The sequence below is a fragment of the Mangifera indica genome, chromosome 16 (genome assembly GCF_011075055.1).
Source record: "Mangifera indica cultivar Alphonso chromosome 16, CATAS_Mindica_2.1, whole genome shotgun sequence".
NCBI classification, from domain to species: Eukaryota; Viridiplantae; Streptophyta; class Magnoliopsida; order Sapindales; family Anacardiaceae; genus Mangifera; species Mangifera indica.
The window spans coordinates 9,467,861-9,539,949 of NC_058152.1; the positions used below are offsets into that span (position 1 = coordinate 9,467,861).

A 72,089-nucleotide genomic window follows, 5' to 3' on the forward strand; every position below is an offset into this window, starting at 1 on the left:
CATGTACACAGTGATGTGTCATCATGTAATTAGGTGATTTTAAAACATGTGTCATCATATGATAAAGAAACATCCAATCACATGATAATACCTCATCTGTATATATAAATTGTGTACCAAAAATATGTATACATAGTTTGATTGATTTTATATACAAATAAATTTTATTAATTTATTTATATAATCTAATGTGATAATTTATAATTAAATAATTTTAAAGTGAGAGATAAAATAAACAATCACAACATTTAATTGTATGTTGTCAATTCATTTCATATAAATAAGATAGTAAGATTTGTTTGTGTATATGACTTTCCTTTCAAATCTTTCTTTGGTTTTATTCTAACGCAATTTATCATTTACATCAATACCACGATAATCTTTCTTCATTAACACTTACCAATGACCACAAAGTAAAGCACGTTATAGTAATTTCACAAGAAAGATTGGATAAAGATTACTATTTATTTTCCTTTTTATGATTTCTAGAACTTGGAATTTTCTCTTTTCACATGCATATATATGAGAAGATAAAGCCACACAAATCAAGCTCTTATAACAGCAATTTTGTTTCACTTCAATATAAATTGCAACCACAACTTTGGAGAATGTAAGTCAAAAGTTATAGTTTACAGTACTTAATTTTAATATATGTTTTCATATCTTATATATTTTGTGTGGATCAATTCAATAATTTATAAAAAAAATATGTGTCTATATATAAATAAAAGTTAAACTGATAAATCATCTTGCTTTTGTTCTCTCCTGCACAATTATTAATGCAGATATATTAGGCTGCTGCTGTGAAATTAAACTAAAATGCCTGAGGCATCTGCTTCCAGGGAAATGGCAGGCAAGAACAAAGGTAATTTATTCTCATTATCAAAGGTTTTTTTTTTTTTTATAAATTAAGGAAAAATCTCAGTGAAGACAGTTTGATTTAAATGGAAATTCTCTTTTTTAAAAATAATGGCTAGTATTCTTTTTGTCCATGATGTACTAGCCCAGAAAATTTCAATCAAATTTCCTGTATAAGAATTGAAAAAAATTATTATCTTTTTTTAGATTTTTCATTTTTTGTTCTGGCAGATGGAAAGGACAGCGAATACATCCAAAATCTGCGTCTATACAGGGCTGTGGATGCTGGCGATTTTGAAGTTACAGTGAATTGCCTTGATGCGAATCCAACTGCGCTAACCGCCAGCCTTTCAGCGGACGGTGACACAGCTCTTCACATTGCGGTGCTAGCAGGCCGAGTAAAGATTGTTGAAGAGCTAGTGAAAAGGATCAGCGCAGAAGACTTGGGAATCAATAACAAGAATGGTGCCACAGCCCTTAATTTTGCAGCCACCGGTGGAATCACAAAGATTGCTGAGTATTTAGTGAAGAAGAACCAGGAATTGCTTCGCATTCTGAACAAGCACGGCTACATACCCGTGGTTGTGGCGTCTCTCTACGGCCATCGAGACATGGTTCGATATCTTTACTATGAAACTCCCATGGAGGAGCTCAACCCGCATGGGAGCAAGAATGGTGTTATGCTTCTCACAACATGCATTATTGACGACCTCTACGGTAAAAGAATTTCTTGCAAAATAAAAAAAATTTACCTTTTCTGTGAACTAATTTTGTCATAATTTGATATTATTTAGATATTGCTCTGGATCTGTTGCAATGCTACCGGCAACTAGTTTTTGAGCAAGATAACGACGGGGACACGGCAAAGGGTCAAAAAGGTGATCGAGAACATGTTAAGGGCTTGTTGTCTAGATAAAAAGGTGAGTTGGATAGATGTATTGTCATTGATAGAGTTTGTTTACAATAATGGTTACTAGGCAACCATCAAGATAGCTCCTTATGAGGCTCTGTATAAAGGAAATATAAATCACTGTTACACTGGGATGAGATAAGAGAGAGAAATGCCTTAGCTTAGTCATTAAGACACGAGCAGACTCAGAGGATGATTGAGGATGTGAGGATGATCAGTGACAGATTGAGGCAAACCCAAGACCATTAGAAGAGTTATACAAATTAGAGGAGATGTGATCTTGAGTTTCAGATAGGTGGTAAAGTGCTTATCAGAGTTACCCCTTATTGGTATATTATAAGATTCAATAGGAAAGACAAGCTAGCTTATATTTCAATAGTACACGCCCGTATATAGAAATATACATGACCGTGTATGGTTAGTAGAAAATCAATAAGTGGATTAGATCATGATCATGGCGAAGCAGAAGGTTGCCTTAGTTGTGCAACTGAACACATGACCCCTTTATGTCTATACATTCCTCTATATCACTTCCAGAAATTAAAATAAAAACATGATAACCCTAACTTTCTGGCATTATCTTTGATAGCCACAGAAAACAGAGAGTGTGAGAGAGAGAAAGAGTATTTTCGTCGCCTGTAGAGCCACTAGTGGTCACCAGAATCACCATTACAATGATGGGGAGGCTTTATCATTGGAGTCTAAGTAAGTGGACAAAAATCCCTTATTTGATCATGGAATCCTCAAAGTTTGTTTGTTATATAGATGATCCAGAGTTAATTAAGCATAAATGTGATGATATGTATGATGTACTTGTTTTTTTATGTGATTAGGATAAACCACATACATGTTTAGCCTCTTAAGTTTGAATATTATGAGTATTGAGATGATAATTCATTAATGTCGTTGATGTGAAGTGTGTACTTGTTATAAAGCATGATTTCCATTGAATAAACTATGTAGGGGCTTAGAGACACTTTGTGTTAGTTTGAATATGTACTTGAATGACTTTTATATGCGACTGGAACAACGTAGAAACCCTACACGTTTGTGTGTCGTTCTAAAAAATTTGAAAGTTCATGTGGTATAGGACACACGTTGTTGTACACATAGATCTAAGTACACAAGAGAGTGCCCAAACTAACTCTTTATATACATCTACCCTATACATGAGCTTGTGCTAAGTGTCACACGCCCATATATGTAGTTCAAGAGACACACAGGAATAGGTTGAAAAGCACACGACTGTGTAACCTTAGACAAAATCAAAAGATGATTATACCCCTAAGTTATGTGCATAAAAGGGGTGAGAGTTATATAAGAAGAATAATGAACCAATAAAAGATAGAAAATTCTAGAAAGGCATAAATAAGGTGTTTGACTATGTGAATGACATCACAAACTTAGATCAAGTCAAATCTAAGTAAAAAAGTCAGCAACCTTAAGACTAGTGTCATACAACTAGATAGTCACTAATTATGTGCGTAAGTGACAATATCTGTGAGAGCAATAAGGTTAGACACCTATGAGATACATCGTGTACTCGGTGCCAAGGCGCATAGCCCCCCAATTTAATTTAGGTATGTATTGTAAGGGTATGGCTTTTAAATATTTCTCACGTGATCACCAGATGCACCACATATATGCCTGAGATAAGGGTCATCTTTGGATGGTTAGTAGTAGTTTTAATCAACTATATAGCAAGGGAATGAGCTGTTATCAAAGATTTTCCTATGTGATTAGGGTGTCCTAGTTAGATAACCTAATAGTCTGTTTGACATATGCATGAGGTACCTTAGCAGCTTTCACTAGGGTATCAGATATGTTGATTTCAACTTGGGTCTCTACAGTTTTCATAAATGATCCATGTTAGGGCCTGAAGGTATTGTAATGTGATATTTTTAGCTCACAAACAAAATGTGAGTTTTACTACTAGATAATTTAGTCACTAAGGATGTCGAAATGTCTCCACTTATTGAGTTTTACGTACATGTTTCCTTGTGTATGTTTTGCAGATAGAGGTGAGAACAGGACAAATGGGGATCTAATAGTCTAGTGAACAATTTCACAAGGAGAGGAGAGTTTATGTCATTCCAGTTTTACAGACATACATTTGGCATTTTTATTACTTTCAGACACATTGTTTACTCACGATTTATATAATTATTTTATGACAGAGATTTTAGATACGTTTATTTTATGAATTTGATTAATAAAGCAATTACTTTTATTACATCACATTTTTGCATATCTTATAATTATGATCATGTGTTAAAATTTTCAAATAGTTCAACTATGCACTTCTCTTCTGGTATATTTCCATCAAGAGAATGTACCTGAAGGGGGATGATACACTCATCAATTCAAGATGAATGAATGAAGACTTCATCGATTTTAAAAGAATCGATAGAGTCGATGAATACCCGTCTTTGTCGCGTCTTCTAGAATCACTAGAGAGTTGAAGGGTGGTCTTAGATTCATGGGTTGAACTGTCTTCTTCGATGGTTGGAGAGTATCTGCAAAGTAAACCCTAGGTTTTAAGGAGGGAATGCTACTTTTAAAAGTTAGAAAACTTTAAACAAATGTGAAGTTGTTAGTTTTTAAAACTTTGAGCAAAAAACATAATGAATTTTATTTTTTTTAATATTATTGATAAAATGATAATTTTACCCTTATCTCTAATAGAAAATTTCAATAGTAGTTAGTCTACAAATGGGACTTTGAGTCTTTAAGAGTGCATCAAAACTTGGATGGAAAATAATTTTTTGGCCCTAAGTTTATTTAATATATTTTAAATTCGAGATCATAATTTTGTGTTATTTTATTGACCTTTATGCCTTTGAATCGTGTTCAAACGTGCGAACTCAATGATCACTGTCAGTTATTTTTTGCAATTATTGCTAAATTTTATCTTCAAGATCATAATTTTTTGTTATTATGTATTAAATATATAATTTAATGATTTTTTTTAAGTATCAATTTTTATTAGTAAATTTTATTAGATAAAAAGGTAAAAAAAGGTAAATTTACATATATTTTTTTGTTTTAAAAAAAATTATATATTTGAAGGTGTATTGTAATTTTTAAAAATTTTATAGGTGATAATAAAAATTTTAGAGAGGGTTTGAAATTTTAAAAGGTTTTAATATTTTTAAAATTTTAATATGTCTTTTCATAGTTTAAAAAATTATAGTAACACCCAAATGTATTGAGCAAACCACAACATTTTAAGTTTGATTAAAGATTTAAAATTTTACATTATTTAAATGATAAAATTTTAAACTAGTAAAGATATATTAGTAATTTAACATTTATATTAGATATCAATAACAATTTTGAAACTTTAATAAAAAGGTAAAACATTCATTTCTAAAATAAATAAAATAAAATATACTAATAAAAATAGATAAAATGTAAAAATTTAGTTTTTTCAAATTTAAATGGTGATAATATCATTTTATCAAACCTTGGATGGAAAACAATCATTTGGTCTTTAGAGAATGAAGAGAGTCAAAAAATTATCAAATCATGACTGGTAATAATTCATGGACTCCCTTTTGACTTATCAATGCAGGAATTCATACAACCAGGAAAATACAGTTATAGGTAGAGTAATGTTTAATTAGACCTAACAAAATTGATTGGTTAGCTAAGGGCCCTTGCCTGAAAAATGAATATGAATTTTTTAAATTTATCAATTTGTATTTATTTGGATCCATATTCATGCGCAATATATTTTTACAGGTACATAAGGTATGCCAATGGATGCCCTATGATTTTTTTCGTATGTATCTTCCTTCTCTTCTTTAACATCGGATTTGCAATATATCCAATACAAATTTCATATATTTGCTATTTTCTTGATATGAAATGAACTCAGTTTCGCTCTAAAATTAAATCAATAAAACAAATACATTTAAAAAATTCTTAGTTTCAATCACTCTAGCATCATAATATTTGAAAGGCCAAAAGACTGTTTCCACCTAGGGTTTGATGTAATTTTAAACTCTCACTCTTCAACTTTTAAAAACTTAAACTCTCACTCATAAGTTAATTTATGTTAAAAATCTTAGTTAAAGTTAAAGGTAAAACCATCATTTACTACAAATATTTAAAAAATTAAAATTTTATCATATTTTATTTCTCATATTTAATAATCTAACAATTTTTCATTGTCAAAAGTTTGAAAAATGACTATTTTCCTCTAGGTTTTTCCTTTTTTCTTCGACGATGATTCGCTATCTTTGACCATCAGTTGTCTTCCCTCGTGCCTTCTCTCTCCCTCCTAGTCACTCTCCATTCCATCTTCGGTTGTCTTAGTTAGAGACAAAGACGAACGGTTTTTCTCTAAGATGAAGACAGCAAATCGTTACTGAAGAGAAAAAAAAAAAAATATAGGGAAGAATTGTCACTTTTTAAATTTTTGATAAAGGGATAATTATTATATTTTTAAATCTGGAGAGAAAAATGTAATAAAATTTTAATTTTTTAAATATTTTTAATAAATAATGATTTTATGCTTCATTTATGAGTAAATATTTAAGTTTTTAAAAATTAACGAATTAAAGTTTAAAATTATATTAAACCTTGGGAGAGAATAAGTCTTTTGGCCTATTTGAAACAAATATAAATTTTCAATCTTCACTAATATAACTAATTGATTATTCTTTAAAATCAACCCATTAATATTATAGAATGAAATACTTACCACCCACCTTGCCACTATAAAAATAGATTAATAAAAAAGTTATTATATTCATATAAAGCCGCCTCTCATTTAGAATTTCGTTTAGGGTCATATTCTCAAACAACCACTTTACTTTTTTGTTTCTTGGGTTTTATGAGAATTTGATGAGAAATTTTGTTCTGTTGAAAATAAATTTAAAGAATTTAAACATTGAATATTTTGTTATAGATTTTTATTTCGTGTCTAATATTAAAATTCTTCAAATCTATAAAAAAACATTTTTATAATTTGAGGTAGATTTTCATTCCTTCGTAAAATACTTATCATCTCTATGAAGTATTTGAAGAAAAAAATATTAAAAATTTGAAAATGAATACATTAAAATAATAAAAATAAAAGAGAACTAGTGAGAAAGTAATATTAGTAGATAACCTACAGATTGATTTATACCCGCATGATCGATATGGATTTAAAAAATTATTACTCATATAAATCGATTCGTTTGATCCATACTTGTTTTACCCAACTCACTTGCCCATTTACTAGGTCTATGCTTAACTCCCAATGGGATCACAAATATATTTCAGAAATTAGATATCATGGGTCAAAGTGTAATATTTAACAAATAAAAGGTATTCAAATTTATAAAAAAGAATAATTCAAGCTTTTAATACGAGTAAACCTATATAAACTAACAAAATAGGTATTAATACTGACGTGTTATTATATTATTAAATAATTTAATTATTTAATTTATCTTTAATTCAAAATTACTTTATCAAATGATAATATCCTGTCAATTAGTAGTTGGTAGTACTATTTTTATTAGCACAATAAGCATTATTGTACTTGATATAAGACACCACAATGCCTACAAAAAATTGTATTTGTTATATCCATTCTCTTAAGTCTTAATATAAGATTTTGTCTCCTCTCTCTTAGTTCTTGCTTATATAATGAGAGAAGGTTCTTGTTAAAGTAATTTAAAAAGAATTGGCCTTCTTTTGTGTCTTGTTGAAATTTAATTCAAAAATGGAATAGCAAGCTGAACAAAGAAGGAAAAAAATTATTTAAAAAGGACAATTTTGAAGTAAAATTAATGTTTTTACACTTGGATTCGATCTTGACCTGATCTCAAGCTTAATCTAACTTTTTCTTAGTTTGACTAGTCAAATGCCCAATCTAAATGATTGAATGCTCCATTCCCTTGCAATTGATAAGGTTCAAGTTTGAGTCATAATAATTGTAATATATTTTTATTTTTTTATTATTTAGAAAAAAAATAAGTAAATTAAAAAAGATTATTGACAAACAAAGTTGGGACTTGAATGCAATTGCAAAAAAAATTTACAAAATCATACTGATGTAATATAATCATTGAAATAGAATTGAATCCGTGGTTGAACCACAACTCGATACAATTTACTTGTTTTAGTTATGATTCAAAGTGGCCCAATGGTTTAAATAGTTTTAATACTTTATTTGAATCATACCAACTACAAGCTTTAATCGAATCAGTCTGTTTGAGTTTTAAAAACAATAAGTAAAACATAAATAATTATAAATTCAATTTTGAAAATAATTTCAATTATTATTAAGGTAAAGAAAGAAATTCAATGCTGGTCGAATCTTAAAAAAATTAAAGAAGTTATTGTTAGCCTCCATTTCATTGATCTTCCCCTCGTGCCTAAGTCTTGCTCTTCTAAAATCAAAAACTCTTTAAATCTTATTTAATACCGCACATAACCCTCTATCTTAATTATGCTAATTTTCTCCAATAGGGCTGGATTCGAGCCGAGCCTCGGCTCGAGCTTGAGCTCAGCTCGGTCGAGCCCGAAACGATCTAGGCTTGGCTCAGCTCGATCGAGATCGAGCCGAGCTTGAGCTTGAGCTGGCTAGAGTTGGCTCGGTATATTTTTTTTTTAAATTTTTTTATACAAAACGATGTCATTTTGATTAATATATATTAAAAACGATATCGTTTTGATAATAAAAAATGAACCGAACCGAACAGAGTCGAGCCGAACCGAGCGCGAGCCCAAAACGAGCCGGCCTTAGCCGAGCTCGAGTCAAGCTCGAGCCAAACTCGAGCCGCTCATATTTGAACCGAGTTAAGCTCGAGCTGGCTGCGAGCGGAGCTCGACTCGGCTCGAATCCAGCCCTATTCTCCAATTTTAAGCCTCCAGTTGATATTATCTTGTTATGTTTATATAGTTTAGTTAGTATTATGTTTTGGTCAAAGGACTTATTCTCACCCAAGGTTTAGTTTATTATCATACTTACATTTACTAATTTTTGAAAATTCAAATATATATCCTTCAGTTGATAAAGTTAATAAAATATTTTAAATTTATAATTGTCATTTAAATTGTAATATTAAAAAAAATATTTTTATCTCATTTTTCATCTAAGATTTTAAAAATTAACAACTTTCCCCAAACTTAAGTTTTGAAAAATAACATTTTCTCCCTAAAGTTTGCATTTTTTTTCTTCCTTCACTAACAACCGAGGTTTAACCAAGAAAGTCTTCAACCCATCTTCAAAATTGGTTGGTGCTCCCTCCCTCATCTTGAAAACAGATGAATAAGTGAAAACATGACATCAAATCAGTGAATAATAGATGGCCCAAAGACAAAGGTTGTTCGAAGATCGCCTAAAAACGACACGTCAGACATCCTTATCTTCGTCTTTTAATATTTTCATCAAACGCGAAGCAAATGATGTTTCGAATGTCGTCTTTTTGACACTAAGAGAAAGACCTTTCTCCTATCTATTTTTGGGAGATCTTTGATCTCTCTTTTCGGACGTTGAGTAGATGACCTTTCTCCCATTTGTTTTCAGTCGATTTCAAAAATGGGTTGAAAATGTTTTTGTAGGCTATCAATCAAACTCTAGTCATCGAAGAAAAAAAAATACAAACTCTAAAAGGGAAAATATAACTTTTTAAAACTTACGCCGAGAAAAATTATTAGTTTTTAAAACTTTGGATGAGAAATAAGATAATTTTTTTTAATATTACATATTAAATAATAATTATACCCATATAACTAATAAATTTTGTTAATTTTAAAAGCTAATGGGTAGATATTTAAACTTTTAAAAATTAGCGAATAAAAGTTTGACAATAAATTAAGCCTTGGGTGGGTATAAGTCTTTTGGTCTTACATTTTCATCAAACAAACAAATATTAAAAATAAAACATAAAGTTTCAATGAAAAATTTAAGAGTTTTTTAGGATTTTTAGAATCCTTAAAAACATCAACACCGTAACATTTTAAAAAGTAATTATTTAATCTCAAACATATAATTATACTGCTATTTATATTTGTGGCAGCAAATTTTTAATTAAAATTAAAAATAACTTTCTCTTAGAGAAATTAATAAGTTTTATAAAAAGTTTAATAAATTTTTTAGCAAATTTTAGAGAAACCTGGAAAATAACTTTCTCAAAACCTAAAAATGAGATTCGACCACTTTTTATACAATAAAACTCTGTATACCTATTTTTGGTACATAATTTATATACACAGATGAGCTATTATCATGTGATTAGATGTTTCTTTATCATATGATGACACATGTTTTAAAATCATTTAGTTACATGATGACACATCATTATGTATATGAATTATGTATAAAAAATAGATACACATAGTATTATTCCTTTTTATAAACTTTAAAGTATTACTGTTTCCGAAAACTCATAAAAATGCTACAAACAAAGTTGTAAAACAATAAAAAAAAAAAAAATTAATTATGATTAAAAATTGAAATTTACATAGTATGTAATGACAGAAATACCCTAAATTTGTAAATGATTTATAATACAGACGTGAAAACTATCGAAAAGACTGATGTTCTTCGTAAATTTCGGAAATTCAAATTTTAATTTTGAGATTAATTTATAATTAAGATAAAATTTAAGGAATATGAATTACTCCACTCCTTTACCACTTGAGCTTGGGCTAGGCCTTATACTTTATAATAGTTTGGGCTTAGGCGGCTTTTCATGGGTCTCGGCCGTAAAGTAAAATTCTAAAATTTAGACGCCGTTGCCGGGGATCGAACCCGGGTCGCCTGCGTGACAGGCAGGAATACTCACCACTATACTACAACCAGTTCTTGTGCGGATTATTTAATATTATTTTATATATTAATTAACATTTAAGCTCAAAATGGGCCAAACCAGCCGAAATGTCCACATCTTATCTCACCTTCAATTTTTATTTCAGATTTTAATGAAATCAAAGATAGGCCAAATGGGTATTTCCCATCTAAATGCACATTAAGTCTTAAAAAAAAAAAAATCTATCATATGTTTATTAAAGTTGTTAAATTTTTTATAAACTTAATTTATGTTACATTTAATTAAAAATAATAAAAACATTATTAGTACAAATATAGACATGACAGGAGTGTCAATGAAAATGTTAATAGAAGAACTATAACTTTATATATATATTAGAGGAAATTTTGAGGATTTTTGGGAATTCAAAAAAAAAAAAGCATTTACACAAAAAAAAAAAACTGAATGTAATAAATTAAATGTGTAAATGTGATATTACAAATTTCTATAATTATAACTTTATTTTCAAAATATATAGAATAAATATGATAATTTTTAAAACACTATGAGGCTCTAGTAAGTTTAAAGTAAAGAATAACATTTACACTCTTGTAATATTTATTCATAATTTATGTCCAAAAAAGTATTATAATATTTTAAACATGATGAACAAGACGGTAATTAATTACATTTCTTATAATATATAAATAAAATAAAACTAATATCCTCTGACAAATATGTCATTTTATCAAATATTGAGTGAGGAGTAGTCATACAGCCAAATGCCCCTAGCTAGACATATCTATGGTGGATCAAGCTAAGTTAAGCTCAATGCATCGAACCCGTGAGTCAGGCTGGGTCAAGCCTTAGGCCTATATAGTGATAGGCCTTCGGGCATGGGGCAACCCATGTAATTTTTAACGCCCAACGCTATCTATAGGGTCAAGTTGAGTTAATCGAACCAACCCATTTAAAGAAATTTAAAAAAAAATAATTAAAAAATTTAAACTCAAATTATTTTTTAATTATTAAAATCGAGGACAATACTCTAAATATTTTATTTATAACCCCTCACTTGTAGTGGAGGAATATCATGGTTACATAATAAAAAATATTATAAATTTATAATAAAGTATAAATAAATAAATTTATATACTACATAATTATAAACATAAATAAAATTTATATATCATACCATTTATCTATTTATCTTCAATATCTAAATTTTTTAATTCATTTGTAATATTTTATAATAAAAAAATTGAAATGAAAAAAAAAGTATAAACACAAAGAATTATTATTTGCGAATGCTGATAGTTTCTTAAAAAAAAAAAGTTTATAAGAGAAAATGAGATTGAAAATATAATGAAAGAATTTAGATTGAGAGATTTGTAGATAAAATTAAAAATGAAATAAGATTTGGATTGGTTTATATAAAAAAATAAAAATAAAAAAAAACTGTTGGAGGTTTTCAAATTGTGGTAAAAGTCATGTTTCTATCATTTTATTTTATTTTATTTTTTACTTTTTTAATTTTTTAACAATGTTAGGTTAGATTAGGATAAGCCGGCCTATGGGTTTAATATGAAAGTCTATAGCTTAATCTTTTTAGGTCAGGTTTGAATTACAGACTTCAAACTAGATCTATATTTAACCAAACTCAATTAACGTGTCTACCCCTAACATAACAAAAAGTAAAAAAATTCAAAAAAAAAAAAAAAAGCCAGGCAAAGCCTATAAGAGTACATAAGCTGGGAAACGGTTTGTGTCAAAGCCAACTAAAGCAACACAAACTATATATATATATATATATATATATATATATATATATATATATATATATATTTTAAAAGAGAGAAGAGCTAGTAAAGAGTATGTGTGCTCCAAAACAAAGACAAGCCCAAAACTCAAAACGAAATGTGAAGACTTCAAAACAAAATGTAGGCACAAGACATGATAAGGGGGTTGAGAGCCAATCCGATTTGAGACCCGCACTTTTAGCATATCTCATGAGAGCACGGTTTGTTACAATAGTGAGTCATGCCAGACTCATGGGTTATTTGGATTGTTCTAGGCATGTGGGGCGACCTAATCAGGATGATGCTATTCAAATTTTTGTAAAAAAATAAAAATAATAATATATTTTTAAAAAACCAAAAGGATAATATATTGGGACTCAAAAATATTAAGAAAAACTAAAAAATAATATTATAATTTAGGAAATTCAAAAGACATTAATGTCTTTTGTGTTTCCTAAGAGATTATTTTTATTAATTATTAAATCTTTCATAAGACATTAATAAACAATATCTTAGGAGCCTAAAATATATTATTTAAAAAATATAAATTATATAATTCAGCAGCCCAACCCCGTTAATGCTCGTGGACCCAAAAGCCACAAATACAATCCCGCAATTACATAACAAGCATGCAACTCAAAATCAAATTATTGAATGCACCTCCTTAAAGCCACAAATACAATCCCGCACGCAAGGCGGCCGACAAGTCGGCAAAAAAGGACGGGGAAAACAGACCTATGGAGGCAGGGCCCCTGCAGAGCTACTGCATAATCAGGGCAGGCCTGGGCCTACGAAAATTCGGAAAACACCCTCAGTTTCTCTTAAATTACTGGATTAGTCAAATATTCCCAAAATCCTCGGCAATCTCTACCCCATGTGGTGTGATATACTTAATTGCTTCTCCCCTCCAAATTCCCAATAATTCTTCTTAAAACCTATTTTTAAAGTGAAATGTTTTGTTGTTTTGTTCCACAAATATTATTTTCATCATAAATTTTGTACAATAATTTCTTAATTGGTGATTTATGTATATTTTTAGTGTCTTTTTTTTTCATTTTTTTAATTGAATGAAAACACAAACGAAAAAATTGTGAGTATTATTAATTTTAATCGAAATTAATATAAATTAAATACAAGAAATATTTAATAAAATTTTCAGATAAAGTGTTGAAAATTTTTTATAATTTTAAAAAAAATATTAATATATGTTTTAAATAAATTTAAGAGGTAGATGAAAAAAAAAATGGGTTTTTTAAAATTAAACAGTAAGAATCTGAATGGCTTTTTCCAACCCAAGGTTAGCCTATAGATTTTTACCTTTATAAGAGTAATAATTTTTTTTTCATCTATTAAAGTTAATAGTTAATTTTAAAGGTTAAAAAATATTTATAACATTTTATGAAAAAAAAAATAATTAAAGAATATTTATAACATTAAAAAAATTATGATAAAGTTAACATGCAAGGGTCTTTCTCTGGATTTTTAAAAGGGAAATTGAAATTTTATCTTTTTTTTTTATCGTGTATATAAATATATCACTTATTTCAAAACTTAAATAAAAATATTATAATAATATTTTATTTTCTTAAAATACTTTCATTGATATAACTTATGCAGAAAGAGAGAATATTATCTCTCTTTTTTTTTTCTTAGTCTTCTAGTAAGGGAAAGACGAAAATTGTTAAATTTTTTTAGAGAATTAATATTTATCATAAAAATTTTACAGTAAAATCATTCACATTCAAGTCAATATGTTATGTGTTTTCTTTATGAACAATTAAAAATCAAATAATATATAATAGATTTATGTTCATGACTTTATATAAAATTTAATTTTGTTGTGATTTCATGTTGTTAGATTGTTTAATACTGTTATTTCATATTATTTTTATTGTTAAAAGTTGTTATAATATTGTATTAATAATTATAAAATATAAAATTTTAAATCTGAAAAATTTTTAGACAAAGAACGGGTTGACGTAGCCAACCTCTCGGCTTTAACGCCAACCCTTGGCGGCAACGCCACCAACCCCGTTCTGGGAAGAATCTTTCATGCAGTAAAATAAACCTATTTACAATATTTTAACTTATATGAGTCCCACTGCTGAAAGAAAATTTAGAAGTAAAATCAAGTCATTTGCAATATTTTAACTTATATGTATGGCCGTATTGCATGGAAGAGAACTCAAAAAAAAAAAAGAAAAAAAATCTAGAAGGGGGGTTGGTGGTGTTGCCGCCAAGGGTTGGCGTTAACGCCAAGAGGTTGACGATGTTAACCCGTTCTTTGTCTGAAAATTTTTTAGATTTGAAATTGTGTATTTTATAATCATTAATACAATATTATAACAACTTTAAAACAACATGAAATAATAACATTAAACAATCTAACAACATGAAATTACAATAAAATTAAATTTTACATAAAATTATGAACATGAATCTATCATACATTATTTGATTTTTAATTGTTCATAAAGAAAACATATAATATACAAATTTTATTATTCAATCACGTCTTCTCTTCTTTGTTTAAGATTTTTTTTCATGCTATAGTGATTTTTTCCTCACTAGAAGGCTGAGGAAAAAAAGATAGATGATATTCTCTCTTTCTGTATGAGTTATATCAATAGAGATATTTTAAAAAAATGTAATACTATTATAGTATTTTTGTTTAAGTTTTAGAATAAGTGGTATAAATGTATATATGGTAAAAAAAAAAAAAAAATTAATTTCCCTTTTTAAAAAGTCTCAGCTTTGTGGTGTTTGGAGAGTGAGAAAGAGAATGAAAACGGAGATAAGTGTTGTTCTGCCAGAAGATTGCATATCCAAAATCATCTCCCTTACTTGTGCTCCAGATGCATGCAACTCCTCAGTGGTTTCCCGTGCGTTCAAATCAGCTGCAGATTCAGATGCCGTGTGGGAGAATTTCTTGCCGTCTGATTACCGAGAGATCATTTCTGGTTCGGCCTCGCCGTCGTTGCTGACAAGTAACTTGTCCAAGAAGGATCTTTATCGTCGTCTCTGGCATAACCCCATCATCATCAACAATGGTACTATGGTATGTTGATTAATTATTAAGAAATAGTAAATGTTGACTTACGGAAATAGGATCGAAATCAACATATCTCTATTCGATTTAAATGAAAAATGGGTAGACAAACTGGGCCTTGTTAAATAATATTTACTTTCCCTTTCTATTGTATTGTGATTGAATCTGATTCTGTTTGATTTGATTTGATATTATTTTGATTTAGTTTATATTATTATTTTGATTTGTCAGATTAAATTTCCTTCTTAGATTACACTATAACACTATAAATTATATAATAAGTCACCAATAATATTCATTCAGTTTACCATCTAATTCATAATTTTTTCATACTATTAGAGCTGTTAACATCCTGAGTCTGTACCCTTCAATTTAAATTATTATTTTTGGCAAACTACAATTTATCCTCAAGTTTAGAGTACCTTATTATGGCTGCTGCTCAGTCCTTTTCACAATCTTCAAGCTCATGCTCATCCAAACCTTTCTATAAGTGCAACTTTCAAGGTAAACATAAAAATGGGTGTGATGGTAGTAGTGGTGGTCCATCTACTCCTCGTTGACAACCCACATATCAACCTCTTTTGCTCCTTAATCCTACTAGTGTTCTTCCTTAAGGTTCTTGTTAGATTTGTGATAAATAAGGACACTTTGCTTGTGTTTATGTACAACGCATAAATTTTGCCTACATAACAGATTTAGTGACCACTCCTTTTGTTGCTATGTTCGTGTGTGATCCATTTGACTCCAGTTGAGTTCTAGATTTTGGAGCTACACATTACATAACACCCAATGCTTCCGTCTTGTCCTCAGTTAAACCTCATACTAGTATTTCTTCTATAATTGTTGGAAATGGTTATTCAGTATTGATTTTTCATCAGGGGTCTGTGTGTCTATCTAAATTTACTCATTGTCCAATTATCTTATCTGATGTGTTGTGTGTCCCATTGTTACATAAAAAATTGTTTTCTATTTATAAATTCACCTCTGATACTAATTTTGTTTGTTTTTTTGACCCATCTGGTTTTGTGATTAAGGACAAACAGACAGGATAAATCCTTCTCTAATTGTTGTAGTAACAGTCTATATTAACTTTGATTTGCACTTCATCCATGAGTTAGTTTCACATGGAGCCATTCGATTCCGATATGTCTCTACCAGTTCTCAACTTGTTGATATCTTTACCAAGAGATTGTCTTGTGAGCGTTTTCTTTCCTTGTGTCTTTAATTACAACTTAGAGAGCTACCGCTGCAATTGCGAGGAAGTGTTAAACAATATTTACTTTCTCTTTCGGTCAAATTATGATTGGATCCGATTTTGATTTGATGTTATTTTGATTTAGTGTATATTATTTTTTCCATTTTGTAAGATTAGATTTTTTTTTCCAGATTTCACTATAATATTATAAATTATGTAATAGTTTTTCAATAATATTCATTCAGTTTACCATCCAATACCTAATTCTTTCAGGCCTAACATGAATGTGATTCACTGACACAGAGCTTTGCAATAGAAAAGAAGAGCGGAAAAAAATGTTTCATGGTTGGGGCAAGAGGGCTGAACATTGCATGGGGAAATGATACTCTTTACTGGAGTTGGCGGTCTGTACCAGAGTCTAGGTTTGTTATGTTGTATAATATTCTTGTAACTTTCTTTCTTATGATGTAGATATTGTCTGTTCTTTAAGATGCTTAATTAATAAATATGTAAAACGAATTTGCAGGTTTAGTGAAGTGGCTTACCTCAAATGTGTGTGGTGGTTTGATGTGAAGGGAAAGATAGACACCAAAATTTTGTCCCCCAAAACCACCTATGTTGTTTATCTTGTGTTTAAGCTACGTGAATATGCACACAGTTTTGGAACAAGACCTGTGGAATCAGGTGTTTATATAGAAGGAATGGATAATGGGGAGAGGAGGAATGTGCTTTTAGATCCTCTACTATCAATAAGAAGAGGAGATGATTGGATGGAAATTGAGATGGGTGAGTTCTTCAATGAAAATGGTGATGATGGAACTTTGATTTGTAGTCTCTTTGATTTTGATAGACTAAGGGTGAAGCGAGGCCTTCATATTGAAGGAATTGAGCTCAGGCCTAAAAATGGTAGATAATATAATTATGTACCATGTAGACATATGTATCTTGAGAATTCATGTCTTACCATAGGCAAGAATGGCTACTTCTACATACCAAAGTTGATGTTGTTATGCTTTATATGTATATATGAAACTGATGTATTTCGTGTGTTTGGCAACATAGCATATAAATAAATTGGTCATTTGTTGTCTAGATTAAAATCCATAACATTAAACTTTTAATATATATAATACACTAATTGAAAGGTTGATCATTGAATTTAAGGTCACTTAAATAAAGTTTTTTTGTTTTCAAAATATAATAATAATAATATCCTGCCCCCAACTCAAAGCAACAAATTGACTAAATGACAATGGGAGTTGTTATGTGCGTTTAAAATAAATTAGATATCAATAATAATATGTTATTATATGATTTAATTATATAGTGATATATTATTGTTATATCTAATTTAATATAATTTAAAGTATACTTAGTTTTATTGAATGACTTTTTTCCAACCCAGTTTAATAAAATAACATATTTTCACTTTTTAAATTTAAAAAAGTTATTTTCTCATCAAATTATAAAGGTTTAGTTATTAATTTTAGTAATAGAAGGATATTTATGTTATTTTCTAAAATATTATAAAAGAGATATAATTAACTATTATTTTGTTTGTAAGGTTTAATATATTATAGTAGCACTATTATCAGACTAACCCATAAATGATATTATAGAAATATAAATGTTATTTTTTAAAGTTTAATATAGACAAATAATAAATTTTCATATCTTATTTTAAAAATTATCATATTCACTCATATATATATATATGTGTGTGTGTGTGTGTGTGAGTGAATATCTTATTTAGTGCGCTAATTTGTTACATTTTATTTAGTTATTTGTAAGTATAAATTTCTTTTTTGAAATTATTAAGAGACATATTAAAATTTTAAAAATACCCTTAAACATTTTCTTAAATTTTCAAAACCCCTTAAAATTTATTAACACTCTTAATATTTTCAAAAATTATAATTTATCTTAAATATATAATTATATATTGTTGGTACTCTTATTTATATTTGTAAATTTTTTATTATTTATAGTTGAAGTTAATATAAATTTGTGTACAAAATTATTTAATAAAAGTTTAGGAGTAAAGTTTTATTTAGACTTATTTTTTTAAAATAAAATTATACGTAAATATTTTTTATATATAATTTAAGTATATAAATAATGTATTATCACGCGATTGAATAATTTTGAATTAAAAATAAAAGTAACATCCAATCAGACACATTATTTGTGTATTTAAATTATGTATTAAAAATATATGCACATAGCATTGCACTTTTTTTTAAAATGTTTTTAACAATTTTATAACAAAATTAACAATTAATTTTTTTTTAAATTGGTAAAAAAATGTCTGGAAATTTGTGGTTTCATAAGGGTGGATATGAACCAAGCAAAACCTCTTTGCTCAAATTTGACTCAAATGAAAAATGGCTAGCTTAAGTCGACAGAGTCAAAATTAAAAGTCATTTAGCTCAAATGAAAAATGATTCGATTTGGTTTGATTCAAGTTTAATTTAAATTCATAATTCAAATTTATGATTTTATTTAACTCGAATTCATAGTTCAAATAGAAAATTGGGAGAAAGCATAAAAAGGAATTGGAATTGATGACCACTGGCGGAACCAACATTTTGCCTGGGGGCGGTTGGGCCGGGCGGGGGGGCCTTTGCGGATCCGTCATTATTTGCCAAGCACTTAACAAAAGTTTAGTTATACTACATATAAATTTTACTATTTATTAAACTTATGTTTAATTTTACAATAAAACTATACGTATATATTTTGAATACATAAATAGGTATATATCATTATATGATTAGATAATTTTAAATTAATAAAAAAATAATACTTAATCATATGATAATATATATAAATGTATACACATATATGTACTTAAAATTAGTACACATATTATTGTTCATAATCAAAATATCAATCAAAAGAATTGTACATAATCCTAAAGAACAACTTGAATGATAAACGTGAGAAGTGTCCAATAAAGTATGAGTTTAAAATTTGTGAATGACATATAAAGATCAAACTTTTAATACGTCAAAGCATTTTAATCATATAACTAGCTAAATTACGTATACCAAAAAACTAAAATTTACAGTAAAATTCTAGAGTTAAAGGATTTCATCTAAGTGTGTATCATCATCTACAGTTAAAAAAAATAGAATGGAAAGAAACGGGTTTACCAAATAAGCTACAGGAACGAGATTGGAATATGGTGAGCCTGGCCAATTTTTATTAGAAAACGTTGGCTTGGCTGGCTGTTGGTAAGCCAAACTTTGGAATTTTAGAAGTAGTGGACAACTATGCAGTGCATATTTGATACATGGTTTTTTAGGATGACGAGTACTTCGGGTTTTGGACAAGTTTACAGTATTCCTGAGAAATTTAGAAAGAAACGGGCTAATGAAATAAGCTGAAAGAATGAGATTTAACTAAGGGTGGACCTGACCCAATTTTATTAAAGAAATTTTAGCTTTAAGGCCTACCCTTAATGGGGCTGGTTCCGCCCCGGTTGATGACATAACAAAAACCCAAATTCTAACCCAAAGTAATCGGTTTTAAAGGTGTAACATGCCACCACTGTCCGACTGTAAGTTTCCTAAGCAAGGATTATTGTAAAAATCATTTTCTGTATAGCGAGCAGTAGTGAGGAGTTCTAAGAACACCAACACAGCTGTAGAAGATGAAAGCAACAATAACGCATTTGAAACAGTGAAGATCAAGAATGTGTCACAATTCAAAAGGATTGGGACTCCTTTTAGCTGATCGTTCTCACCAGGAACTGTGACAGCTGATGTGAACATGTTTGCAGCGATTAGAGTTGCCACAGCCGTGCATGACGAAGCAGTGTTCTTCATCCATTTCTCTCCATGTTTCAATAATTCCTTATGTTCATCACTATGAAATTATGCACCTGAAAATCAAATGTATGTAATGACAAGTCTTTGACTCTTAAAACCTCTCTTATAATGGCTCTAAATGAAAAAATTGAAGTGACATCAATAGGGTTTCAAAAAGAGGATTTAACCAATTTATAAGAAATTATTAAACCCTTCTATGAAAGGTCCAATAATTTAAAAACCTACACTAAACTGTCTATTCAAATCTGTTAAGTATATTATATTTATTTTTACTAATTATTTAAGTTTATCAATAAATTAAAATTAAATTATTAAATTACTTGATTTTATTAAACTCAAACTATAATTAATGTTTGATTTGTAGTCACTTAGATTTGGACAAATTAAGTATTAAGCAAGGCCTTCATATTGAAGGAATTGAGCTCATAACTAAAAATGACAGATTATATAATTATGTACCATACAAACATATCAATGGCTACTTCTACAAACCAAAGTTGATGTTACGCTTTATATATATATATATATATACACGATGTATTTCATATTTGTCAACATAGCATATATACAAATTGGTTACTTGAGTCTTAGTTATGATCCATAACTTAATTATGATTAAGTTTTTAACTTATCTAGTGTAATGATTATAAATAGTTTATTAATCTCAAAAAACAATAAAATTGTGGTTTGACATGAACCAAATTCTAGATGCTTTGGAAAAGGGAACCTAAGGGAAGATAAAATTTTGACAACAATTATGGAGATGAATAGAGAAAGACCCTAGAACTAACCAAAATAAGAGCCACGGTGGAGATTAGAGAGATGGCTTGAATATGGAAGTTTTCTAATTGTATCTTTGAAGGCCAAAAGACTTATTTTCACCCAAGGTTTAGCCCATTGACAAAATCATGCCCCTAACTTTAAAAAATTCAAATATTTTTTTGTCTTTATTTATAAGGGTATAAATATCATTTAATTAGTTATATTAAAAATAAAATAAAATTTTATTCCCTTTTCTAACTTAATTTTGAAAACATACAATTTCCTCTAATTTAGTTTTAAAAACTTACTTTTCTCTCAACTAGAGTTTCATGTTTTTACTCACTACAACCGCCTCCTTTATCTTTTAAAAAATTACAATTACACCCCCATATCATTGGAGTAAATTGTTGAAAAGGATGGCTATCGAAAAGAAAGAACCCACAACTTCATACATTTAGATAGCAAGTATAAATTACCTTTTCAATTTTCTTAATTGAAATTGCCAAATTTTTTTTTTTTTTTACAATCAAAAGTGTACTGGAATACTAGATTCTTTGATATGGATTATTCCATAGAGAAGTTCAATGTGATAGATGAACATTTGGAGAAGAAAGATTCAACTCCTCCAGGTGGCCTATTAGTGAAAATCTTGGAGACTTGTTCAGACTACGATGGTGGCTCTTTTTGTGGTTCTTTAGCCACACTGACCTCGGTTCTTTCGAATATGAGGAAGAGTAGAGAGTTTTCGAGTTCATTTTGTACTTCACCTTTTTTCTTCTCTTTTAAAGTTCAGGTAGTTGGGAAATTAATTAAACCCTTTTGATGTCAAACACTTGTCTTTCCACAGAGTTTAGGATTCTAGGACTTCAACTCAAAACAACAATATTTGTTCATGAAATTATGGAAGATGTACAATTGGATAAAGATTTGGCTGCTAATGTTGAAGAAACAAAAGTGCATTACACTGAAACTGAAAAGCCAAAGGATTTCGTTACAACACTTATAGCCATAGCAAGCGAACCTTCAAGACAACCAAATTCATCTCCAAATGTAGTGCTAGTACCATCGCCTTTTACTTCACCTCAAACAGTAGATTTTAGACCAAATTTAACACTTTCAATGTCATCACTACCGCCCCCCCCAACGCCCATGTTGAAGTCTTACAACAACATTAGGGAGGGAAAAGTGTCGACAAAATAGAGATTACAACATCAGAGTGAATTGTCAAGAAGAACGATCATCAAAAAGAGAGAAAACAGTTATAGGGTGTAATCTTAATTTTTTTAAAGATAAAAGGAGCAATTGTAATGAGTAAAAAAATAAAGCTTTAACGTGGGGAAAAGTAAATTTTCAAAACTAAATTGGGGTTGAATTGCATGAATTCAAAACTAGGCTAGGAAAAGGCATAAATTCTTATTTTATTTTAGTATTATTGGTTAAATAACATTTATGTCCTTATAACTAACATATTTTTTTTTATAGTAATAGTTGACTGGTGGGTATTTGGATTTTCCAACGTCAATGGGTATGAATTTGTCAATAAACTAAACCTTAGGTGGGAATAAGTCTTTTGGCCTATCTTTAAATAGTTTCGGCCTAAGTGTTTCCTCTTTTCCCTTGTTCTTCTTCCTTCTCTTGATTTAAATAGAGAGATGGTTGTCATAGATGTTGCCTTTGTCCAAAAAGATCCTTTAGTAGAATGCTTGCTCAGTTGGTTGGCCTTCCTTACAAAGTCTTAATTTAACATCCATTCTAGGCTAGCTCTTGCTCTTTATCTTGAATCTTTGGTATGCTATGTGTTGGTTCAAGGGTTATTATTGTGTTAATTTTAGTCTCCTTAGTGTTGGGAAGAAAACAATTAAACTAACATAATTACAACAGACAACCAATCATGTTTGAACATAGATAACTGCTTACTTGACAATCAAACTGCAATCTCTACTATTCAAAATGAAGAACAATGAGTCTTCTACCAACAGTCTAAAAATTAGAGTGATCTAACGGTGAAATTAAGAGAAAACAAAAATCTTCCATAGATATGCACTGAAAATCAAAGATGTTGTTTTTCTCCTCTTCTATCTTCTCTTCTTTTTTGAATTTAGTGTGTTATTTATGTGTATATGTTGAACCTTTATTTTGACCTAATTTATAAATATGGTGGGTCAAACTTTTTCATTAAAAAAATTTGGGTTTCTCCACATAAGAAGGAACCTAAAAGCTTAACAATTCTTCCTTTCTTAACCATATGGAGAAAGACGCCAATTTGATGATCACGTGACAAGTCTTAAACTTCCTTCTTGGTAATGACTTTGTTATCATATTGGAACCATTATCATCAATGTGAATCTTCTAAACTTCAATCAACTTGTCATTAAGGACATTATGTATCCAATGATACCTCACATCAATCTGTTTTGACCTCACATAAAAAGTTGAATTCTTACTAAGATGAATAGCGTTTTGACTATCACAAAGCAACATATATCTCTTCTGCATGAAACCAAGCTCTTGCAGGAATCCTTGCATCCATAACATCTCTTTATATGCTTCAGTTATAACAATAAATTTTGACTCAATAGTAGACAATACAACACCTTTATGTAATCACAATAGTCAAGATACGGTTCCACCTATGAGAAGTAATCAAATAACCAAAAGTGGACTTCCTAGAATTAATAAACCTATCATATATGAATCTGTATACCCAACAAGAATTGGCTTCTTACTTCCAAAGCAAAGCTTCAAATCACAAGTGTCTTGGAGATATCTTATAAGCCATTTCATTGCATTCTAATGTTTCTTACCAAGATTGGAGAGGAATCAACCAACTATACCAACAACATGAGCTATATCTGGACATGTGCAAACTATCGCATACATCAGACTACCAACTGCTAAAGCATAAGGAACTTTTTGAACATATTCTTTTTCTTTCTTTGTGGAAGGATTCTTACTATTACTCAACTTAAAATAAGTAGCAAAAGCAATGCTTACTGACTTTGACTTGTCCATGTTGAATTTTTGAAGCATGCTAAGAATTTGTTTTATTCGCCCTAAATCCTTCATGGCAAAAGACTTACTTAACTCACGCTTCAACCAATCAACACGAGAAGTGCTATGATTAACAATTATCATGTCATCAATATATAGCAACAATATGATAAAATCATCATCAGAGAACTTTTACACAAAAACATAATGATCGCAAATACTCTTTACAAAGCCTTGCTCCTCTATAACAAAATCAAACTTCTTGTACGACTGTCTTAGTGCCTATGTTAAGTCATACATACTCTTTTTCAACTTATAGACATAATTCTCTTTTCCTAGTGCCTAAAAACCTTCAAACTACTCCATGTAAATTTCTTCTTCTAAATCACCATGAAGAAAAACAGTTTTCACATCCATCTGTTCAATCTCTAAATTAAGACTAAAAGCTAAACTCAAAACAACTCTAATGAAAGACATTTTCATAACTGGAGAAAAGATTTCTTTTGACTAAAGCCTTTGAAAACCAATCTACCTTTGTACCGTGGAACTGAAGTATTTGTATCTTACTTCAACCTATAAACCCATTGGTTCTTCAAAGCTCTTTTATCTTGAAAAAGCTTTACTAACTCAAATGTATTGGTGTCATATAGGGATTTCATCTCATCATTCAAAGCATCAATCCAATACTATTTCTGGTCACTCTTTATTGCCTTTTCATAACACTTTAGTTCTCCCTTATTAGTAAGAAGCATATACTTATTAAAAGAATATCTCATAGATGGTATCCTTTGTCTAGTTGACCCTTGAAATGAATAGCCTAGAGGAACTATAGGTGTCTATGGCAAATCATCAATATCACCTATAGAAGCATACATTATTTGCATGAGCATCATCATATATACCATGCTCAATGCCATCATTAACCGAACTAGGTGAAGATGTTGAGGTAGTCAGATCACACATTAACTAGTTTGTCATTGTCTTAAGGAACTATATTATCTACCTTCTAAATGTTTTTGACAATTTGATCCTCAATAAATATCACATCTTTTTTCTTTAATGAGCTTTTTTTCAACTAGATCATATAATTGGTACTTAAACTCATCTTGACTATAACCAAGAAAGATGCAATAGCGAGTCTTGGCATCTAGCTTTGACCTTTTATCTTTTAGAATATGCACAAATGTTTTACAATAAAAAACACGGAAGTGATCATAAGAAACATTCTTGTTAAACCAAACTCTGGTAAGGACATCACCTTTTAAAGAAGTAGTAAAAGATAAATTAATCACATGTGTAAATGTATTCAAAGCTTCACCCCAAAAAGACCATGGTAATTTTGCCTCTGAAAGCAAACATTTGACCCTCTTAATAAGTGTTTTGACCATCCTTTCTGTCATGCCATTTAACTGAGGAGTCTTAAGAGGTATCTTTTGATGTCTAATACCCTATGATTGATAATACTCATCAAATGGACCCATATATTCATCGTCATTATTAAATCGAATGTATTTTAGTTTTTTTCTTGTTTGTTTCTGTGCTGACGCTTGAAACTACTTAAACACATCAAGTACCCGGGTTTTTATCTTTCTCGAACACATCAAACATAAACTTATACCTTTCTTGAACAATCATCAATGAGGGTGACAAAATACAATGCACCAACATATGACTTTTCCTTCAATAGACCAGAAACATCTAAATATACCAACTTGACAAATCAAATTTCCTATAAGGTGGATGACTCTTGAATAAGACCTTTCTTTGTTTCCTAACCAAACAATATGCACACTTATCCAACCTTAGACTTTTCACTCTGGGTAGTAGATTCTTCTTTGCCAAACAGTCAAGCCTTTTTTCACTTATATGACTAAGCCTCCGATGTCGTAATCTTGACAAATTTTCATCTTCTGTCACATTCACTATGCCTTTAGCAATAAAAGTTTGCATTAAGTACAAACTAAAAGATTTCTTACCACTAACCATAATAAGAGAACCTTTGTTGAGCTTTCATTAACCCTCACTAAAAGTGTTGCAATAACCTTCATCATCAAGCTTACTAGTAGAAATCAAATTCAAATAGATCTCAAGTACATATTACATATCCCTAAATATCAACCGTGTCCCAATGCTAGTTTCCAAGTAAACATCTCTTGTACTAACACAACCAAAATCGAACTCTCCCCTACTTGATTGAACTATATGATAGCAAACAATCAACCAAAATATGATTCTATCACACCAAACAATCAAAAGTAAATATAGTAGAAAAGAATATCACAATTTAACGTAGAAACTTCTTCAATGTAAAGAGTAAAACCATTAGACCTTGCCTACCAATCCACTATATCAAAAAATAGTACACTTTTTTTGGCTTACGAATGAGTACACAACTCTCCAAAGTAACAAAGCAAAAAGATAACACAACAATAGAAAAATAAAAAAGTATCACAACAAACTCAAAAGCATATATCTCACATTATAGGCATAAAAATAGATATCCACTATAAAAAATGTAAGACCAAATATAACTAAAATACTATCAAAATATAAGAGCAATTCAATGGTAGACGAAGGAGTAAGAGATATTTTTCCAAGAGTCGTCTAAAAAGAATTGCATCTGACAACCAATCATGTTTTAACATAGATAACTACTTATTTGAAAATCAAACTGTGATCTCCACCATTTAGAATAAAGAACAATAAGTCTTCTACTAGCAGTACAAAAATCAAAGTGATCCAATGGTGAAATTAAGAGAACAAAAATCTACCGTAAACGCACACTAAAAACCCAAGACAACGTCTTCCTCCTATTCTCCTCTTTTTTCTGATTTTAGTATGTTATTTATATGTATATATTGAACCCTTATTTTGACCTAATTTATGAATATAATGGGTTAGGTTTTTTCATTAAAAAAATTTGGGTTTCCTTATATAGGAAGGGACCTAAAAGCCCAACACTTGAGTTGGTGCTAAATAGGTGTTTATGTGTTGCAATTGTACAAGTTTCAATTATTCTTTAGCAGGTTATTTTAATGCTTTTGTAAAGTTTGGCCATCTTATACTCTATCTAGCCTATGTTAAGATAGAAATATAAGATGTGCTTAGTCTAGGGCTTTGTTCTTCTTGCTTTTGGTTTATTTGTGGAAATAATTCACACCGACATATGTAGACCTTTTAATAATATATCTTTAGGAAAGGAAATTTTTTTATCACTTTTATAAATGATTTTTCACGTTATGGCTATATCTATTTACTGCATGAAAAATCTCAATTAGGAAATACCTTAAAGGCATTTATAACTAAGATTGAGAGGCAACTTGACAGAAAAGTGAAAATTATTAGATCTGATAGAAGTGATGAACATTATAGAAGATATGATGAATCAAGACAAAACCTTGGTCCATTTGCTAAGTTCCTTGAAAAGCATGACATATGTACTCAATACACAATGTTTAGTACGTTGCAACAAAATGATGTTACAAAAAGATGGATATGGTTAAGAGTATAACAAGTAATTCATCTTTACTCTTATCATTGTGGATATACGCACTAAAGACTATTGCATATTTATCAAACAAGGTTCCTAGTAAGGTTGTTTCAAAAACCCTTTTTGAACTATGGATTGGAAGGAAGTCTAGTTTACAACACCTATATGTTTAGAGCTGCCTAGTGGAAATAAAGATTTATGATATACATAAAAAGAAACTAGATTCAAGAACAACCAATGGTTTTTTTATTGGTTATCTAGAAAAATTAAAAGGGTATGGATTTTGCTATCCTAACCATAGTATAAGAATAATATATATTGGGAATGTTAGATTCATTGAAAATTGTAAGATTAGTGGAAGTGTGGAACCATGTAAAGTAGAAATCCAAGTTAAGGTTCAATCTCTTTTACCTACAACTTCTACTTGGTTGTAAAACATTTAAGCGACATATAAGAACAAACAATAAAAAAATAACCACCACTTCTTAATAAAGTTATTGTCAATGAATCTCTAATATTTCAACAACAAGAAATGGCATCAAGATCTCAAAAAATAAAAAGATCAGCCATTTCGAATGAATATGTAGTTTATCTATAAGAATTTAATTATGATTTAGGAATTGATCAAGACCCAATTTCATTTTCACAGTCGATGGAAAGTGCCAATTCTAAAAAATGGTTAGAAGTCATGAAAGAAGAATTAAATTCAGTGTCCTTTAATGAAGTCTAGGACCTTGTATTATTACTTGAAGGTTGTAAAAATGTTGGATGTAATTGGATTTTCAAAACCAAACAAGATTCGAAAGGTAATACTAAAAGGTATAAGGCTAGGCCTATAGCCAAAGGATTTACTCAAAAAGATGACATCGACTACAAAGAAACATCTTATTTGGTTTCTAAAAAGGATTCATTTAGAATTATCATGACAATGATGGCTCATTATGATTTAGAGTTATACCTGATGAATTTGAAAACTACTTTTCTTACTAGGAACTTAGAAGAATAGGTATATATGGAATAACCTGAACATATCATAGTTGAAGGAAAAGAACATATGGTGTGTAAACTTAAGAAGTCAATATACGGACTTAAACAAGCTTCCAAACAATGATGCCTCAAGTTTTAATAATGCCATTACCTTAACACCGTTGATCAGTGTGTTTATGAGAAGGTCAACGGGAGCAAATTTATGTTTCTTATTATGTATGTTGACGATATTTTATTGGCCACCAATGATCTTGGTATGATGTACGAAATTAAAAGATTTCTCTCTAATAATTTTGAAATGAAAGATATGGGTAAGACATCCGATGTGATAGGAGTATAAATATTTTGCGATAGTTATAAGTGTTGAGTTGTATATGAATTGTATCTCTAAATTAGGAAGGATATAATTAGAGATAATTAAGGATATAGTTAGTGATAATTAAGGAGATTGAATCTTAGTAAAACTAGGATTTAGAAATGCATATAAGTATTGATGTAAATTCACTTTTCAATATAGAATATTTTTCTCAAGGTTATTTCATATGGTATCAGAGCCTAGAATAAAAATTTGAAATTTTTCTGGCATCCTTTCCAGTGAATAAAACCCCCTTTCCAGCTGTTTCTCCGATCACCGTGGTTTCATCATCTTCTGGTGATTGTGCTCACACTGGAGGGATCGGAATAGTCTCGCCGTCAAACTCGTCAAAGTCCCATTACCGTTCGACGCCGCATACGCCCACACGCGCGGCTTGTCTCCTCGATATCTCCATTGCCGATCTCCTGTTTTGACAACCGTGAATCGACACCGCCCTCTCAATCAGACTCAGACGACACCGGCGATTCCATCCGTGGAAACTCTGCCACCATCCGACGTCAGAATAACGCGCACACGCTGACCGTTCGCGCTCAGGCTGTGATCTCTGATCTGTTTCTCTGACGAGAGTGCATCGACACCGCGTCTTCCAGTCCTCTCAAAAGACGCCGGTGAGTCAGTCTGTGGTGACTTTATCGTCATCGGTTATCGGAATCGTTGTCACGCTACGATTGTTTCTATCGCGGATCGTCATCTCCGATCTGCTTTCCCGGCGCACGTTAACTACACTACCGACACTGTTAAACTCGAAAGATTTCGACGAGTAATCACCTCCTAGTCTCTTCACTGTCCGTCGCCGTCGTCGTCGTCGTTTGTCAGAACAGTAACAGTGTTGAATTTGCTATTTTTCTTTTATTAATGGCAAGTGAAGGATCTTCAAAATTAGAGATTTCAGCAAGATAGTCTCAATCAGTTCCTCAGTCAGTTGCTCTCACTGGAGCTAATTATGAAGAATACCTTCAGTACCAGGCGACGAAACAGTCATCTCAATCCTCTGTTGCTTCCTTTGCCCAGTTTGGTAATTCGATCTCTTGCCTATCACAATCCTCCACTCTAGGACCTTGGGTCCTAGATTCAGGTGCCTCAGATCATATTTCTGGTAACTCTAGTTTATTTTCGTATTTTAATCATTCCAAATCTTTGTCTTCTGTCACACTAGCGGATGGCACAAAATCTATAGTTAAAGCCGTAGGACATGTTAATCCATTACCAAATCTCTCTTTAGATTCTGTTCTTTATCTTCCTAATTGCCCATTTAATCTCATTTCAGTTAGTAAATTAACACGAGCCTTGAATTGTTCCATTACATTTACTAATGATGCCTTTGTTATACAGGATCGAAGTTCGGGCAAGACGATTGGCACAGGATGTGAGTCACAAGGTCTTTATCACTTATCCCTTCCTTCTTCCGTTATTTGTACTGCTATTGAGTCTCCAACTCTTCTTCATAATCGTTTGGGGCATCCTAGTTTCTCCAAGCTTCAAAAGATGGTCCCTCATTTATCTAGTTTATCATCTCTTGAGTGTGAGTCTTGTCAACTTGGGAAGCAGTCTCGTAATTCCTTCCCAAGGCGTGTCAATAATCGAGCTTCGTCTCCTTTTGAGTTAGTTCACTCCGATGTGTGGGGTCCTTGTCGAGTTAAGTCTACTTTAAATTTTCAATATTTTGTGACATTCATTGATGATTATTCGCGTTGCACGTGGATATTTTTAATGAAAAGTCGATCTGAGTTATTTTCTCATTTTCAAACATTTTGTGCCGAAGTTAAAACACAATTTAATTCTTCTATACACACTTTACGTAGTGATAATGCGAGTGAATATTTTTCCACTTCTTTCACAAATTTCATGTCTTCTCAAGGGATTCTTCACCAGTCTTCTTGTGCTTACACCCCACAACAAAATGGGGTTGTTGAGCGCAAAAATAGACACCTTATCGAAACAGCTCGTACATTATTATTACATTCACATGCTCTTTTACATTTTTGGGCTGATGCAGTTCTCACTGCTTGCTATCTCATTAATCGGATGCCCTCCTCAGTATTGCAAAATCAGATTCCATATTCAATTCTCTTCCCTACTGGCCCTTTATACACTATCCCTCCACGTGTCTTTGGTTGCACATGTTTTGTTCATAACCTTTCCCCAGGTCTTGATAAACTATCTGCTCGGTCTCTCAAATGTATATTTCTTGGTTACTCTCGTCTCCAAAAAGGTTATAAATGTTACTCTCCTACGACACGTCGTTACTTTATATCTAGTAGTGTTACTTTCTTTGAGTCCTTTCCTTACTTCTCTTCATCTAAAACCCAATCTCCTGTCACTGAGAGTCCTCCATTACCTACTTTTATTCCTACTTTCGATGTTCATCCTACAGTCATCCCACAGTCTACCCTCACACAAGATTTAGCACCTGTTTCCCAAATTATTGACTCTCCTGCATGTACTGATATCACTTCTATTGCTCCAACGACTCCTGTTGACTCACTTCCTGTTGCCGCATCTAGCCCGACTGAGGTCCTACATCCTGATGACCAATTTTCTATTGCTATCCGTAAAGGTGTAAGATCCTCTCGTAACCCTCATCCTATTTATACTTTTCTTAGTTATCACCGTTTATCCTCACCATATTATGCCTTTGTGTCCTCTTTATCCTCCATTTCAGTTTCTAAATCTATTCGTGAGGCTCTTTCTAATCCAGGTTGGAGGCAAGCAATGGTGGATGAAATGACTGCGTTACATCATAATGGTACTTAGGAATTGGTGAAATTACCTCCGGGTCATTCCACTATCGGCTGCCGTTGGGTTTACACAGTCAAGACTGGTCCTAATGGTACTATTGATCGTCTCAAGGCCCGGTTGGTTGCTAAAGGTTATACTCAGGTCTATGGTTTGGATTATGGTGACACATTTTCTCCAGTGGCTAAGATGTCCTCTGTTCGATTATTCTTATCTATGGCTGCCATTCGTCATTGGCCCTTGTTTCAGTTAGACATCAAAAATGCCTTTCTTCATGGTGAGCTTCAGGAAGAGATATATATGGAGCAACCGCCTGGTTTTGTTGCTCAAGGGGAGTCTGATTTGGTTTGTAAACTTCGATGCTCACTATATGGCCTAAAACAATCTCCACGTGCCTGGTTTGGACGCTTTAGTACAGTTATTCAAGAATTTGGTATGACTCGATGTGGGTCGGATCATTCTGTATTTTACAGACACACGTCGCGAGGAAAGTGCATTTATCTGGTTGTTTATGTCGACGATATTGTTATCACTGGTGATGATCAGGAGGGTATCGATCAATTAAAATAGCATCTATTTAATCATTTCCAGACCAAAGACTTGGGAACACTTAAATACTTTCTTGGGATAGAAGTTGCTCAGTCTAAGACAGGTATTATTATCTCTCAGAGGAAGTATGTTTTGGATATTTTGGAGGAGACTGGGATGTTGGATTGTAAACCTATTGATTCTCCTATGGACCCTAATATTAGACTTGTACCAGGACAGGGGGAGCCACTTATAGACCCTGGGAAATATCGGAGGTTAGTAGGTAAACTCAACTATTTGACTATCACAAGACCGGATATCTCTTTTTTAGTTAGTGTTGTCAGTCAATTTCTTCAGTCTCCATGCGATTCTCATTGGGATGCAGCTATTCGGATCCTGAGATACATTAAGAAAGCACCAGGAAAAGGATTACTCTATGAAGATAAAGGTCATACTCAGATTGTTGGATATTCTGATGCTGATTGGGCAGGATCTCCGTCTGATAGGCGCTCGACTTCTGGATATTGTATTCTTGTTGGTGGCAACTTGGTTTTATGGAAAAGTAAAAAGCAAGATGTTGTGGCTAGATCAAGTGCAGAGGCAGAATATCGCGTTATGGCATTGGCTAGTTGTGAGCTTGTATGGTTGAAACAATTGGTTCAAGAGTTAAAATTTGCAGATATATCACAAATGAAGCTATTGTGTGATAACCAGACAGCACTTCATATTGCTTTTAATCTAGTATTCCATGAGAGAACGAAACATATAGAAATAGATTGCCATTTCATTCGAGAAAAGATTTTATCAGGGTGTATAACTACCAACCATGTCAACTCTAATGATCAGCTTGCAGATATCCTTACTAAGTCTCTTAGGAGTCCTCATATTGAATTCATTTGTAACAAGCTTGGTGCATATGATTTGTATGCTCCGGCTTGAGGGGGAGTGTTGAGTTGTATATGAATTGTATCTCTAAATTAGGAAGGATATAATTAGAGATAATTAAGGATATAGTTAGTGATAATTAAGGAGATTGAATCTTAGTAAAACTAGGATTTAGAAATGCATATAAGTATTGATGTAAATTCACTTTTCAATATAGAATATTTTTCTCAAGGTTATTTCATAATAAGGATTGTTGGAACTATCTTAGAAAGAATGCATTGACAAAATTCTAAAGAGATTTCAAATGGAAAAAATGTTCGACTAGTGTTGCTTTAATTTAGAAAGAGGATAAATTCAATCTTATGCAATGCCCAAAAAATGAATTGGAATGAACTCAAATGGAATGAATTCCTTATGCATTGGTTATAGGGAGCCCAATGTAGGTTTAAACTTGTACTAGACCAAACATCAATTTTATTGTGGGGATGATGGGTACGTATCAAAGTAATCTAGAGATAGACCATTGAAAAACTACAAAGAAAGTATTGAAATACTTGTAAGGAAGAAAAGATTATATGCTCACTTACAAGAGATCTGATGATATCAAGGTCACAAGTTATTTAGATTCAAATTTGTGGATGTGTGGATATCAGAAAATCCACTTTTGGATATTTATTTTTATTAGCAGGTGAAGTGATTTCATGGAAAAGTATGAAGTAATCTGTTATTACTACTTCCATTATGGAGGATGAGTTTGTGGCATGTGTTGAGGCCATGGTTCAAGGATTATGGTTGTAGAATTTTATTTTAGGGCTTGAGGCTGTCGATAGTATTGCAAAGCCGTTGAAAATTTCTTATGAGTTTTCGTTTAATATTGATTAATGTTGATTGATTTAAGAAAAACTTTAGCCTTATTTCGCGAATTATATTTTATTATTAAACCATAAATTGTTTAATGTCATTATGGATAAAGTGGAAGAATGTAAGAATATAAGAATATAAGAATATTTTCATTAATGTGATTCTTGTGTAATTAACAGAAAATATTAGTTTAATAATAAATTATGAGATAAAGTGTTATTAATCACTCTAAAAGGATTAACATAGTATAATCCACTTTGATAGGGGTATGAATGATGTTTTTCTAATAACTATGTAAAACTAGTCTTGTTTCTACCCAGATGCATTATTTTATTTTCACCATTAGTTTTACACAAAAAAAGTACCGGAGAAAGGGAAAAAAACCAAGCCTTAGTTCTTTAATAATCACGTCAAAATCTTATACCAAATCATCAATAAAATCAGTTAAGTCTAAACTTATTTAATCTATGATAATTATAATTTTAATTTCTTGGGAATTGAATTAGGGCCAATTTGGGATTAGTAAAAATCAAGAACAATGTTTGTAGATAATTAACGTTTCACATTAATTTGATGCGTATTAAGATTAGGAGAATATTTTGCATCTCTATATGAGTCTATATTTTGGATTTCTTGAATTACAATATTAGATATTATTGTGATAAATTGTTTTGCCTAATTTTGATAATATCAATTTACATCATATCCCATTAAGATTTCATAATTAAGTATAAACAAATTGGTGTAGGCCTTTGGATACACCTTCCGAATAATTTAACGTTCTTCATAAAATCAATAATGGCTTTATTGATCATCTTGGAAGTAGGGTTGGACTCGAGCCGAGCCAGCTCGAGCTCAACCTTGGCTCGGCTCGGTTCGAGCCCGAAACGAGCCGGGCTTTGCTCGGCTCAATCGAGCTCGAGTCGAGTTCGAACTGGCTCGGTAGATTTTTTTAAAAATTTTTTATACAAAACGACATTGTTTTGATCTATATATATACACAAAACGATGTCGTTTTGATATGAAAAATGAGCCGAGCCGAAAACGAGTCGAGCTGAGTTCGGCTCGAATCGAGCTTGAGCCGGCCATAAATAGACCGAGCTGGCTGCGAGCCGAGCTCGGCTCGGCTCGAATCCAGCCCTACTTGGAAGAGACTACATAGATTGTGATGGGTTGTGAAGCTGAAAAATGTTTATGGATGACTGAATAATAAAAGAGGAGGGGGAGAAGAAGTTTTGTTGATGAGAAATGAATGGTTTCCGGAGCTCAGTGTGAACATCCATTTAGCAATGTGAACCAGCTAAGTGTATATATCGGAAAGATAGTGAAGATGCCAATTACTGTTATTGAAGTATTAAATAAGTCAGATCATATGGACCACAATAAAATTAAAGGTTAAAGATATACCATGGCCCATGTCCTTCTACTTTAATTGAATTTATGCTGCTCATTTTGTAGCTGTTAAAATCACACTCCAGGTACATAAAAGTGCAGAGAATATAAGACTAATCAATAAATAAAAACAAAAACATCTTTATTGAATTAACGTGGTGCTTAATTATTAAAGATTTATGCTTAATTATCACATGTCCATGACTTATGCTTTATTCTTCAATACACTTTATATAATTAAGAAATATTTACCTTAATTTAAGTCAACTGAAAATGGGTTAGTCATCTTTATAATAATTTATGTGAAAAAAAGGCCAAAGGACTTATTTTCACCTAAGTTTTGATGCATCTTCAAATTCACACCCATGGGGTTTAAAAAACCCAAAGTTTCACCCTTGCTTAAAGTTTTTTAACTTTAAAAAGTTGCATTTCCCTTCTTCTCCCCAAACTTTGGGTTTTTTTCTTCACCGTTCTGGCCACCATCTCCAACACCGACGATCTCTTCTCTCCATCCTAAACCATTAGCCAATGCACAGGAAGAGATTTGGAGACACCAATGACTAGAGATTTGAATCTCTTCATCTTAATGAAGAGACAAATCTCTTTGTCAGAGAAGAAATCTCCAACCATCGATGTCTCTAGATCTCTTTCCATACATTGGTCAACAGGTTAGAGTGAAGAGGAGAGATCGTTGACATTAGAGATGATGGTCGGAGGGGTGAAGAAAAGAGCCCTAGGTTTGGGAAGGGGGGGGAATGTGACTTTTCAAAGTTAAAAACTTTAGGCAAGGGTCAAGTTGTTAGTTTTTAAAACTAGGAGAATAATAAATTTTATATTTTTTTAATATTATTAATAAAATAACAATTTTACCTATGCTTCTAATAAAAAATTTTAAGTCCTTTGACTTTAGAATTTTGGGTTTTCAAACTCTATGGGTATAATTTTGAGAACACAACAAAACTTAGGTGGAAAATAGCTCTTTGGCCCAAAAGAAAAATAGTGTTTTTTTGAATCTCTCTACCTCTTTCTGTCCAATTTAACAAAAATATATACAGAAGAAGATCAGAAGAGAATGTAATTTCATTAGAGATGTTTAAATTTAAAGTGAGATGCCAATGTCATGATAAAGAAGAGACAAGAAAGAAAAATAAAGAGATAATATACGCACACTCTTTTAACTTTTCACTATTTTATTAAAATTTCTGAGTAAACCTCCAAAACCAATCTTTTTTTAGGCCATATAATTATGTGTGCTTAAAATTGTGCACATATATAGTACTTTACTTTAAAGTAATATTTTATATACAAATAAATTTTATTAATTTATCTATAGATAATTTTAAAATGAGAGATTAAATAAACAATCACAACATTTAATTGTATGTTGTCAATTCATTTCATATAAATAAGATAGTAAGATTTGTTTGTGTATATGTCTTTCTTTTCAAATCTTTCTTTGGTTTTATTCTAACGCAATTTATCATTTACATCAATACCACGGTAATCTTTCTTCATTAACACTTACCAATGACCACAAAGTAAAGCACCTTATAGTAATTTCACAAGAAAGATTGGATAAAGATTACTATTTATTTTCCTTTTTATGATTTCTAGAACTTGGAATTTTCTCTTTTCACATGCATATATATAAGAAGATACAGCCCCACAAATCAAGCTCTTATAACAGCAATTTTGTTTCACTTCAATATAAATTGCAACCACAATTTTGGAGAATGTAAGTCAAAAGTTATAGTTTACAGTACTTTATTTTAATATATGTTTTCATATCTTATATATTTAGTGTAGATCAATTCAATAATTTTAAAAAAAAAAAAATCTGTGTCTATATATAAATAAAAGTTAAACTGATAAATCATCTTGCTTTTTTTCTCTCCTGCACAATTATTAATGCAGATATATTAGGCTGCTGCTGTGAAATTAAACTAAAATGCCTGAGGCATCTGCTTCCAGGGAAATCGCAGGCATGAACAAAGGTAATTTATTCTCATTATCAAAGGTTTTTTTTTTTTTTTTTTTATAAATTAAGGAAAAATCTCAGTGAAGACAATTTGATTTAAATGGAAATTCTCTTTTTAAAAAATAATGGCTAGTATTCGTTTTTCCATGATGTACTAGCCCAGGAAATTTCGATCAAATTTCTTGTATAAGAATTGAAAAAAATTATTATCCTTTTTAAAATTTTTCATTTTTATTTTTGGCAGATGGAAAGAACCCCGAATACACCCAAAATCTGCGTCTATACAGGGCTGTGGATGCTGGCGATTTTGAAACTACAGTGAATTACCTTGATGCCAATCCAACTGCGCTAACCGCCAGCCTTTCAGCGGACGGTGACACAGCTCTTCACATTGCGGTGCTAGCAGGCCGAGTAAAGATTGTTGAAGAGCTAGTGAAAAGGATCAGCGCAGAAGACTTGGGAATCAATAACAAGAATGGTGCCACAGCCCTTAATTTTGCAGCCACCGGTGGAATCACAAAGATTGCTGAGTATTTAGTGAAGAAGAGCTCGGAATTGCTTCGCATTCCGAACAAGCACGGCTACATACCAGTGGTTGTGGCGTCTCTCTATGGCCATCGAGACATGGTTCGATATCTTTACTATGAAACTCCCATGGAGGAGCTCAACCCGGACAAGAGCAAGAACGGTGTTATGCTTCTCACAACATGCATTGTTGACGACCTCTACGGTAAAAGAATTTCTTGCAAAAAAAAAATATTTATATATATATATATATATCTTTTCTGTGAACTAATTTTGTCATAATTTGATATTGTTTAGATATTGCTCTGGATCTGTTGCAACGCTACCGGCAACTGGCTTTTGAGCAAGATAACGACGGCGACACGGCCATTGATATGTTGGCTCAAAAACCTTCTGCATTTCCAAGTGGAAGTCAGCTTACACTATGGCAAAAATGGATTTATCCATGTAGGTAACTTATGATTTTAAAGAAAAAGCCTATAAATTAATCATATATTTAAGGGTACATAATTCGGTTTAAACCATAAAATCAAATCAAACTAAACTGTTTAAAATTATGATTTAGTTTGTAAAATAGAAATTAGTTATACAACTTATTTTTTTATATTTATTTTGTTATTTTTTATATATATAATTTTCTTTATATATTTTATATTTTAGAAAACTATAATTTAATTGATTTTATTAAATAATATATATTTAAAAGTTAATGATATTAATATGTTTAAATCATAATTTAAATCGAACTAAATTGTATTTTTTTAATTTGATTTAAAATTTAAAATGCTTTAGTTTAAAAATTTTGTAAACAATTTTTTCAGTTTTATTTGAAAAAACTTTCAAACTACACCAAACTGAACTGTTTACTTTCCTCTCTCTCTGTCTCTCTATATATATGTTAGAGAAAAGCTAGCGTTTAACTGTTCATGATGACTGATGATTTAGACGTTAATTCTTTCCTGAAGGTATTTATATTCCTCCTCTTCATGTCTCAAACAACAACCGCGAAGACATTGAAAGGCCGCATCATGAGTGCCCAGCTGAGCACAAGAATGTGATCACACGAGGTATGTTTAATATGAGATAATATGATTCTGTTAAAACTAAAGTGATAACTTGTTATTAGATAATATAATTGTTTTTTTTTTTTTAACTTTAAAATTACCTAATTGTATATAATTATATTAAGTTGTATAAATAGTTTGTAATGTTTATTTGTATACATAGTATTTCTTGAGATAGGCAAATAAAGTACAACCTCTAATTTAATGGTTTCATCTGCACAAATATGCAGCATTGTATCACTTTCGGGATATGGTGTGGAAAAGCTTGAAAATATTTGGTAAGAAAATATCATCATTGCTTTAATTAATTAACAATAAAATTATGTGTATACATTTTTAAATACACAATTGAGAATACAAATAATATATTATTATATAATTTGGTGATTTTAAATTAAAGATAAAATAACTCCCAATCAAGTAATGATACATCATCTATGTACGAAATTGTGTACTTAAAAGTGTGTGCAGATAACACTGCTCTTACTATAATGGTAGCTAGTTTTTCCTTGTGTCTTGAGCTTGGTTGTTTATTTTATAGTTCCAGCTATCATGTCCCTATATGAGTTAAAGTTGACTCATGTTCAAGCTCAAGAGCTCCTTAGCTGTATTTGTGAAGAACTATCATATGAGGGAGAGTCACAATTTGAGAAAGTTGGAATAAAGAAGGTGATATTCAAAGCTGTTAAGCATGGAATTGTTGAGTTCATCGTAGAGATTATGAAGCATTACCCTGATATTATATGGTGCTATGATGAACTCAATCGCCATATATTTTTATATGCAACTTTGCAACGCCAAGAAAAAATTTTCAGCCTTATTTACACCATTGGTGCAAAGAAGAGCTCCGTGGCAACCTCTTGGGACAAAAACCACAACAACATTTTGCATCAAGCTGCATATTTAGCTCCATCTTCTCAGCTCGATCGGGTCTCAGGTGCAGCTCTGCAAATGCAAAGAGAACTACAATGGTTCAAGGTAAGAAGAAAATTCTTTCAACCCTAAACTCTAGACCCTCAATCAAAATGATAAATGTGCCTAATGATAATGCACTTCTTGTAAGCCTTTAATTTACATTAATTGAATAAAATCATGCGATCCTAATTCGCAAGATCATCTTATAGATTATAAAATATTGAATAAAATTTTAAATTATAAGAATACCTAAAACATCATGCATTATAAATTTATAATGCTACTAAAATTGTCTCTTCTACTTCTGAAAATAGCTTTTAATAAGTCAATTTATACCATATAAAATTCGGAAAATGAACTAGCTAATATATAGTAGACTATCAGATTTCATCAAAGGTTTAATAAATTATATGTAAATTGTTATTGAATTATTCAATCATCCAATTTTATTAAACCAAATTCTCTAACACGTTTATCTATGTTCATGGGCAGGAGGTGGAGAGCATTGTGCAACCTAAATATAAGGAAATGATTAATATGCAACACAGAACGCCTCGAGCTTTATTTACTGAGCAGCACAGGAAATTAGTAGAAGAAGGAGAGAAATGGATGAAGGAGACGGCTAATTCATGCACAGTGGTGGCTGCACTTATCGCCACCATTATGTTTTCAGTGGCATTCACTGTCCCTGGTGGTTATAATGAATACAGTGGCATTCCTCTCTATATAAACCGCAATTCCTTCATGGTTTTCATCGTCGCCGATGCCATGTCATTGTTCTCTTCCTGCACTACGTTGCTTATGTTCTTGGGAATCCTCACTTCGCGATATCGTGAAGAAGATTTCCTCAAGTACTTGCCGACTAAATTGATCATCGGTCTCTCTTCTCTCTTCTTCTCTATAGCGACAATGATGATAACTTTCGGAACAACTCTTGTGATTATGCTTCGAGATCGAGTATGGTGGGTGTCCTTTCCAATTATCTTGCTTGCTAGTATTCCTGTCACCATTTTTGCTCTCCTGCAATTCCCTCTTCTGGTTGAGATTTTTTTCTCAACTTATGGACCTGGCATCTTTAAGAAGCCGAAGAAATGGTGGTTGATTGGAATGGAGTAGATACTTTATAACTCTATAAAACTTTAATCTCAATTAGTTCAGACTGTCATGGCTTGCTTTATTTAAGTATGTGAGAAATGTAGGCATTCCATTTTCTGATTGGTATCTCATTGCTTTTTCTTGTATGTTGTGTGAAGGAAACATTATACATAATTGTGATGATTAATTACTTGAACATTTTTTAATTTGCTTATAAATAGTTTATTTCAGTAGAAAATTTTATCTTAGTTTATTAATTTTAGTAACTCTTATCTTAATTAATTACAAAATTTCACTAATAAAAAACATTTTTATATGATCCAAATAAAAGCTTCTTAGCTATAGTGTTCAAGAGGAAGCTTTCAATGCAATGATTTCTTCATCCAAATAGTCAAGCTCACTGTTAAAATATTCAATTTTAAATATACAATTTATTGTAGTTTTGTTTTTAGGTTTTACAACTTAAAACGCATATTAATAGTTTAAGGAGCTCACAGATTGTTTCATCTGTTTCATCCTTTTAATCCTAAGTGATGTGGGATATATACACATGTCCAACGTTTCTGTTATATTTTATTAATTTTGGATTTGCTTAAAGTTCTTACACATAGCTTCTCAATCTAATAGCTACTAACTTCACTTTTTGACTCTCTGAAAACCCTTTTACATCAGAAATATGCTCTACTGTCTATAACCAGTTAATAAACGCATTGGGATGAGCATTACTTTCAAACTTTATAATTTCAATCTCCATACCAATGTGTAAAAGGATTAGTGCCTTCTCTCCTTCCTCTCTAACGGTTCCTACTCTTCCTTAATATAGCTTGGAATCTTGACTTGCTGAAGTCATCTTTGGAGATCCCAAATTTGCTTCCTTAGACTGTCAATATCTGTATCTCATGAATCACGTTGGTGATTGGCAATGTCTTCCACATGAGGGCCTCCATGACCCTTACCATAACCTAGTCTATCTTGACTACACGCTTTGGTTGCTCAGTCATCGATAATGAACCTTTGCTTTAATAGAAAATGATGTCAAAACAATGAAGAGAAAATGATTGAACAAACACAGGTGGGAAGTTCTTGTAAACTGATTCAAGTTCAAGCCCACCAAGATTGAACTCCCCACTGAGGCACCAAAGTCGTCGGTGATGCCTACTAGTGGAAACATAAAAGGTGCATTTTGGTGAAATGGTGAGCAAAGCTAAAGATGGCGGCGTCTTGTTCTTCTACTATAGTGGACATGGAACAAGGATTCCTTCTCGCAAACTCGATCGACCCTTTCAATAGGATGAACCTATTGTCCCTTGTGATTTCAAACTCATCAACGATACATATTGTAAATGAATTTTTTTCCTTTCTCCTAAGTATGATGTTTGTTATAATTGCATATCAATCTAATAATTGATTTTAGCTCCATGACTGATATAAACCTCACAGATCAACTATAAAACCCTACACTCACCCAGGGAAGCTAGGAACTCCGGAAAGTCGATCTTCTATGGATTATATCATTAGCTCAGAAGTGGACTTACAACAAATTGTAAACCATCTGCCAAAGGGTACAAGCTTCACAAGTCTTTCAAATTTATGCCTAATTCATGAAACATTGTAGTTCTGGGTAGGAACCAACTACAAGAGGTTTTGATTATGATTCCTATATTTAAGAATCGACTAGTTTTAGTGTCTTTTTTTATTAGGATAACTGAACCCAAAAAAATCAATAATAATTAAGACAGTGTAATGGTAAGTAAGACATCAAAACGAAAAATTCAGGAGTGGTTTTACATTTTAGAGTTTATATTTCTCTTTTTCCCCTTTTTCAATTAGGTTGGATTTTGAGCCGAATTGGTTGGAGCTTAAGAATTTTGTAGTGTCAAGTTCAAGTTTGAAGGTATTTGACTCACAAAACTTATAAGTATAAAAAAATTCAATTCAAATATACTAAAATAACATCATTTTAATTAATAATGTGCATCAAAACAATATCAAATTAGTCAATTTTGGTTTGTTACAATACTCAGCTCGAGCTCAACTTCACTCAAATCGAACCTAATTCAAGCTGGTTTGAGGTGAGCTCAAACTTTACTATTTTAACCCAAACCGAACTTAAGTTAATCCAAGTTAAAACTCGACTTAACTCAATATCACACTTTTAGATCAATTCTTTTAAGAATAACAGAAATTATGTTTAAAATTGGATTCTATCTAAACTATTTGAGTTTAAATATAAGTTTATTGAACAAATCAAGTATAAGTTAAATATTGAACTTATTTTTTATAAATAAATTATGTTTGAGCTTATTTGAATATTTAAATCAAATCAATTCAGATCAAATATAAAATTAAATTTTAGTCTATACCCATCAATCTTAAACCGATCTTAAACATATTCTTTTATATTCAAAATAATCTCAAGTTAACTCTTGTTTAGTCTGGATACAGATTAAATTCATCCCTAACCATTTTACTTTCAAAATACCAAAGGAATCCAATTGTTCTTCATGAAACCCGAGGGGATGTTAATATTATACTAAATCCCATAACCAAGTGTCAACGTCCCCATAACAAACTTTTTTCATCCAATTTTGGCCTCTAAAATTTACTTATTTTTTTCCCTAAATAATAAATATTTGAATGATATTATATATACTTACATTAAATATATAAATAAATATATATTTATGTGTATTACATAATTATTAATTTAAAATGAGTTAATTAAATAATAATACATAAAATATATATTATTTATGTATTTAAAATAATATCTTAATTTTACTGTAAATATTTTTAGCCTTCCTAAAATATCCTCCAAGTCAAAAGTCCACCACTCTCAAGTCTCAACCGCAACTCCAAACTACCGTTCATTTCTCAACACCCAAAACTTTTCATCACTCCTTCATTTCTCCATCATGAGCGATCCATCACTCCACCACCCTCCTCCGCCCTCCCCCGCCGTCAAAAAGTCATCTTCACCCATCCAGGGCCCACGTCCTCCGCCCCTCAGCATCAGCAAACCCTCCCACAAAATCAAGAAACCACCTAGGCCACCTCTTCCTCAGCAGCCCGTCATTATCTACGCGGTCTCTCCCAAGATCATAAACGTCGCCGTTTCGGACTTCATGGCCACCGTCCAACGCCTCACAGGGATATCCTCTGACGACTTCTGCAGCGGAGGGGACGTGTCCCCGGCCGCCAGGCTGGCTTCCACTGAGAAAGTGATTAGTCCAAAGGAGAAAGCTTTTAATGTAGAGGCTTGTGAAGAGATGATGGAAGAAGGAATTGAAGTGGGTCGGACACCCGGGATTCTTTCGCCGGCGATACTGCCGCCGGTGGTCCCAGAATGGTACTTTTCTCCGACGAGTGACCCGTATTCGCTTGCTTCGTTCTTGGCTAGTCCCGGGTCGGGGCTTTTTCCAGGTTCTATGGGCTCTCCCAATTTTTCACCTGAAATTTTTGGTCAAATTTGGAACTTTTAACTTAATTTTTCGTTAATTATAATTTGTTGGGCTAGATTTGCAAATTTTAGCTAGATTTTGTTGGGTCAGATTTCTTCTTTGAGATGTAATTGTAAAGACTAGGGAGAGATGGGTTAGCTCAGATTTGCGATTAAACAAGATATTAGCAAAATAATTAGAGGTGTCTTTTTGTAATTAACTAATTAGTTATGGGGTAGTTTTTGTTTACGAAATTTATTGTAGTTATATGTACAAAAACGATGATATTTTATTATATAATTAAATATTATTTTATTTTTAATTTAAAATCATTCAATTATATAGTGACATGTCAAACATTTAATTTTTTTATAAACCACGGTTAATCAGGAGTAATATTATATGTAGAAACAAATTATATAAACTTATAGTAAGATAAAAAATAAACACTCCGTATCATATAATCACAAATTATTATATCAGTTTATTTAAATAAGTTTAGACAATATATTATTTTATATGGATTCTTCAAGATATATGTATTTATTAATAATTTACCAAATTTTTAATTATTTCATATTATTTATGATAAAAATAAAAGATTAAGGTATATTTGATGATAAATAATATTTATTTTATCATGAATCAAATAATCAGATTTATATATGCAAATAAATTCAATTTTAAAAAAAAATATTACCTTATATTCATGAAAACTGATTTTAATATTTTACCTTTGCATTTTCAACATCAAAGTATCCTTCTCCAAAGGAGGATATGTAATGACTAAATTACTTAAAATTCCTCATCACATGGTCAAATAAATCTTTCAAAATTTCAAGAATTTTCAAATGTTAGATATAAGGGGGGATCCAATATAAGATCCAACTTATAGCTCAATATAAAATCGACGTCTCAGTGACAATGCCGAACTAAAGCTTGCATTACAGATAATTCTTTTTTTTTTTCAACAATTCTTCTTTGATGATTTTTCTAAATTCAAAGAATTTTACTTTTACTTTGAAGATTCTTCTTTTATTACGACAATTCTAATCTTTTAATTTTTCTTCTTCTCTAGTAATTTTGCTGCCTGTTTTGAATTCAATCCGAAATCTAACCAATCCTTGTTTAAACTAGGCTCAAAATCGAATCTGCCCCTAGATAGAAGCATCTATAAAGTCTAGCAAGTCAAATTCCAACCATGTGTTGTGTGAATCTTCAACCATTTGAAATGTCAACTAATTTTCCCAGACAAAATATGCAAGTCTCCATATGTAAAATAATTTCATAACTGGCTTTCTTGGCCAATACTTTTTTGTCAACCTAGATTTGCTCGGCAAATACAAGTCCTCACTTGCGGCTACTAGGGCTGGATTCGAGCCGAGCTGAGCTTGGCTCGCAGCCAGCTCGGGCTCGGCTAGGTTTTTTTATGGCCGGCTCGAGTTCGACTCGAGCTGAACTCGACTCGACTCAAGTTCGACTCGTTTTCAGCTCGGCTCGTTTTTCATATCAAAATGGCACCGGTTTGTATATATATATGAATCAAAACGACGTCGTTTTGTATAAAAAATTTTAAAAAAAATTACCGAGCCGAGTAGAGCCCGGCTCTTTTCGGGCTCGAATCCAGCCCTAGCGGCTACTTTCATTTTGCGCCATACACATACTATTTCTATTGCTCCATTAGCCAACATCCATCATATTATATCATCTGTTGCAAAAATATTGGAAACAGCAACATAAACATTATGGTAAAAATGAAAAATAAGAATGGCAGTAACAGTAATGATAAAAATAGTAGAAACCAGTTTTCAAATAACATCTGGTGAATGAACTTATTATTGCTACAAAAACTCTGGCAGTTTCGTGGTTCTGCATCAAATTATATACAAAATCATGCTGTGAATACATTAACAAGTCAATTTGGATCATGATTTGTCAATTGGTTTTTAAACTATTAATCTTACCACAGGCTGCCTTGATTACCGAAACACATTTTTGCTTCAATAACAAGTGACCTGTAAATCGGAAACTCAAAACCACCAATGGCAATGGATTTCTGGCTCATGTCCTTGCCACTGCTGAATTCCATGTCCCACCAATCAATGTACCAACCTTCTCTCCTTTTATTGCCTTTGAGATGTTGCCTGGTTGGCTTAAGTTGAAGACAACAACTGCAACAAGGAAAGAAGCTCAGAGCAGTAAGTGTTGTTTCTATTTGGTAATGGAATAGACTAGAAACATACATAGTAATAATAATAGATCATCTAGGCATACCTGGAATGTTATTTTCTTGGCACAAAGTAATGGCAGTCATGTCCATTACTGACAGATCTTTAGAAGTCACCTCTTGATATGTTAAAGTATCAAGAAGTTGAGCATTTGGGTTACACCTGGGATCATCATCATAGACCCCATCAACATTTGTAGCTTTTAGAACCACCTCTGCATTAACTGGATCAATAATTGAATGTCAATATTAGATTCGTGAAATAACAAAATTACCTTCGTGCAGTAAATCAGGTTTATTTTGTGATTAAGTCCTTGTGCTACCCAGTGTCAAGATGCTTTGCAGTGCATGTGTCCCCAACTATAAGACTACCCTCGAGTTTCAATATACCAAAATATTAAGACTTACTTTCTGCACAGCGAAGGGCTGCAGCAGTGTCTGTGGTGAAGAATGGATTCCCAGTTCCAGCTGCAAAAATCACAACTCTTCCTTTCTCTAAATGCCTCACAGCTCTTCGACGTATATATGGTTCTGCAACCTCAGACATGCGAAATGCCGTCTGTACCCTCGTGGGAATTCCAATACTTTCCATTGTCGCTTGAAGAAATATGGCATTCATGACTGTAGCCAACATCCTAAGGAATTCAGTAGAGAATAGCAAGTTGATTAAAATGATGCAATTTAGAGTATGATTCTGAACCTTAAATAAAATTTCTTTTACCATCTTGAGATAAAAACTGAACACCCATATGTTTAGTGAACAGAAAAAGGTTCCTTACAACAGATCTGTCTCATAGTACTACACATTAGAAATTATAAATGCTATCTCAGAAGGTAGGAAAGCCATAAATAATTGCATAGAGCAGATCCAAGCATCATCATACAAGACTTCAACCAGTATTTTATTTTTATCTTTTTTTTTTTTATACCCACAAATCATTTGGCCTTCCCTACCTGTTCAACAAGTTCTAAACTAGAAACTACATACAGATATAAAGCTTTTGCTGATACTATTTGTCTATAGTGACACAGTTCTTCCATCCTGAAAACTGTAACTTGCTTCAATAGATCCACACATAAAATGTTCAAGTACCACATTACCTAAGGCCCACTTCACATTTTTATCCAATGGTGGCACGGGCACTTTTGATTATCATTTCATTTAATGGGTCAAGTCCAAATTAATTTGCAAGAAATGTAAACATTAGTACATGAAATTGAACATCATTAGTTCTTTGTGTAAACAAATATGTTTCTAGGTTAAACATATATGCATTTGATCAATCCAGATATTAAAAAAAATACCCAATATAATCTGCAGATGAGCGATCAAGACCACTACATCCTGCCCACGAAGATCCACGGAAGATGTTTCCTCCACCAACCACAATTGCAACCTGAAAAGTTTCCAAAAAAATGTTTTAGACACAAGGCACTGAAAGCCAACAATTGAACAACCAATTGGAGTACACAACCTATTAAACAGACTCTCAAGTTAAAAATAGTAATTAAAAAAAAAAAACTGAAGGTGCTTGCTAAATAGTTCATAATAAAAAATTATGCTTCTTTACTACATCAAATCATGTGCTTCCCTTACCAAATTGTCAGACAGTTGTATCAAGATTCTAGAGTTTCTATCCATATAATACTAAATTAAATTGCACAATTCAAAGTAACATACTCTAACATGATAAAACAATTTGTTGGATTATACCTGCATTATAGCTCAAGAAAAAATCAGCACCATGGTATGACAATGCAAACATAAGAACTTGTACTTTTTCTAAACCAAATAAAGAAAAAAGTCTAGCCACTAACTTATAAGGAAACAAATTAACTACAGAATTACATCAGACAAGTAAACATAAAGTACCTCAATGCCAAGACGAGTCACTGATGCCACCTCTCTAGCGATGGCCATTGTAATCTATTATTAAAGACAAATTAGAGCCTTCAAAAACCATAAGAAGAAAGATGACAAAAAAATCATGAAGTAACACAACAAATTCACATTTCAACCTTTGGGTCAATATTTTGGGTATTATCTCCCGCAAGTGCTTCTCCACTCACTTTAAGCAACACCCTTTGCCATTTAAAGGATGACTTAGACATACCAGCTTCATTGAATGTCACTCCAAATGGAGACATAGATGACATTTGAGGCTGCCTGTTAAAAACAATTAAATTAACAAAGTAGATACCCCAGGACTAAGGTTCAATTTCCAAAAGCCAAAAAAAAAAAAAAAAGGTTTTCAGAGTTTGTAATACACTGACTTCAAATTACAGCTCACAGTCAGGCTATCATTTAAAAACTACTTTCCTTGACTTCCAACTCAATTAATTCTCATTGAATTCTAACCTTTTTTTCACTAAGGAAGTATTATCATTGATCCAATAACAATCGTACAGAGTTTCTTGAACCACAGTTATAATAAATAAAATATATTGCACCAGATTTTAGATGGCTGGCAGATTCTTAAGCATATTTATAATTATATGATTCAATTTTCCAAGGACCTGAAAGAATATTAAATCCTTCTCCCTCCTATCACAACCCAATACAAGCTTAAAAAACCAATAATCATAACCATATTATTTATTTCAAAGGACTGCAACAAGAAGAAACTAATAATATCATAAAAGCTGCATTGAACACCTCTTGTTTATGAGCAACACTTGTTTTAAAACTTTTCATAATTCCAATTTCTAACAAAACAAAAATATAACAGAGTAGCTCTAGTCTTCTCATTTCAGCTCAATCACAATATCTGTTACTAGTCCCAACAGATTTTCTCCATTTCCTTTTTCTCTCTTCATCAAAGGCAGCTGAAACTAAGATTCCCAAAAATTTAAAACCTCCAGTCTTAGAACTGAACTAACAACTTAACTTATCCAACTATCTTCGCATAAAACAATATTCCAAAAAGCCACTACAGTTCATAAAGTCTCTTCCCATGTTCTTTTATGCAAAAAAAATAAAAATAAAACACGCCCGTCATAAAATTTCACACAGACATTATCACAAACACCAAACACGCGTACAGCATTACAAGCCGTAAACTTCGAAGACGTTAAACAAATTAATTAATAATATTATTATTATTTTAAAAAAAAAAAACCCTCTTTACCTGATGCTTATGGGGTTCTGAGAGGAATCTATGTCAGAAGAGGAGCAACAGTTTATCAACAACCGTCCATTTGAGGCTACATGATTATTACTAAAATTTCGATGATTAGTCCTCAAAAAACTAACCTGATGGGTTCGGAAACAACCCAAAGAAGATGCAAACGAAAAAGATAGCAAATTAGACGAAGAAGAAGAGATAAAGGGGGTTGAAATTGCCATCAAGAAACTCAAAATTTCTCACTAGAAAGTTGAAAACGGTGCCGCCAAAAAGATATTAGTGATATGCTGCTACTTCTGTCTCGTGTTTTGTGACTTGGTTGATGCCGCTTTCAATAGATAATGAGATTTTTTTTTTCTCTATTTATTTATTCATTTAAAAAATATCTCAATTTTATTTCATTTTCCTTTTTATTTCAACAAAATTTATATTTTTATCAAATAACTAATAAAATTTGAATAAATTCCTCGTTTTTATTATATTTTTTACTTGAAAATTGTTAATTATGTGTGTATTTAGTAAAACATGTTAAGTGAGCAAACCATATGATAAATTTTCAGTAAAATTATTGTTTTTATTTTTATTTAATTGAAGTATAAATATTTTAATATGATAAAATTACAAAAAAGGTTGGTTGACTCTTTTGACCAAAATTTAAAAATAAATTATAAATAGTAAAAATAAATAAATTGATATATTATTATATCAAATATTTGTTTATTTTATTATTAATTAAAACTATCCTAAAACGATAAAAAATTGATTAGAATAAAATTTTAAAAATTGTATGTAATGACCTAAATACCCTAATTTATAAATAATCTAATTCAGTTCAACCCGGAAATATTTTATCCGAAAATCCCGAATTTAAATTTTGAGATTAAAAATTAAGTTAAATTCTTGAGAAGGCTGTCAATGATTTGGGCTTGGGCTGCTTTTTATGGGCCTTCGGCTTTACAATGATTTGGGTTTTGCAGGCTTTTCATGGGCCTAAACCACAAAATCAAATTTAAAAAACACACAAACGCCGTTGCCGGGGATCGAACCCGGGTCACCTGCGTGACAGGCAGGAATACTTACCACTATACTACAACGACTTGTTTGATGCCTGACTGACTTTTTTCCTTAAAAACATATGAAATTTCATGCTCATTTTCATAATTGGAAAGTCTCTTTATCTCCAGTTCAAATTTTCTTTTTTTTTTTAAGAATTTAAAGAAATAAAAGATATAATGAAAACCATAAATTTTATTTGTTGATTGTAAGGTCTTGGGTTCATAACTTTATGACAAAAGGATATGTCCAATAAATATGAAGGTGAGATTAATTAGATCTATCTCTGTTTCATTTAAATATTATAACAATTAAAAAAGACTAAATTTTTTTTAGATATTTTATTTATTTATTGTGTGAAAAAGAATTAGAAATAAATACGACCCTTTCATCTTATCACTTACGTTAAAATTCCTCATCTCAATCATTGGAAGCTTCAGGGGGCTTAATTTAATATAAGTTATTCCAGTTCAAACTTAAATTCGAATTAAAGATTGAACTCAATTTCACAAGATAAGTCAAATTCAAACTAATCCAAATTTTATAATTTGAACTAACTTAAATCAAATCTAAAATAAAATTATTCTCAAACTAAATTTAAACCTTAATTTATTAATCTCAAACTAACCTTCGTCTTAACCTTACTTAAAATCAATCCCATCCCAATTCAACCATAACTCCGAGGCTCTCTATCCCTTTACCCATTCAAATGCGTTATTAGTATCCTTGCCCCTGAAATATGATAACACATAAGCTGATTCACCATTTTTCAAAGGCTAAAGAATTATTCCCACCCGAGGTTTGTTGTTTTTCCAAATTTCCACCAGTTAACTTTGTGAAACCTAAAGACCCACTCATCAAGACTTAATTTTAACATGTTCTGTTAGTCTACCGTTAAAATGACTAGTTTATTCTGTATTCAATGAAATTACCAAAATACCCTCCAATTGGAATGGCTGCCAAGTGAACTTGTTCTGCTGGGCAAATAATCAAACACCTTATGTGCAGGTCACATAATAAATTCGATAAACACTTACTATGCACAAACCAAACTTCTTTCATATAATAATGCATTTATCTATATAAATACAAATACAAGAAAATAAATAAATCAAAATTTGTTTAATTAGCAGTTAGTATATGAATTATTGAAACATCTGATAAAATTTGTTTGAACTAATCCCATAAAAAATGAATGAATTTCTTATATGTAAAAAAAAGTTTTAAAAGGTTTAATAATTTAACACTTAAATTTATTGTACTACCCTTCTTACTATCAGATTCAACTAAAGTTAACTAATGGCAGGTGACATTTTAGGTTTTCAAAACTTAGTAGGTGAGAGTTTGGTAATTCATCAAACATTGGGTGGGACTATGTCTTTTGGCCTTTTTTAAAGGTATTATACCTAAATTTTTGAACAATATTATGCATTTCCCTAATAAAGAGGTTTCCGGTAATTTTTTTAAGGTAAATGATAATGGTAAGTGATAATTATAAGAAGGAAGATGATGATCAAAGGGGTGTACAATACTTTTCAAAAACTGTAATGCGTTTCATATTTTACAATCTCTCTAGGGGTTGCATAATAATAACCCAAAATCAAATTATCTAATCCTACCCCTTTTCCATACCCTTCACCAAATTCCACATAATTTAGAATCAAACAATTTGGTCCTAACCGTCTTATTGCTTTACAAATTTTATCAACATTTCGAAAACAGAAGAACAATGCTACATATACCTAGTTTTGAATATCTAATTGGGTACGAAAATGATATGCTATCATGTGATATCTAAGTACCCGATTGGATATTCGAAACTGATAAATTGGGAATTTTGTACACCGTTATATCCTTTAAAACAGTTTCATTTGAAGTTCGGCTTCAAGACCTTAAAAGCCAACATCAAGTTCTAGCTAAGCCTAGTTAATGAACAACATCTGATTTCATTGCTGTGTATTCTCAAGTCAAAACATTATCATTTTAGAACCGAAACTATAAAATATTGGAAAATGTAAAGAGAACCTCTGGGGCCTTACATGTTGTATACTGATTGAAGGTTTGGGAGACTCAGTTTAAACACACCCCACAGGTAATATTTTCTACACAATCCTGCATAGCAAATGCGTCATGTAATCAATGAACTTTGCTGAGAAAAAACATACTTTTACATATGGAAAGAGTATTTTTATCTTACGCCATTTATCGAGCGGCAAATCAGTAGATGGGAAGACCAAGAGCTCCATGTCTTTGATGACTGCCTTGAGTGCAAGGTTTTGCTCAATCATTCTATCCAGCAGGCCATCAATAACTTTTTCATCACTGTAAAAGTTTCAAGTAACCGATAAAAGGAGGCAAGTCATTTAGGTAAAACAAAAGGAACATCACATGTCAAAGTAAAGGAACTACCTTTCATACTCAGGAAGGAAATTAAGAGCAACAGCGTCAGCAGTAGGTGGTGATTTATGAAATCTTTGAGGCCACACATCGAATTTGGACACAACTTCTATGGTGAGCAATTCTGGAAGTGCAGTTGCTGCATCCAACACTTTTGAGCAAACTCTGCTTGTTAAGTGAGCTACAAGTCCAACAATATTTTGACCATTAACATCACTGATATTGAAGCATCCCCTGTCGAAATAACACTAGAAAGGTGTAATATAGTTGCTAAGCTAATAAACTAGAAAGACTTCATAATTGAGATGACAAAACCCTGATCTTAACGCACTAAAACAAATAAAAAAGAAGAATGTAACCTCCAAATTGGACCGATGGCTGTTTGAGGATGGGCATCATTGTTGGAATCCAAAGGTAGCAAGTAGTATGATGTGTTCAATGAACCATTGTAGACAGTAGGAACTGATGGAGAAGCTTCAGCTTCACCCGGTATAGACTCTTCAACCAAGTTTTCTCCATCTTCCAGGACCAGCCTCCTCTTTTGCTTAGTGTTCAATGAACCATTGTAGACAGTAGGAACTGATGGAGAAGCTTCAGCTTCACCCAGTCTAGACTCTTCATCTGAGTTTTCTCCATCTTCCAGGACCAGTGTCCTCTTTTGCTTCCTAAGCTCTTCATTGAAACGGTTTTCATCATAAAATGGCAGTCTTTTCAAGTTATCATTAGAGGAAAAACAATTAATTCCGGGCTGCTTTGCTTCAACCAAGTTACCCAATTGGGCATGCACCTTTGTTTTTGAGAAACTGGTTTGCTTTAGTACCTGCCTCTTATTCAATCTAATTTCAGCAGCTTGAATGATGCGTTCACTTTTTCTCGATGAAACTGGACAGTGCTTAACATCTTTTGGAGTACATTCCTCACATGTCCAAACAACCTTTTCCCTTCTGCTCTTTGGCAGTATGTCCAGACAATAACTAACATCCACAAGAACAAAGTACAAGCAAATAAAATTCAACACCTAGTATTCCAATGGTTAGTATAGGAATCAAATGTAACAAGTAGGTGATCATTCATGATAGCGCATCAGAATGACCACTTAAGAATTCCCACCATTTATTTTGAAAACTATGATCAAACTGAGTATTCCAGATCTAATAAGAACCAAGATCAATTCAATTCAAATTGTGGCAAAAGTGATAATGCGATGACTACACTGCTATGTTATCTAGACACCACCATATCAAAACAATAATATATACCAGAACAAGAATCAATATTTCCATATGAATAAAGTATGTAATATGAATAGATCTAACTATTCGACTTACCGATGCTCTGCTGAAACCTTACACTGCATACAGTATATAAGGTCCTTCAAGTAACCTTTATCTCCACATTTCTGACAAACATTCATCTGGAAGAAGTTCGAAAAGTTATTATACGATCAGAATATATGATAGCATTAAAAAGATGTATATACATTAACCATATTTTATGACCTTAGATAAAAGGAAGCAGACACCTTATCAGCTACACATAAGATTAACCAGAACTCAAATCATTTACACAAAACAGAAAGCATTTCATGCAATAATGTCCAATTTTGCAAAAAGAATACTAAAAGAAAATCAATTCATAATATCCACCTATCCAATTATAAGGAAAAAAGGGAGACGTTGACCCCAAATTCATCTTTTTTTTCCCTCATTGTCTCACTTAAAAACACATCATCTCACCTTTCAAGATTGAATAGCCACATTTTTTACACTATTTTTGAAACAATTAAGACTATCCCTACTGCCGACCGAGTCCATGTTGCCATTTGTTTATTGTTATATTCTCACTCCATCTCATTCTACTTCAATGTTAAGCATTTTTCATCTATGCTGGCAAAAACTGATGGTCATTAGCAGATTGCCCATTACTCTCATGAACACTTTTAAGCCTAATTTTATCCTTAGCATATCTAACATGTATCAAAATGTCATGAATAACGGTATATGCCAATAGCAACATAATGCATTACATTACAGACAAAAAACGAAATACCCGTTACAAACACTTACACGCCCAAAGACAGATAACCATACACCCACATGTGGGAATTCGAACTTAAAGACCTTTAACTCTACTAGCACATTAATAAAACATTCGACCCAAAAGTTTAATCTGATAGCCAAAGACTCAACACTGGCATTTAAGCCTAACTCTAGAACTCTTTCTTCCCCAATTTCAAGCCCTCTCTCACTCGCTATATTAGCTTGCTACACAAAATCAGAGAAGCCAAACTCAAGCCCACTTACAACATTAATCCTGATCTCATAAACAGCCAGAATTCATCAATTAAAAAATAAAAAAGGGAAGCAAACACACCTGCATTCATTCATATTAATCCATATACATAAATATCCAAGGGCAATTGGCACATGGATAGAATAAAAATGAACGTTAAAGAAGAGAAAACATGTTACCATTGCAACAAGTAAAAATCTCTTCTGGGGAAACTAAAGTTGTTTGCTTAAAGAAGGCGTTGGACTGGAGAACTGATTCCTGTCTTCTTAAGTACGAGGCGGCACATTTATTAAGTTTCAAATTTACTGTACTTTGTTGTATATGACGGAAACTGAAACGAGGCTTAAGTGTGGCAGACTAATGAGATTTTTTTTTATGGCCAAACGACTATTTCCCACCCAAGGTATGTTGCAAACTAAAGTTTCAACCCTTTAACTTTGATAATGTCAAACACCCACCTATAAACAGTTAAAATTAACAGTAGTAAAGGTAAAATCATCATTTTCCTCTATAATATTAAAAATAAACTAAAATAGAATCCATGTTTCCCCCCCTAAACTTTAAAAACTATTTTTTTCCCTCAGTCTAAGTTTTAAAAAATAGCAGTTTCACCCTAGAGTTTTCTTTTGAGATCTCCGACGACATCTCCAGCTCCATTGCCGACGGCCTCTCTCTCCCAAAACATCTTCTCCTTCCGACGATCTCTTTTCTCTCATTTGAATACCCGATCGACGTTAGAGAAGCAATGAAAGACAAAGTCTTCCCAGTCGTCTTCATCTAAGAAGATGATCGTCTTCCCAAACGATGAAGACGAGATCGATCGATCTGGTCTTTGTCATTTGGAAAGATGATTTCTCTTCCCAAACGACGTCTCTCGGCGTTGGATGGATTGGGGTGGAGTTGAGGGGGGTCGTCGGTGAAAGAGAAACCGTCATGAGGGAGAGACAGTCAGCGATGGCACCAGAGAAAGTGAAAGGGTTTGGAAACTAACCCCTAGGGGGGAAATGCGATCTTTTTAAACTTAGCTTAAGGAAAAATGTTAGTTTTTAAACTTTTAGGGGGGAAAATAAAATTAAATTTTTAAGGGTTAGGGTTCTGTTACATTTAACAGGTCATAGGTGGGCGTTTGGTATTATCAAAGTTAAAGGGTGGAAATTAAAATTGCAGCTAGAGATGGCAATTTGGATCCGATTTTAGGGGCCCCGACCCTCCCCGACCCTAACGGGGAGGGGATTCCCCGATAAAAACGGGGAAAGGGGCGGGGATGGGGATGAAAAAAATCCCCGTAGTCGGGGACTGGTCGGGGACGGGGATACATATATCCCCGCCCCGCCCCTCCCCTCCCCTCCCCGGCCCGGCCCATCCCCTCCCCTCCCTACCCCACCCCTTAAATTTAATATATTAATATAATAATTTCTAAACTATTAAGTTTTAGAAATTTTTACATTATGATTTATTAAAACTATAACTTTAATTTTATTAATTTTTGAATTATCAATTATCAACTTTTATTAATTTTTGAACTATTAATCTAATATATTAAAAAAACCTCAGAATCTCATTATCATAAAATGCAAATACACCAAATTAATTTTATTTCAACTTCAAAACTTAATTAGTCAATCCACCAGATTTTACACAAAAAAAATATATAAACTTGATAAAATCAATTAAAGTGAATGAAAAGTATTAAATTTAATGTTATTATAAAATTACCCTAAATCACATACATAAAGAGCTACTAATGAAGAGATTGATTATTGCATATTGTTAGATTTTATGAAAAATTTATATTTGAACTAAAATAATAATGAATATTTTGTAGTTCTTGTAGCAAATGATATTTTGGAAGAATATGATTTATTTTATTTATTGAAATACATAAAGGAATTAAAATTTATATTTACGGGTATGGGGAGGGGATTTTTCCCCGCGGGGACGAGGCGGGGATGGGGAGTGGATTTTTCCCCACAGGGACGGGGCGGGGATGGAGAGGGGATTTTCCTTCGCGGGGAGGGGATGGGGATTCTTTTTTATCCTCGTAACGGGGACGGGGTGGGGACGGGGATTGATATCCCCTACGAGGACGGGGACGGGGACGGGGATTGATATCCCCTCCCCGCCCCTCCCCATTGCCATCCCTAATTGCAGCATACCTTGGGTGGGAAATAATGGTTTGGCCAAACGTGTTTCCCAACTACTCTTAAGTTTGCAAATGAAAGGCTTTAATCAAAATTCTCGTAGAATCGAGGACGAAGTTTTCCTTCTTTATATGTCAAATTATAAATTAGTAACTGTATCCGATCTCTAAAATATCTCAATTATTTCGGTTCTTCGTTTTGCATTAAATTAAACCAATTGTTCTACCGTTTGTCCAGGCCTCTGTCAATTCCTTTGAGTCATACTCTTGCCAACATATTCCCCAATTGGGATACTTAATGCATTAATTACAGCATTATACCGGTCGATATACACAACGGCTAATATCCATCATTTAGGGGTAGGACTATTTGCATATCCAATCTTATTCGCCCCCGTAGCGTTTTGATGAAATCACATATTCCCACTCTTAAGTTTAAATAACGTCAAGTTTCCACCATTGTTAATTTTTTAATAAAATCAGTTAAGCTTTTTGATAAAATTGTTTAAAAGAAAAAAAATAACACTCAAACTAAATAATATTTTACCTCCAAAATTGCATTAATAAATTGTTTGTCCTACATTATATTAATTTTAATTAAAAAATATTTAATAGTACAAATATATATAGAAATATCAATAATGTATAATTGTATATTTGGAAAAAAAACCTATAATTTTTTAAAATATTAGGGGTGTTATAAAGAATATTTTAAGGGTTTTTTGAAATTTGGAAAAGTTTGAAGGTATTTTTTATATCCGCAATAGTAAAAATGATAATTACATTTTCAAAGAAATAAATAAGATACAACAAATTAGGGGCCTAAACATCACATTACAAACTACTGGTTATTGGAGTTATAGTATATTTTCAAAATACATGAAAGTAAATAAAATAACTTTCAAAATAAGATAGGAAAAATATTCATTTACCTTAGTAAGTTTATAAAAAATATATATATAATAATATTTATCCTCTCATAATACTTCTCACAATTCAATATAGGAAAATGACATTAATACTTTTTAACTGTTAAATTAATGATTAATTTTGACAAATAGATGGAAATTAGTTTTTTCAGAGTTAAGGAATGAAAACCATTTCATAAAATATTGGGTGGGAAATAGACACTTGGCCTTTTTATTTTCATCCTGAAAGTCTATAATATATTGACTTACCTTCACAACTATAAGTAAACAATTGAGTCCAATTAAATTAAGACTTTTCAATCAAAACCCTATAATATCTTGTTATTATACAAAATGTCATCATTAAATACATTATTAAAAAAATATAAAATAAACTCTCTTTTTTTGTAACGAGAAACCTCACTTAAATCAAATTGTCCCTTTGGAGTAGAACCAACAATACCAAATAAGTCAAACCCTTGGTCCATTAATCGATTCTATAATCACTGAGTTTATCTTGAAATATTGTCAAATGAGATTTGAATTCATACCCTGTAATGCATTGAACAATATTTTTTGTCATTCAAATTACTCATTGAGGGCAATAAGAACCATTTTTAGCACCTTTGATTTTTAATATAATTTTTTTCATTTCTAATAATACATAGATAAAGCAATAGGGGTAATACAAACCTTTTATTGATAAGCTTCACCTAAGTGAGGTAAATTACTTGTATCTCATAGTATCGAAAGTAAATATAATAAACTTGAACAACTTTATTAGAATTTAAATCATATAAATATTTATTTAAGTAAAATATTTAGTAGAAATAAGAAATTGTAATTGTAATTGTATAATTATAGTTTTTGATGAAATTTCTCATCATCAATTAAAGTATACAATTTTGAGTCTTGCGTCTACTTCGGTGTAATATAATTGATGACACCTTAATGTCTATCATGTGTAACATAACTAAAATAAAGACAACAGATTAGGAAGAAACATATTTTTTTCAATTTAGTTTAGTCCGGTTAGTTACACCAAAAAGTATGCATCCACAATATAGTTATTAGTTGAAATTATAACGTATCTTAGGGAGTATTTATAGTGATTTGTTAGAAATTTTGAGTACGTGTACTTTTAGGATGCGTTTAGTTAAAGTAATATTTTTATTACTAAAAATAAAATATTATCACAAAGATAGATTACATAGAAGAATATTGGAAATAAATTATTATTATTATATCTGATAAAAATTGAAAAACATAAATAATTATTGTATTTGATTAGAGGTAATAAAAATAATAATAAAATATTATTTTACTTAAATGTCTTTATATGTAATTATTCTAAAAGATTCTTCATGTTACTTGCTTATTAACTAAAAAAAATAAAAATAAGGTTTTTTTTGTACTAAAAAAAATTAATAAATAAAGATATAATTATAACAAAATTAAATTTATCTTGATATTATCTCTCATATTATTTGTCATATCATTATTAATAATAAAAGATTAATGAAATCTTTTATTATTTGATAAACCAAACAAAATAATGTTAATAATAAAATATAAAATATATCTTTTCGCTAATATGGGATGGAAGGACAATTCATGTTGTTGGATGTGTGGCAAACATTGAATATTCTTGATCATTGGTCAAAATAGCTCAAAGAGGTTTTCTCAGAGTAACACTTCTCAAGGAGGCACTGTACGAAAAAAAAAACTTCAAAAGCTTCTATTGTTGTCTACTTGATGTCAAATGGAGATTGCAAAATCTTTGTGATAAAAACATTTTAGTTGGCATAATTATGGCTCCACACATTATCGAGTCATGTCATTCCACTTTCCTACGAAATGTGATTTGATGTGTTTTTTTTCCATCACAGGATGTTTGACAGTGCCTAGGGGTTGTGTTGGACAATTAGGATTAGTCTTTCATATTGCCTCTAATTTAGCTATTAAAAAAAAGGTTAATGACTTTAGTCTCTCACATTTCAAACGTTCTTAAGATTACTAGTGTTTTGAAAATTTTATTTATGTCAATCGATCAGAAGAATATTTTCACCACTTTTATAAGATTATGAGTTATGTAAGAATATTTTCATTAATGTGGTCCATGTGTAATTAACATAAATATAGGTTAATAATAAATTATGGGCTAACATGTTATTAATCAATCTAGAAGGAATTATTTAGCATAGTGTACTTTGATGGGGTGTAATGATGTTTTCCTAATAACTATGTAAGACTAGTCTTCTCTTTGCCCAGATACATATTTTTTTTATTCACCATCAGTTAAATGCCAAAAAAAATTATGAGAGAAAGGGAAAAAAACCAAGTTTGGGTTCTTTAACCATCACTTCAAAATCAAGACAAAATTACTAGTAGAATCCGATATGTCTAAACTTAATTAATTTGTAATAATTGCAAATTTAGGGTTAGTAAAATTCAAAAACAATATTCATAGATCTTTAAAGTTTTACATTGATTTAATGCATATTAAGATTAAGAGAATATTTTGCATCTTTATGTGAGTTTGTATTATGAGTTTCTTGAATTACAGTATTAGACATTACTGTGATAGAGTGTTTCCCCTAATTTTGGTAAAATAAATTTTCATGTGGCATCAGGGCCCCAATTATGAAACTTTCAATTATTCATTAAGTGGATTAATCGATGTTGAATTTGGTAGTGTGGTGTTTGAGTTAAAGTTATCATTGTTTGTGATTTTGGTATCTGGGTTGGCATTTAGATTGATGAAAATTTAGTCTATTTTGTTATTATTGCCCTACACAGTTTATTTAGTTTTAATTGGCTTCAAAGATTAGAAATGAATTGAGTATTTGTTTGGAAATTAAGTTTCTAAACAAGACGATGACTATTGATGAAATCCCAAAACATGTCTAGTCATAAATAAATTTCAGTCATGAGGAAATTTTGTTGATTGTTGATGAGATTACTTACCATGTGCAGATGTGCTAGTTGATAAAATTTTTATAAATAAATGAGCCCTTCAGTACATTTGATTAATTGATTCTCTGAGTTTAAGAACCTTTGTGCTAACGCTTTTATACGTGTTAATTTTATTCATTAATGGCCAAAAGACTTGTTCCACCCAAGGTTTAGTATAAAGCCAAACATCCACAAATTAACTTTGAAAAACCTATATAGTTATCTGTCTATTAAATGTTGTTGTTATTGTCAAGATAAAATAATCATTTAAAAATTTTATTTATTATTGTCAAGATAAAATAATCATTTAAAAATTTTATTTAAACTTATATTTTAGAATTACTCTCAAGTTTTAAAAATTTTCTTTTTACCCCCTAACCTCATAATTTTAAGATTTAAAAACTAACTTTTTTCCCACAAGTATAGGGTTACAAAACTCTCATATTTTTCTTATATACGTCACCCCCCAGATTTCTACAAAACTTCATTTTCACCCCTATTCTCTCTAAGGTTTCCAAATCCTTCTCTTTGACCATCGGCTCTCTCCCTCCTACCTTTTCGCTCCCTTCTTTCTTTAATCGTCTTTGTTAGAGATGAAGACAAAATTGCTTCATTTCTGATGAAGACAAAGACCAATCAGCTTTATAGGAGACCAAGTGATTTTGTCTTCATCTATAATGAAGATAGTCAAAGAGTGACCAAAAAGGTGAGAGGGGGAGAGCCAACGATCAATGAAGACGATTGATCACCGAAAATGAAGATGAAGTTGAATAGGGGTGAAAATGAAGTTTTTTTAGAACTTTAAGGGGTTGTTGTATATTAAAAAAATATGAGAGTTTTGCAATCCTAGACTTAAGGTGAAAAAGTTAGTTTTTAAACCTAAAAATTATGAGGTTAAAAGACAAAAATAAAAATTTCAAAACTTGAGGCTAATTCTAAATATTAGTTTAAATAAAATTTCTAAATAACAATTTTATCTCTAATAATAACAACAAAATTTAATAGATGAGTAGATATTTGGGTTTCCAAAAGTTAGTTAGTGTAAGTTTGGGCCTATACTAAACCTTAGGTGAGAATAAGTCTTTTGACCTTCATTAATTATGAATTAAATACCCATATGTATGTCTAAATGAGCATTCTTTAGTATTTTCAGTATATTTATGTGAATCATCTAATTTGATATTTGAGTACAAGATTATTGCTTGAAATTTGATAATGTTTCATAAATTTGATTTGATTAAACTTGAATTAGGTTTTAATATAAATGATTAATTGTTCGATTTAGATGAATGTAAAATTATTTAAAATAAACACATTTAGATGACATGAACAAATGATGTCTATATTAAATATATTTTGTTAGTTATCAAAGTAGCTAAAATAAAAAGTTTTAATAGATATCAATAATTAATGAGAATAAATTTAATTACTCATGATTATGCAATATTGCAAAAATAACATAAAAACAAAGAATGTTTATACACAAGTGACTAGAGTTCATTGACTATAGAATATTTAAGAGTCGCATAAAAGTTGACTAATTATTTCTAAGATTATGAACATAATTGTGGTTGCTAAATATACTTTGTAAGGTAAGTTTAGTATACCAAAGGTAACAAACATATCTAATTGGAGTATATGACATAACCAATTTAAGTTTCTCAAATAAAACATCAAATATGGGTAAAATTGTTTATTGTCGTAACGCCCAAAGGAGAACAATGATATACATTTAATGTTTAACATTATAAAATAATTTGAATCTATATTATAGGTTTATGTAATTACTCAAAACATTATTGTGTACAAGTTTTATATTAATTATTTTATTTTGTAGTTTCAGTTCCTATTTCAATTCATTCGTAAACTTTATCTGTTGTGAAATTCAACAGGCTAAACTTTAATGAATAGAAGGAACAAATTGGTACAGCTGAAGAGAAATCTTTTCATAAAGCTTGGGAAGATCAAACAAATTGAGTCTTCAATTCATGCAGATGATAGTGTTTAGCAATATTAAGTCGAATATTGTTGACATTAATAATGTTAAGGAACACATAAAGTTGTTAGAAAATGCTTCTCAATCTAAATCTGTTGACAAATCTCATTCTGCAACACTAATGAACACATTTACCAACATGAAGTTTGATGGTTCTTATACAATACAGGAGCATGTGACTGAAATGGCCAATATAGCAGCAAGGCTGAGAGCCATGGGAGTGACTGTAGATGAAAGTTTCCTTGTTCAATTCATTATTAATTCCTTAGCTTCTGAGTATGGTCCATTCCAAATTAATTATAACACAATTAAAAATAAATAAAATGTGATAGAATTGAAAACCATGCTCGCTCAAAAAAAGGCAAGACTTAAAAAACAAGGACTTTATTCAATCAATCTTGTTGGCTCATCATCATGAGTTAAAAGGAAACCAAGAAGAAGTTTGGAAAGGGCAAAACACCACCTAAGATAAATGAATTATTTGCCTCAATCCACAAGAAGGGATGATAGAATGATAAGTGTCATTTTTGTAAAAACTTGGACACTTTCAAAAGGATTGCCTGAAACGTAAGGTATGATTCGACAAAAAAGGTAAGCCTAGTGCTTTAGTATGTTTAGAATTAACTTTATTAGAAGTTCTTTATAGTGCTTGGTAGATTAACTATAATTATACCACTTACATTTCAAATACATTGCAGAAATTTCTTACGACCCAAACCATAAATAACAATAAAAAATTTGTGTTCATGAGGAATAGAGTCAAAGCCCAAGTTGAAACTATAGGGCTTATCTTTAATTTTAAATACTAGACATCATCTAAATTTGTTTCAAACTCTTTATACACCAGAGTTGTCAACAAACTTAGTATCTTTATCTAAACTTGATTTGGAATTATATTGTTTTAAATTTGGGAATAGATGTTTCTTTTTATTTAAACATAATCGTTTTATTGGTTCTGATGTGTTTTGTGATGGATTAGATAAATTGAAACTTGATAATTTGTTTGCTCAAATATTATTGACCCTACATCATAGTATTGGTACAAAATGTGCCTTTGTGGATGAAAGTTATGCTTATTTGTGGCATAAAGTTTGGGTCACATATCAAATGAAAGAATACATAAATTAGTAAAAAATGAAATCCTTCCTGATTTGGATTTTATTAATTATGGTATTGGTGTAGACTGTATTAAAGGTAAACACACTAGTCATACAACTAAAAGTGCAGCCATAAGAAGCATAAAACTCTTTGAAATAATTCATAGTGACATATGTGGACCTTTTGATGTCATATTTTTCGGAAAAGAAAAATACTTTATCACTTTTATAAATGATTTTTCACGTTATGGATATGTCTATTGGCTTCATGAAAATTCTCAATCAGTAAATATCTTAAAGTCATTCATAAATAAGGTTAAAAGGTAACTTGACAGAAAGTGAAAATCATTAGATCTAATAGAAGTGGTGAGTATTATAAAAGATATAATGAATTAGGACAAAACCTCGGTCAATTTACTATGTTCCTTGAAGAATGTGGCATCTGTGCTCAATACACAATGTTTGGTATGCCACAACAAAATAGTATTGTAGAAAGACATAATCATACCTTGATGGATATGGTTAAGAGTATGATAAGTAATTTATCTTTACCTTTATCATTATGGATGTACGCACTAAAGACTATTGTATTTTTATTAAACAAGTTTCCTACTAAGATTGTTTCAAAAACTCCTTTTGAACTGTGGACTGGAAAGAAAACTAGTTTAAGGCACCTGCATATTTGGGGTTCCCAACAGAAATAAAGATTTATGATCCACATAAAAAAAATATATTCAAGAACAACTAGTGGTTTCTTCATTGGTTATCCAAAAAAATCAGAAAGGTATAGATTTTATTATCTAACTATAGTATGAGAATCTAGATTTATCGAAAATAATGAGACTAGTAAGAGTGTGGTACCACGTAAAGTAGAAATCCAAGAAGTTAAGGTTCAATCTTTTACCTACAACTTCTACTCATGTTGTTGTTCATTTGGTAGTAGAACATTCAAGCAACACACAAGAATAACAAATAAACGAACAACCACCACTTCCCAATGAAATTATCATCCATGAATATCAGTATTTGAGCCATAAAAAATAACATTAAGAAGATCACAAAGAATAAGGAGATCAGTCATTTTGAATGAATATGTGATTTATCTACAAGAACATGATTATAATTTAGGAATTGACGAAGATTCAATTTTGTTTTCAAAATCCATGGAAAGTGTCAATTCTAAAAAATGGTTAGAAGCCATGAAAGAAGAAATTCAAAGTCGTTTAATGAAGTATAAGACCTTTTAGTATTACCTAAAGGTTGTAAAAATGTTGGATGTAAATAGGTTTTGAAAACCAAACATGACTCATAAGGTAATTCTGAAAGGAACAAGGCTAGACTTGTTGCCAAAGAGTTTACTCAAAAAGATGACATCAATTACAAAGGAACATTTTCTCTAGTTTTTAAAAAGGATTCATTTAAAATTACCTTGGCAACGGTGGTTTATTATGATTTAGAGTTACACCATATGAATATGCAAACTGTTTTTATCAATGGGAATTTAGAAGAAGAGGCATATATGGAACAATATGAAGGTTTCATAGTTGAAGGAAAAGAATACATGGTGTGTTAACTTTGGAAGTCAATATACGGATTTAACCAAGCTTCGAAACAATGGTACCTCTAGTTTAATAATACCATTACCTTATTCGGTTTTAAACAGAATACTATTGATCGATGTATTTATTAGAAGGTCTAACCCATCCCAACCTGCTAATCTCATAACATTTTAACACTCTTATAGGACTGAGGAGACATATCCTATAAAACTGTTTAAAAAGTACTCTATTACACATATTTAATGCTTATTATAACATCATGTATAGAACTCCGACTTTACCATATTTACACACCAAAAAATAACATTTGATTTCACTTCAAAAACTCATGAGAATAAGTTTTAATTAGGCCTCTGACTTTTCAACATTTACTAGTTTCTCAAAAAGAATCCACATAAACATATGCAACATGAAACGCTTACTGGAGATGTTATGTCGTAACACAACCTTGAGCAAAACACTGCTCAACACGATCTTGGAGATGTCTTGGAAGGAAAAAAATTTATAAAGATGAGCTAAAAAAGGCTTAGTAAGTGGGCAATTTATAAATCCTTTCAAAAATATTGAATACATGTCAATAGAGAAATAATATAATATTTCATAATATATCAACCAGATAAAGATGTTAAATTCTAAAGAAAAATTGAAGCATCCCGACTGTAAGTTATACTCAACCAATACAAGTTAATTATGCCTAAACCACAAACCCCATCATACACATTAACTTGCATGTCCTCATAACATAATTTTCTTATTTAAGTTTAAACATTTAACAAGAGAAAAAAATATATACAACAAAGTAGAAGTATTAACTCCCCTTTTCTCAATTGTGTTAGACAAGAAACTCTTACACAACCATATTGTCATTACTTGAGTAAAATTCAACAATACTAACCTTATCTCATATAGATTTCTCAAATCAATCATTAAAATTCTAAATTTAAATCAATAGCTGATGTAATATGTAATCAATTAATTGATATGGTTTCTATGCATACCAAAATTTTGAATTAATTAACAAAACCGATTTCTATGATATGGTTTTTATACATTTACAAACATATACTTAGGAAATATCATATCATATCAATAAAACTATGTATACCCACTGTTGGTACATAAATGTATACACATTTATATGTGTCATCATATAATTAGGTGATTTTAAATTAAAAATAAAATAGCACTCAATCATATGATAACACGAGGTAAGTGTGTATATATTTGTGTATCCAAAGTAGGTATGTATGGTATTGCTCATATCATATTAAGCAACAGATTTGATATTCATCAACTTATAATTTATTTATTTTTATTTTATACTTTGTTTTATAAATATATTTTTAAACATCTCACCAAACGATCACTTGAACTATCCACCACCCCTAATATTTTCAAGAGAAATCTGTAGTACTTGGTGGGCATCCCCACACAAGTAGAATAAGAGAGAGTTGTTATATCCGACATGTTGTAATCCCACACGAATAGAGCACTCAAATCTGTTATATCTAACATGAAATATTATGCAAGTTAAACACTAAAATCTATCATATCTGACATGAGATATTGCATAGTTCTATGCATACCAAAATTTTGAATTAATTAACAAAACCGATTTCTATGATATGGTTTTTATACATTTACAAACATATACTTAGGAAATATTATATCATATCAATAAAACTATGTATACCCACTGTTGATACATAAATGTATACACATTTATATGTGTCATCATGTAACTAGGTGATTTTAAATTAAAAATAAAATAGCACTCAATCATATGATAACACGGGATAAGTGTGTATATATTTGTGTATCCAAAATAGGTATGCATGGTATTGCTCATATCATATTAAGCAAAAGATTTGATATTTATCAACTTATAATTTATTTATTTTTATTTTATATTTTGTTTTATAAATATATTTTTAAACATCTCACCAAACGATCACTTGAACTATCCACCACTCCTAATATTTTCAAGAGAAATTTGTAGTACTTGGTGGGCATCCCCACACAAGTAGAATAAGAGAGAGTTGTTATATCTGACATGTTGTAATACCACACGAATAGAGCACTCAAATTTGTTATATCTAACATGAAATATTATGCAAGTTAAATACTAAAATCTATCATATCTGGCATGAGATATTGCATAGTTCTATGCATACCAAAATTTTGAATTAATTAACAAAACCGATTTCTATGATATGGTTTTTATACATTTACAAACATATACTTAGGATATATCATATCATATCAATAAAACTATGTATACCCACTGTTGATACATAAATATATACATATTTATATGTGTCATCATGTAACTAGGTGATTTTAAATTAAAAATAAAATAGCACTCAATCATATGATAACACAGGCTAAGTGTGTATATATTTGTGTACCCAAAGTAGGTATACATGATATTGCTCATATCATATTAAGCAAAAGATTTGATATTCATCAACTTATAATTTATTTATTTTTATTTTATATTTTGTTTTATAAATATATTTTTAAACATCTCACCAAACGATCACTTGAACTATCCACCACTCCTAATATTTTCAAGAGAAATCTGTAGTACTTGGTGGGCATCCCCACACAAGTAGAATAAGAGAGAGTTGTTATATCCGACATGTTGTAATCCCACACGAATAGAGCACTCAAATCTGTTATATCTAACATGAAATATTATGCAAGTTAAACACTAAAATCTATCATATCTGGCATAAGATATTGCATAGGCAGAACATTTAAATCTATCATACTTGACATGAGATATTGCTTAGACATAACACTAATCATGTTATGTGCAATAGCGAAAGAATATCTAAATGACGCAATGTCTTAGTGCCATATTCATTACATAATAACTAAATATTAGAATTTTAGAATAATAATCATCGGACAACCACTATAACCACACCATACTAAATTAATTAACATGCAAACCTGCAGTTATCTACAACACTAACTAAGCAATAATCAACAATATACTCGTACTCAACACTTAATTTAGATTTCCTTCTACTCTATGGCTAAACATCGTGTCAAATAATTCATGTTAAGCAATTTCAATCTTACACGAGACTAAATTTAGTAAAATTTCAACCCTAAAACCACACGCGACCTCAATAATTTTAATTAAACTGAATTTGAATGCCTTATCCACTTTTCCTATCAATTTCCTTCTTCTCTTTCTTCTCCTTCTTTATTTTTTTTTACTTCTTTCTCTTTTCTTCTTTTTTCTCTTTTTCTCTCCTTCTCTCTTTTTTTTTTTTCTCATATCTGCTTCTGTTTCTTTCCATAGAAGAAGAAGAAGAAAGCCTAATGGCTTTTATTTAATAAATTAAAGAAAAATTACAATTTAAACCCTATACTTGTACACAATTTTCACATAACCTCACAAGTCTTCACAAAAGAATATTTTGGCTTGACCCTTTCTAACAAAGCACATTTTACCCATTGACCAAAATTTTTGGGTATTTCAAGCTCAGTGGGAGCAAATTTATGTTTTTTATTTTGCATGTTGATGATATTTTGCTAACCACCAATGACCTTGGTATGATGTATGAAACCAAACAATTTCTCTCTAAAACTTTTAAATAAAATATATGGGTGAGACATCCATGCAATAGAATAAAAATATTTTGTGATAGGTTACAAGGATTGTTAGAACTGTCTCAAAAAGAATATATTAACAAAATTCTATGAGATTTCAAATGGATAAATGTTATGTTAGTGTTGCTTTAATTCAAAAAGGGGATAAATTCAGTCTTACGTAATGCCCAAGAAATGAATTAGAATGCACTCAAATGGAATGAATTCCTTATGCATCTATTGTAAGAAGCTTAATGTATGTTTAAACTTGTACCAGACTAGACATCAATTTTGTTGTTGAGATACTGGGCAGGTATCAAAGTAATCAAAGGATAGACCATTGGAAAACTACAAAGAAAGTATTGAGACACTTATAAGGAACGAAAAATTATATGCTTACTTACAAGAGATCTGATGATCTCAAGGTCATAAGTTATTCAGATTCAAATTTTGTTGAATGTGCAGATACAAGAAATTCCACCTTTAAATATTGATTTTTATTAGCAGAAGGAGCGGTTTTGTGGAAAAGTACAAAACAATCTGTTATTGTTGCTTTCACTATGGAGGTTGAGTTTGTGGCATGCTTTAAGGCCACAGTTCAATGATTGTGGTTGTGGAATTTTATTTCAGGGCTTGGGACTCTCGACAATATTACCAAGTCGTTGAAAATTTATTGTGATAATGTCAAAACAGTTTTTGTTTAAAAAGGACAAATATTCCAAAGTTGCTAAATATATGAAATTGAAATATTTTGTTGTTAATGAAGAAATTCACAAACAATGTCAATTAAGCACATTAGCACAAACCTTATGATTGCGGATCCGTTAACTAAAGGATTGCCACTTATAACATTTAATGCACATGTCAAAAGAATAGGCATTATTAATAATGATTTATGATGCATTGTGTTCTTATGTGGTTTACACTATGAGTTCTTGTATCTATTGTTTTTTATTTATATATATGTTTTTTTTTTTTGTTAGTTATGTTATTGTGTATATACATAATTGAATAAACATTTTATGAGAATGTTAACAGAATACGTCTTTAACACAAATATTATCATTTGACCATTACGATATCTTTCATTATAGATTATGTTACGTATAGAACTTATACAGTGATACATAGAAGGAACAATGTCGATTTAATGACATATGACCACTATAATCCTTATGAGTTTTTGTTTAATGTTCATTGATTTAAAAAAAACTTTGGTCCTATTTTGTGAATTATGTTTTATTATTAAACCATAAATTATTTAATGACACTATGGACCAAGCGGGAGAATGTAAGAATATTTTTATTAATGTGGTTCATGTCTAATTAACATAAATATAGGTTTAATAATAAATTATGACTTAAAGTGTTATTAATCAATCTAGAATGATTCATATAGTATAATACACTTTAATGGGGAGTAAATGATGTTTTCCTAATAACTATGTAATTCTGGTTTTTTATGTGCCCAAATGTGTATTTTTTTGTATTCACCATCAATTATACGCAGAAAATGATTACGGGAGAAAATGAGAAAAACCAAGTCTAGGTTCTTTAACAATCACTTCAAAGTCAAGCCGAAATCACCAATATAGTCAAGTATATATAAACTTAATTAATTTGTGATAACTACAAATTCTGTTTTCTTGGGAATAAAATTATGACAAATTTAGGGTTAGTAAAATTCCAGAGCAATGTTTATAGATATTTAAAGTTTTACATTAATTTGATACATATTAAGATTAAAAGAATATTTTGCGTTTTTATGTGAGTCTGTATTATGAGTTTTTTGAATTACAATATTAAACATTATTGTAGTAAATTATTTGCCCTAATTTTGATAAAATAAATTTACAAGTTATTCAACTTAAAGAGTCTTTGTCATTGATGAACTAATTGGTTTTGTTTTTTATGCAAGTAAGAGTTAAGATAGCATAACGCTCTTACATGTATGACAAAAGAGGAAAGTTCAAAATCTCTTTTTGGAAGGGGAAGCAAGGGTGAATGAAAGTCCCTCTGGTTTTCATAACATTTAATAGGAAACATATGTTCTATTTGAAGGGATTACATAGCACTTAAATTAATACCCAACTACAGAGAACCAAAATTAACCAAAATAAAAATGAATCTCTAGACCATTTGGCTCATGGATAATGAAAAATACAAGCTTGATAGAATGAACAAAGAGCGAAACTAAGAAAACTCACTACACGTGGCACCTCCTTTTCTTGATTGGTCAAATTAATCAATTAAATGTTTTCCCCACTCTCTTTGTGAGTTGTATAGGTATTTATACAAAACCATTTCGAATG

General features: G+C 31.0%; 6 protein-coding genes and 2 non-coding genes across 10 annotated transcripts; 4 read left to right on the forward strand and 4 right to left on the reverse strand.

The window, feature by feature from the left end:
• The first annotated feature begins 551 nt into the window (after positions 1 to 551).
• On the forward strand, positions 552 to 3,978 carry LOC123199301 (ankyrin-1-like). Its single transcript, XM_044614225.1, has 5 exons — positions 552 to 610; positions 786 to 865; positions 1,090 to 1,575; positions 1,653 to 1,778; positions 3,784 to 3,978. Exons 2-4 carry the CDS (start codon positions 820 to 822, stop codon positions 1,772 to 1,774), a joined length of 654 nt encoding a protein of 217 aa, XP_044470160.1. The 5' UTR covers positions 552 to 610; positions 786 to 819; the 3' UTR covers positions 1,775 to 1,778; positions 3,784 to 3,978.
• A 6,524-nt stretch (positions 3,979 to 10,502) lies between these two features.
• TRNAD-GUC lies at positions 10,503 to 10,575 on the reverse strand. Its single transcript has one exon. It is a non-coding gene; the product is annotated as a tRNA-Asp (tRNA).
• Positions 10,576 to 15,043: 4,468 nt separating this feature from the next.
• LOC123199299 (F-box protein At2g02240-like) lies at positions 15,044 to 17,656 on the forward strand. The gene is made up of 3 exons (XM_044614223.1): positions 15,044 to 15,378; positions 16,868 to 16,986; positions 17,091 to 17,656. The coding sequence occupies exons 1-3, from the start codon at positions 15,103 to 15,105 to the stop codon at positions 17,476 to 17,478; spliced, it is 783 nt and encodes a 260-aa protein (XP_044470158.1). The 5' UTR covers positions 15,044 to 15,102; the 3' UTR covers positions 17,479 to 17,656.
• A 19,413-nt stretch (positions 17,657 to 37,069) lies between these two features.
• On the forward strand, positions 37,070 to 41,216 carry LOC123199298. Its single transcript, XM_044614221.1, has 8 exons — positions 37,070 to 37,140; positions 37,320 to 37,399; positions 37,628 to 38,113; positions 38,206 to 38,355; positions 38,874 to 38,975; positions 39,203 to 39,250; positions 39,514 to 39,950; positions 40,380 to 41,216. Exons 2-8 carry the CDS (start codon positions 37,354 to 37,356, stop codon positions 41,001 to 41,003), a joined length of 1,893 nt encoding a protein of 630 aa, XP_044470156.1. The 5' UTR covers positions 37,070 to 37,140; positions 37,320 to 37,353; the 3' UTR covers positions 41,004 to 41,216.
• A 2,590-nt stretch (positions 41,217 to 43,806) lies between these two features.
• Positions 43,807 to 44,751, forward strand: LOC123199512 (protein MKS1). Its single transcript, XM_044614548.1, has one exon. The coding sequence runs from the start codon at positions 43,898 to 43,900 to the stop codon at positions 44,462 to 44,464; it is 567 nt and encodes a 188-aa protein (XP_044470483.1). The 5' UTR covers positions 43,807 to 43,897; the 3' UTR covers positions 44,465 to 44,751.
• A 1,454-nt stretch (positions 44,752 to 46,205) lies between these two features.
• LOC123198644 (uridylate kinase) lies at positions 46,206 to 50,112 on the reverse strand. 2 transcript variants are annotated; one of them, XR_006498086.1, is made up of 8 exons: positions 49,778 to 50,112; positions 48,669 to 48,816; positions 48,523 to 48,576; positions 47,955 to 48,046; positions 47,058 to 47,284; positions 46,697 to 46,873; positions 46,387 to 46,593; positions 46,206 to 46,291 (listed from the first exon to the last, which is right to left on the reverse strand). XR_006498086.1 is itself a non-coding variant. In XM_044613379.1 (7 exons), the coding sequence occupies exons 1-7, from the start codon at positions 49,993 to 49,995 to the stop codon at positions 46,484 to 46,486; spliced, it is 1,026 nt and encodes a 341-aa protein (XP_044469314.1). In that variant the 5' UTR covers positions 49,996 to 50,112; the 3' UTR covers positions 46,206 to 46,483. The 2 variants fall into 2 exon arrangements, 1 of the variants encoding a protein (XP_044469314.1); XM_044613379.1 differs by having other exon boundaries at positions 46,206 to 46,593.
• Positions 50,113 to 50,799: 687 nt separating this feature from the next.
• Positions 50,800 to 50,871, reverse strand: TRNAD-GUC. Its single transcript has one exon. It is a non-coding gene; the product is annotated as a tRNA-Asp (tRNA).
• A 1,780-nt stretch (positions 50,872 to 52,651) lies between these two features.
• LOC123198887 lies at positions 52,652 to 55,837 on the reverse strand. Of its 2 annotated transcripts, none has more exons than XM_044613685.1 (6): positions 55,696 to 55,837; positions 54,553 to 54,638; positions 53,584 to 54,198; positions 53,237 to 53,458; positions 53,025 to 53,149; positions 52,652 to 52,939 (listed from the first exon to the last, which is right to left on the reverse strand). In XM_044613685.1, exons 1-6 carry the CDS (start codon positions 55,696 to 55,698, stop codon positions 52,863 to 52,865), a joined length of 1,128 nt encoding a protein of 375 aa, XP_044469620.1. In that variant the 5' UTR covers positions 55,699 to 55,837; the 3' UTR covers positions 52,652 to 52,862. The 2 variants fall into 2 exon arrangements, with proteins under 2 accessions (XP_044469620.1, XP_044469619.1); XM_044613684.1 differs by having other exon boundaries at positions 55,598 to 55,827.
• Between the last annotated feature and the right edge of the window lie 16,252 nt (positions 55,838 to 72,089).

What these genes read in the sequence shown, in the direction of transcription:
- LOC123199301 (XM_044614225.1), top strand. Translation starts at nt 820, where the DNA reads ATGCCTGAGGCATCTGCTTCCAGGGAAATGGCAGGCAAGAACAAAG. An exon ending in AATGGCAGGCAAGAACAAAG is followed by an intron (nt 866 to 1,089) that starts GTAATTTATTCT and finishes TTGTTCTGGCAG; the next exon opens with ATGGAAAGGACAGCGAATAC. An exon ending in CATTATTGACGACCTCTACG is followed by an intron (nt 1,576 to 1,652) that starts GTAAAAGAATTT and finishes GATATTATTTAG; the next exon opens with ATATTGCTCTGGATCTGTTG.
- LOC123199299 (XM_044614223.1), top strand. Translation starts at nt 15,103, where the DNA reads ATGAAAACGGAGATAAGTGTTGTTCTGCCAGAAGATTGCATATCCAAA. An exon ending in TCATCAACAATGGTACTATG is followed by an intron (nt 15,379 to 16,867) that starts GTATGTTGATTA and finishes TCACTGACACAG; the next exon opens with AGCTTTGCAATAGAAAAGAA. An exon ending in CGGTCTGTACCAGAGTCTAG is followed by an intron (nt 16,987 to 17,090) that starts GTTTGTTATGTT and finishes ACGAATTTGCAG; the next exon opens with GTTTAGTGAAGTGGCTTACC.
- LOC123199298 (XM_044614221.1), top strand. Translation starts at nt 37,354, where the DNA reads ATGCCTGAGGCATCTGCTTCCAGGGAAATCGCAGGCATGAACAAAG. An exon ending in GAAAAGCTTGAAAATATTTG is followed by an intron (nt 39,251 to 39,513) that starts GTAAGAAAATAT and finishes TTTATTTTATAG; the next exon opens with TTCCAGCTATCATGTCCCTA. An exon ending in GAGAACTACAATGGTTCAAG is followed by an intron (nt 39,951 to 40,379) that starts GTAAGAAGAAAA and finishes GTTCATGGGCAG; the next exon opens with GAGGTGGAGAGCATTGTGCA.
- LOC123199512 (XM_044614548.1), top strand. Translation starts at nt 43,898, where the DNA reads ATGAGCGATCCATCACTCCACCACCCTCCTCCGCCCTCCCCCGCCGTC.
- LOC123198644 (XM_044613379.1), bottom strand. Translation starts at nt 49,995, where the DNA reads ATGGCAATTTCAACCCCCTTTATCTCTTCTTCTTCGTCTAATTTGCTA. An exon ending in CCCAAAATATTGACCCAAAG is followed by an intron (nt 48,577 to 48,668) that starts GTTGAAATGTGA and finishes CTTTAATAATAG; the next exon opens with ATTACAATGGCCATCGCTAG. An exon ending in TGACTCGTCTTGGCATTGAG is followed by an intron (nt 48,047 to 48,522) that starts GTACTTTATGTT and finishes GAAACTTTTCAG; the next exon opens with GTTGCAATTGTGGTTGGTGG.
- LOC123198887 (XM_044613684.1), bottom strand. An exon ending in GCCATCGGTCCAATTTGGAG is followed by an intron (nt 53,459 to 53,583) that starts GTTACATTCTTC and finishes TTATTTCGACAG; the next exon opens with GGGATGCTTCAATATCAGTG. An exon ending in TTCCTTCCTGAGTATGAAAG is followed by an intron (nt 53,150 to 53,236) that starts GTAGTTCCTTTA and finishes AAACTTTTACAG; the next exon opens with TGATGAAAAAGTTATTGATG.